We start from the raw sequence: 72,089 nt of genomic DNA on the forward strand, positions 1-72,089 counted from the left end.
CACATTGCACCATAACACATTGCATTTTATCCAGTTGCACTATATCCTATTGCATTCTATTTTATTGCACTATATGTTATTGCACCATATTGAATTGCACCATATTTCCTTACACCATATGTGTTGCACTATAATGCATTACACAATATCCCATTGCACCATATCACATTGCACTATATCACATTGCACTATATCCAATTGCACTTTATCCTTTTGCACTATATTTTATTGCACCATATTGTTTTGCACCATATTGCACTGAGCTATGTCCTGTTTTACTATATTACAATGCACCATATCCTATTCTACCAAATTGCATTACACCAAATGCGTTGCACTATATCCCATAGCATTTTATCCCATTGCACCTCATGACTTTCCACCATATTGCATTGCACTATCACTATCACTGTATTGCTTTTGTTGCCAATTGAGTTGACCCCTGATACTCATTTATATCCTAAGTCTTTTTTTTTTAAATCCTGCTGTAGATTGATGTTTGGGAAAAGATCAGACAAAGATATTTTTTGGATCTGCTGCAGGTGTTAAAAAATGTTTAAACATGGATTCGATTAATTTTTTTTGTTGAAACTTAAAAGGATAGGACCATTTTCAGAATAAGTAAGCCTTCCTGAGGCTTCCTTAAAGCGTCCTGACCTTTAACTGTCCCGTGGTTATAAAACATGGAAAATAAGAAATCCCAGCATTCACTAACCATGACTGGTTCGTTTGGAGTGCAGCTAAATTAGTCCTATTAACAGATTATTAGTCGGCATGAAAATGTCATGAGTAAGCCTGCAGCTGTCTGAGGGAATTATCGTCCCTTCATCCACGCCAACGTCTGAACCTTGAAACAGAACGGCAGCGTCGCCTCGAGCGTCTCTGAACAAAGAGATTGTAGAAAACTATTAAATTAGACTCCGAGTGACCCTCCGCTGGTGTCCCTTTCAGGTCCACTTTTCTCCTAACAGCGCCGGGAAATCATTTCATGCTTTATGATGCTCAGTAATTGTGCTGTCAGGTCAGCTTTCTGAGGCCCACTCTCAGTTTTCCTCCCACCCCGTCCTCACCCGCGTGCTCGTCTCCCCCGAGGGTCGGCTCTACCTAGCATACACGCCAGCTCCCCCCTCCTTCACTTAGAAGTTTCACTGAAAGTTAATCTTCTCCTCCGACACCAAACTTTTACTGTAACCTTTACGACGCAGCCCAGGGACGGAGGGAGGAGGAGGAGGAGGAGGGAAATAAAGTTGGCTGTTTAGTTTCGCAGTGTTTGTGACCTTGCCGCCCTTCTTTAGCGCGAAGGAGGGAGGGAAGGAGGGAAGGAGCCACGGGCGATAGTAAGGATTCCTTCCGCTTGTTGAAAATATCCTCTGAGCGGGTTGATTAAACAGGAGTAGCTGCCTTTTTTCAGCTGAGCCAGATTTTTTCTGTGGCTCTGAGCGAGACTGTAAGAGGCGACTCCTCCTCTCCTCCTCTCCTCCTCCTTCCTTTAACTTCCTCCCTCAGTTTCCTGTTTTGGTCACAACAAAGAGAGAAGCTGAAGTTGTCGTTCTTTTCCCCGAGGTTCCTTCCCTTAGCCTCCGTCATAATCTCTTTATTCATTGCCCTCCATCCATTAAACCCCAGATTCCCAGCATCCTCAGTTTTTAATTCCTCCTTCGCCATCAGCTTCCTTCCAAATATATCCTCATTTGATCTCCGGCTCCTTAAGGGCCGTCACCCACACAACAAAATAAATCGGAGCATCTAAGCTGGTTGAAGTTCTGGCCTCGGCGTGCCTCCTTTCCGTTGGCGTCCTTTATTTAAAGTGAGGATGGAGTCAGAGCGGGTTGTTGGCTTCACTTTAACGCAGATCTCTCCTCATGAATCCAGGTCTAATCATCATATAATGACTTCCTGTGTGTTACGCCTCTATGTCCAGCATCATGGTCCTGGAGTAAGGTCTCAGTCCACTTCCCCCAATCCTTGTCTTTTATTTCCTCCCCCTCCCCCTCCTCCTCCTCCCTCTGACAGCTGCAGTTTAGCCGCTGAGCTAACGTCTCCCCAGAGGTTTGTAAGTTTGTTGTTCAAAGGCACCTCTGCAGAGCGAAGCCACCTCCCTTACAAAGATTTGAAACAAATACTCACTTGACGTGTGGGTACCCATCATAGCAACACGATAAAAACACAGAAATCATCCTTAGAAATGTTTTTAGTTTCTTTTTGTTTTGTTTTTTTTTAGCATTGCAGAAGAAAGGTACTGGGCTAAGTGCAAAAAAATGGACTGATAGACCAAAAAGTATATAAATAAAAAGTAAATGATGAATTGAAGTTGATTTAAAAAAAAAACACTTAAGATATTTCAACGGTTAAATCCAGAAAATTTTCAATACACTGTATAAAATTTCACTGTAAAGTTTTAGAATTTCACAGTCGTTTTACAGCAAAGTAATTTTTGTTGTGAAGATGTTTTGTAACCATGAGTGAGGAGGGAACACAGTGGATATGAGACCCGCCTATATACCGTCATATTGCACAGGCTGGCTGTGCTCCACATGGCACTGACTGGCTGTAATGATAATGGACCAAATGGATTTAGCGCTTTTGTAGTCTCTCAGAACACTCAAAGCACACTGCTAGTCAAGTCAAGACAAGTCGAACTTTATTTAAATAGCACATTTTAAAACAACCGCAGTTGGCCAAAGTGCTGTACAGGCTTAAAATCAATATTAATAAAAACACAATCAATAAAACACGTTAAAGGTCTCATATTGTGCAGAAGTCACTTTATTAAGTCTTTTAGTGAAATGTGTGGGTCTTTGTCTTTCCTCCCAGCCCATAAAATGTGATATTTAATGACAAAACCTGTTCTTAGTAGAGCTTGTGAATGTAAAATCCTGACCTAAAACGAGCTGTTTGGAATTTGGGGATTTGCCGATGTCAGCAATTCCCTTTTTTGACCAATCAGGAGCAAGTCTGACCTATTTGGTCCACCGGAGCCCACTCCCCTCCTCGAAGAGCCATCACTGCTCTGTTTTTGGCTGTAAACAGCCACATAGCTCCATGCTCAAGCTTCCCATCTCAGAAGAAGACAGACTAAGTGTCTAGAGTTCATTTATCAGGAAATGTTCCAGCTACACTCAGTAAAACTGTGCATGTGTGTGCTAGTCACTTCACGGCCGACTGCTTTTCCAACTTTGGACAGTCCAACAGAGGGCTAGCCAATAGACTGGTCCTGAATCCAGGCGCATTACCAACCATCCTCCAACAAACCTGGGACCCTGGAAATGTGAGTATTTTAAATGCTGTGTGCTGTGGAGCAGATGGAAGAGCTTTTCCTCAGTGTCCTCCTGTCTCTGTGTTAGCTTCAGGATGCTAACTTTAGCTGCGGTTAGCCTGTTGTTTTAGCCTGTAATGTTACAGTAAACGAGCTTCTCTGTTTTCTAAACATTGTGCACTTGGAGCTCGTGGCACCGCACTCAGTGACGTGGAAGAGCGGGGCGGTATCAGCGGTGGCTCATTTACATATGGAGGCCACGCCCACTAAATCAGAGCGTTCTGAACAGAGGGGCTATGAGAGCCTGGAAACAATGCTGCTGTGCTTGATTTATTGGCTTTTTGGACCAAAACATGTTACTACCATTTCATGAAGACATCAATGATCCAGATTAAACTGCAGGAAAGAAGCAGAATGTGGAGACTTTAATATACTGTAATCCAACACAGTATTACTGGACATTTCTGCTTCCAGTCGTTTACTGTTGTTTTTACGGTGAAGTTTTTAACAGTGTTGTTAAAGGAAACTTTGGAAGACTGACACCTCTCCAGCTAACAAACTAACTTTCCTACTTTCAGTCGTACAAGAACCTGACCCTGTGACCTTTAAGTTCAAACCAAGTCTGTGCAGGCGGAGATCCTGTTGGTGGATCGAGTTTTAAAACTACGAACAGAAAACAGTTGGAAATCCCCTAAACCCACACTAACACTTTTAACACCCTTTCAAACCCTGCTTTTCACATGTTCCTGAAAAAGTTGTAACTTTTAAAATGTGGGGTTTTCTTGAATAAAGTGAAACCCACTTTCTAGAAATCTCTCTGCTTCCCAAAAGTGTGCACACTTTTTAAAGCTGTCAGCATTTCTGAGAATGTCCTTGCTGCCTCAAAACGTCCAGAGTCTCAAGGTCTCAAACTGTGATTGGTTCCCATAAAGACAGAAGTACAAGAACACACTCACACACACTCATATACACACACACTCTTCTCTCAGGCCTGGACCAGCCTGCCTCGTTTCGTGCCAGAGCCATTTTCCTAATAATCCCACCCTGCCTGCCCTCAAACTCTCCTCCCTGTCCTTCCTCTCCGCACTGCGTTTTCCTGCATCAGCATATCAAACTCACCCCGCTCCAATCTGCATCCCTCCCCAAACACCCCCCTCCCCCCTTTCCTGGTTGCCTTCCTCACCCCAATTATTTCCCGGGACCTTAGCTTGGAGGGATTCTCACACCGCGGCGCTCTTTGTAGCCGGGCTTCTCTCTAACCTTCCTCCACTGCAGGCGACGGCGTCCATTGTGTAATAAATATATGAAGGTATTTCTGCCGCCAGGTTTCTGTGCCGTCATCTGGATGGATGCTCCCAACAGGAAGCGCAGGGGTGGTGGAGGTTGTTCTTACAGTGGATGTACAGACACGGCGGTCCAGTGGGAGCATCTGAAGGACAGAGAACAACCAGGGCGAAACTTTCCCATCACCGTCTATCATATCGCTACCTGCACGATTTGATTTTTAACTTCTTAGGATGACGACACAAATACCAACATATGTATGAAAAATACTCTGCTTCTGGGAAAAATCCACCACATGACTCTAAAAAAACCCTCCTGAACGCCTCACAGAGAGAGCTGAGCCAAATCAGTCTGAACGGCGGAGAAAATGAAGAAATTAGTCTCGGCTGTGGAGCCGTCCGATGCACAGCGCTGGAGCTCCTGTCGTCCCCCGCTTCACAAACATAAATCCTGGACGGTTTCTGGCTCGGCGTGCGGCTCTGTAAACACACGGAGGACGAGCGGGAGGATCCAAATTGTTTCTCTGCGGCCACGGATGAGCCGTGTTGATGTATGGTCCCATCTCTGTAATTGAATTCATTAAGGAATAAGTGAACCCCCATCTGTGGAGACAACTCCCATGACAGCCATCATACACACACACACAAACACACACACACACACAGAGCCTTCCACAGAAGCAGAGCTTAAACGTGAACAGGTTTACACACACAGTCAGTGTTAATCTCTCCCACACGTGATGTAAAACATGTATGTAAACAGCTTAAACATTTTCAGACGTCTCTAACCAACGTAAACATGTTTCAAAGTGAAAAAGAGGGCCGGGACTAAAAACAGCATCCATGTCAGTGAAATCTAATTTGTGCTCTGATTAAACCTTAATCTGGTCATTTACAGGCAGAAAAGCGTCTGGGCAGCTTAGAACAAACCAAACGAGGTTAAAAAGTTTTCTTGGTTTCAGACATGCAGGTTCCATGATTTAAAAGCTTTAATTGTTGCAAAGTTCATTACAGAAGAAAATCAGCTCATGTTTGGTCACCTGGTATCTGAACCACAACATGAAACCGACGGCCAAAATATATACAAGATGTGTCTCAGGTACGGGATCTGTTGTGTTTCTTTCCAAGTCAACATGTCAACACTTGTTCCACAGTAGATATAAAAGTCTCCTGTTTCATGATGGATGTTTTGATAATAATAATATTAATAATAATAATGCATTTTATTCAAAAGCGCTTTACAAGACACTCAAGGACGCTGAACAAGATTAAAACAATCACCACAGTAAAACTGGCAATAAATATAAAATCAACCGTGAGGATCGGTGTGAAGAGGATCATCTGTTGTACAAAGCAGGACACTTCAACAACTTTTGTTTTGTTTTGTTTTGTTTTTTTTGTTGTTTTTTTTTTAGTTTCAACTCAATTTTTATTAAACTTCAAAAGTTTTCTTTAAATTTTCCAAAAAAAATTAAAATGTAAAAAAATTGTAAAAAATAAAAAAAATAAAGAAACAAACAAAATAAATAAATAAATAAATAATATTAAATTGAAAAGCTTTTTGGAAAATGTAAAATTTGCAAAAATATATTAAACATAAATGTAGAAATCTGAAAAAATTTCAAACAATTTTGGAATTTCAAAAATTGTAAAACAGAAAAAAAATGATAACATATTGGTAATATCTTTAAACTCATAATTTTTTGTTTTTTGCTAATTTTGCCACCGATCAAGCATGTATATTAAGCTGACAAATTGGCAGTTAAACAAATCCATCCACAGAGTATTGAAATCAGTGTTTTCTTCCAGATTAGTCTTTTTGTAGATGTAGTTATCCTCCCAGGGCTGTAAAACTTGAGGTTAGCCACAGGTGCATGGAAAGTTGGTGGGCTGTTGATGTTGTAGGAGGTGAAGTAGAGCGGTGGCAGGCTTTATTGACAGATGGGATGAAGATTTAGATCAACAAAATGTTAATTTGTGTCAGTCTTTGGTCACCAATACCCCCTGTAAGACATATAAAATTTCTTTGTTTCAATAGTATTCTTTTAAAGCTACAAGGAGCCACTGCAAAGGAGTCAAAGAGTCCCGTGGCCACATTTGTTATGACGCTGGCTGTGAGTTTCATTTCAAACAGCTACAGGGCGCTCGTCAGTCACGTGACCTGAGCTGTGTCTCTGATTGAAAATTCAAATGATCCTAATAACTTATAAACCACAGAGTTAGAAAAAATTCACTCGCGGTACAGTGTGTGCTGATCGTGAAATCAGCGTTTTAGACCCAGGCTGTTTTTGAACCAGGCTGTAAATATGTTTTTAATGCCGTAAAAGTCTGTTTTTAAGGCTGGGTGTGTACGTGACTTCTGGTCTTTCTGCAGTCAGCCTGAAGCGGACTCTCGATAAACAGGGACTTTCAGCACATCCGCATAGGCTTCATTTTTACAAACCGGATGTTGTCCCTTGGCCCTATCCCTAAACACACCAGACCTGTTAGTAACCTCAGAACCCTTATGACATCATCAGCTGTGTGGTTTCCATGGTGATGGGTCATCTCCATTAATTTACATGGGCCAATCAATGTTGGAAAACACTGAATATCTTGAAAAGTATGAGGGTTAAAAATGTGAAAAGTACATGTTCAGTTCTCCTGAACATGCTGAACATTTTACACTGTGAATGGTGAAAATTGGTGATAATTTGTCCGAGAAGTAACGTGCCAAAAACATACGGAAGAATAAGAAGTGTCATTTTATGTAGACAAGCAACTCCTTCTCAGTCGCACTCACCATCATGAACAAGAGGCCACAGAAAGCACTGTCCTCTGATTTTGAGATTTTGGTTTTAAAAAATCTGTTATGGGTGGTGAAAGGAGACGTTCAGAAAACGATTGAGGAGAGAAGAGGAGAGTGAAGGAGGGATGAGGAGGAGGAGGAGAGGAGAGCCGGCCTTCCTGTCTGTACGGCAGCTTGGTGTCAGACCTTCCTCTCCTCTTTGTCTTCCTCTGTCTCTTCAATCTCACTCAGCTTGTTTACCTTTCCTCTAGTATTGCCTCAAACACACACTCACACACACACACACACACACACACACACACACACACCTGAACATGGATTTTGGTTTCAAACCTTGAGGCGCAGAAATAATTGGGAAAATGAAATGTATAACTTAAAATACAGTTAGTGACGAGCAAACATTCAGCTTCACACTAAAACACACAAACACAAAGGACACAGGTGTACACCCACACACACAGGGCCACACACACACACACTCCTCACGCACACACACACGCGCGCAGGTGGGCTCAAGCACAGCTCCCACCCTGTAATTAAATTCTGTCTCCCACCTGTGCTACAGAAGCAGATCTGACTCCAGGTAATTACAGGCTGCGATAGAACAAAACAACACACACGCTCACACACACACACACACACATCCCCAAACCCTGTTAAGAGACGCCACAAAAGAGAAACGTGCAGCCTCACACAGATGCAGATACACCTGCTACAGAACAACACCACAGGGCCATCAAACACACACACACACTCAAAAACAAACACACACACACACACACACACGGGGGCTATAAATGAACCCAGCGGGGGACTCGTGTGGTACCGCTCTGTGTTTCCCATCAGGGTTTCACTGTAAATCTGCTGCCTGTCCAACGCCTCAGCGTCCTGCTGATCTGCACATGAGCACAAGAGAGCATCAGCTGATCCTGGACAATATGGGAAAACATTTCTACTTTACCTTTCTAAGAAACTTGAAATACTGTGAGGACTTTCATAAAAATGAGTACCTTGCTAATAAATCCAACGAAGAAGAAAAATGTGACACAGTTACAAAGAGCAACGATGAAAGACATCCAGCAATTCTTCACTAAGACAACTAGAGATTTAATCATGGCAGGGTTATGTGTTGTTCTTTACTAACGCTGCTGCACAGGAAGTGACAATTCTTTTGACCAACCAGTTTCTAGCTCCACCTTCTGGAGTCAGATTAGTATGTCTGGCCCCCCCGACAGAAAGGCACCAAAAAGTGGGACGGTACGGGTCGGTAATTTGAGGACCTGTCAGGAATTTAGTCAAAGGAAAGCCGCAAAATGCGAGCCGTACTGAGATGAACTGAACTGAACCACTTGGTGAAAATGGGGCTTTTGACTCGGAAGAGGAAGAAGACGAATTTCATAAATTATAAATTTATGAAATTTCAATGAGTTGGAAAATTTTTAAATATTTTTAAACTTAGAAAATGTGCAAATCCCCCCCCCTCCCCAAAAATAAATGAATAAATAAATAAATAAAAAAAAATTGAAATTCCAAAATTTAAAAAATTAAGGGAAAAAATGTAATTTTTAAAGTTTTGAATAATTGAAAAATTGTAAAATTTCAAAAATTGCAAGTTTTTGAAAAAAAAAGGATTTTGATTATTCACAAAAAAAAAATAAAAAAAAGAAATCTACAAAATTTGCAAAATCTTGAAAAAAATGTTTTTTTTCTATATTTGAAAAATCAAAAATTTGAAATTCAAAAACATTCAAAAATATCACAAAGAAATTACCAATATCTTTGAAAAAATTTCAAAAATCTCAAAAATAATTGGAAAACTTTGCTATGATGTGATGCATATCTAATTGAACAAAAAGCTTCTTTAACTATCTTTATCCATTGTAAGAAAATGAAAATATCTTTATTTCAATGATGTTTATTTAAAGCTTCAATGAACCACTGCAAAGGTGTCAAAGGGCCGCATGAGGCTCCAGAACCACAGGTTGAAGACCCTTGATCTAGATAGATAGATAGATAGATAGATAGATAGATAGATAGATAGATAGATAGATAGATAGATAGATATAACCGCTTGTAGAGAACAGAAAACGAAACTTAAGTATCAATCTCATTACTCAAGTATTGATCAAAACTGATCCCAACATTGGCATCAATATATCAATATTTTAGATTGGCTGTGGCAGTTTGCTGTGAACACACAAACAGGATCCAACCCGTACCAAACTTTACTGATCCTAGCCGGGCCACTTGGTGGAAACAGGGTTTAAGTGATCTCGAAAAGGTCTCACTTCTATAAACATGCCAGATCATACTTAACAATTATAATGAGAATATCCCGATACTGGTCTGCAAAGTTTGGCAGTTAGAACCAGGATCTTGAAGAAAATAAAGTTGGAGCTGGAGCTGGACTGTGAAAAAGCAGCAGCGCTAACCAGTCGTCTATTCATGAAGCTGTTTCTCTTGTGTAAAAGCTTTTCTCCTCTCAGTGAATTTCCATTTCAGGCGGTATAAAAGTTCTCACTTCTCAGCGGCCGAGGCTCTTCCTCTGGGCCAGGGAGAAATAAAGCCAGACTGAAAATAGCTTCAATGTAGGTGGACTGTTTCACGTAGAGCAGCTAAAAGGCAAAAGTTCCACCTGAGGGAAGGAGACGTTCAGGGAGAGAAGAGAGCTCTTTATTTCGCAGCCATCAGGATTTACTGTAACAGTTACCATTATCATCTGTGTCTAATTTTAGACTCAAACTCAAACTTTGGAGCAGCTTCTTCCTGTTTGTGCATGATAGCTGACTTTGTTTTACCTCTCAAAGCCCTCTCTGTCAGCCAAACTCATTTTGAGCTTCAGTCCCTCTGCCTGCTGTGTTACTGCCAACCTCATGGCCTGAAACAGCGCCAGTACACCGCGGCCCATTATTCCTCCACCGGTCGGTGATGCCTCCAACTCAGAGAGGATTCAGCTCCACATCCAGGAGGCTGAACATCAGCGATGAGAGGGTGAGATATGAAACACAGAGCAGAGGTTCAGCAGTCATCTTTTCCTGAGTTTGACGGTCAGATTAAACGCCATCAGGAGGAAAATGCACAGCGCAACTGTTTTTAAAGTAAAACCTGGATTCAGAGTTTGATCAGATGATGGGACTGATTGAGAGTCAGACCAGGGGCCTGTACTACGAAGCTGGATTAAGTCATCCAGGATAACTCTGCGACAACTCGCTGAACTTCACCGGATCTCCGTCATCCAGATCTGCTGTACTACGAGGCTCATTATCAACTCGATAAGTGAATCTGGCTGGGATCTGAGCGCGCACACATAAAATGGGCGTGGTTAGTGACCCAGGAGCATTGTCCACAATGGAGAAGAGAGCAACCTACTTTACGGCGGAGGAGCAGCAATAATCCTGCAAAAATACGAGGAGTACCACAGTATTATCCAGGCCGGAGGGATTGCTGGCAATAAATCGCCGACTCTGTGAATGCGTAAATTTCCAAAATGCTGATATTAATAGACCTATCTCATCATGTGACGACACGGGCAGTTAGGTCCTTATTCATTCATGTTGTCAGTCAGTGTGTGTGTCATCAGCATCATATCACAACTCATAATTAGATAGAGTCCACTTTCCTACAAATCCAAAGGAAAACGCTCATTACAGGCAATTTTACGGTGGCCCTGAAGTGCAAAACACAACAGCAAATAAACTAAACACAACGGCAAATAAACTAAACACAACAGCAAATAAACTGAACACAATGGCAAATAAACTAAACACACAGCAAATTAACTAAACACAACAGCAAATTAACTAAACACAACAGCAAATTAACTAAACACAACAGCAAATTAACTAAACACAACAGCAAATTAACTAAACATATTGGCAAATTAACTAAACACAACAGCAAATTAACTAAACATATTGGCAAATTAACTAAACACAACAGCAAATAACCAAACACAACAGCAAATTAACTAAACACAACAGCAAATTAACTAAACACAACAGCAAATTAACTAAACACAACAGCAAATTAACTAAACACAACAGCAAATTAACTAAACATATTGGCAAATTAACTAAACACAACGGCAAATTAACTAAACACAACAGCAAATTAACTAAACACAACGGCAAATTAACTAAACACAACGGCAAATTAACTAAACATATTGGCAAATTAACTAAACACAACAGCAAATAACCAAACACAACGGCAAATTTAATAAAAACACAACGGCAAATTAACCAAACACAACTTAACCTGCTCCGGACCAGGTTTGGCGTTCAGCATCAGTTACCGGGGCAACGTGTCTGGATAAAAAGAGATCTACATTCGTAGTACGGAAAACCCGAAACTTATCCTGGAAGTTATCTCTCTAACAGCTAATCCAGCTTCGTAGTACAGGCTCCAGGTTAACTGAGGCTGAGACACAAACACATTTAATAACTCACAGACGCCTCTGGTGTTTCAGTTTGTAACTGGAGACTGTCAGCCCAAAATCTGAAGGTCCTCAGTTAGCACGGTCACTCTTTGCTCCACAACACCGGTTGCTCAAAACTCGATAAAAGTTGACCCAACAGTGAAGAACTGTTTCTGACAACCAACCACAGAACAGCTGGACATTTTTAAGCTCCTAACAGTTTGAATTCAGAGTTTAAAGAACGATAACTCATCTAAATGAACGGAGCTAAACGCTGCTTCTGCCAAAATGTCTTATTTTACCCACATCAGGGTCCAAAATCCAACAGTTTTTGTCAGTCTTGGTTTTGTAGCACATTTTATATCACAATTTGTTGAGTGTTGATGTTCTTATTGCAGCACTATTTTATATGTCTGAGGAAACAACTGTTGAAAAATCAGAACAAGTTCTTTTTCTAGAGGTCGCCAGAAGTCAGAAAACTTCTGAAATGATGCATGAAAAGCTCATTTTTTAAATATTACAATGAAACACACACCTGAACAAACACCTGGTACACCTGTCTGTTATCCTTACACACTTAAACACACTGATGCACACACACATCATGTCAGCATGTTTGGCTCTGTTAACCCTATGACAGAGGAAGTGAGCGTTTCCTTCTGTCTCAGCTCCTCCTCCTCCTCCTCCTCCTCCATCCTCTGCAGCTGCACCTCTAGCTCCATTAGCTGCCTGTAAGCTCCCCCTCGGCTGATAAATCATTCATCCCCGGACTCAGCGCTCCACAGCTCCACGGCTCCACAGTCTGCGTGGGAACTCAGCGTTAGGAGCTGCGTCCTCATGACCTTGTTTTGACACGACGCTGAACGGCTGCTTGTTGGGACGACACCATGAGCCTCATCGCTCCTCATCGCTCCTTGTTCCACGGTTGTGCAGGAGCAGTGAGAGTGTGAGCTGTTTGTTGGAGAGTGGAGGTGATAATCTGTCTCAGCTGACAGAATAATGACATAAGAGCCTCAGAAACACGCTTTAGTGGAAGTTTCACCTTTTTTTGATCCAGAGAGGACGACGTGCCGTCCACACCGAGACGATGGTTTTGTATTTGTGTGGATGATTTCCTCTGAATGGATGCAGCTAACGCCCTTGAACCTGGCTTTCCCTCTGAACTCAGAGTTGATAAAAGCCTGAGATAAAACCCGTAACCTCTGAAACCTTCAGATCCTGGAGTCTGACTCCTCGTTACCCCCAGAGGAGCTTCCTGCGGCTGGCTCCCGTTGAGCCTGTCAGCCTGAGGGAGGCCCGCCGTGGGGCTCCGAGGCAGAGATGACACCCGTCATCATGTGGGGGAGATAAGGCCTGAGGGCCCGATCGTGTCTGCCTGACACTCCTGACGAGTCCATTAGAGCGGCGGGATGACTCCATCACAGCGCCGGAGCTCGCCACCATGGTTGAAAATACAGATTTTCTTCTTTTGGATGAAGTCGTGTTTGAAAACTGGACTTTTATTGAGTCACATGTTTTCATTTTCAGTCCAAGCTTTAAGGAGTAGATATGAACTAATGGCCATATTTATCAACCCTTGATTAAAGATACATTTTTAAAAATTCTTTCATCAATAATTTCACTTCAAAGTGCTCAAATAACATAAGAAATATCCTCTATCACATATTTACCCTGCAAAAACTGAATTCAGGGCAAGTGTTTATTACTTCCCATAGAGGGATTTTTTTTTTTTATCAACAATTCCCGATACGTGTGTTTCTTGGGTAAACGGCTCCCAGGATTGTGAAATAGCAGTGATTGGACAGAAGAGATCAGCAAGTGGCCAGATATGAGGTGGACAGACGTTTTTAGTCACTCGATGCTCATGACTGTATTATCCGTGGACACTTACCAGACTGTGACAAACCAGGATGTTAACATGTGTCAATAAATCAGAAACCCTCCAAACCAAAAAAAACCACAGAGTGCTGAGTCTGAGACCTGTTTCATAATAAAAGAACCAGAAAACTACGTCCAGAGTTAATCATTTACCTGCAGACGTCGTAGAATATGTCCAGAAATGTGCACATATTTCCTGAGAAATACCACTCACCGGCAGAGTTGGGGTCCGTTACTCAAAAAAGTAACGAGTTACCCGTTAGAATAGAATAGAATAGAAAATAGAATAGAAAATACTTTATTTATCCCCGAGGGGAAATTCAGAAGTCACCGCAGCATTTAAGAAAACAAAAGTAAGAAAGAGTATAGAAAGTGCAAAAAAATGTCCATAAGAAATTAGATGACGACATCCCGTCCACCACTCGTCCACCACTCTCCAGCCCAGCCAGTCTCCACCTCCACAGGGTCCAGGACTGAGCCTCCCCAGCAGTCTGTTCAGTCTCTGTCTCCTGGATCCTGTCTGCTCACAGCAGGCGAAGCTCCTCCAATGTGGGGCCGGCGTCCGATGTCAGCTCCGTCAGCCACGTCCGTGAACAGCACGATGCCGCTGGATTAGCACGGCTAGCTCGTCCATCCTCGAGGGGCTAGATCCAACGTTCCCAACAACGATGGATGGAAGGACAGGTCCACGTCGTCACTTCCCAGCTCACATCCGAGAACCAGCACGTCGTCCTCACCTCCTTCTCCTCGGCTCGAGGGAAATCATCAAGCCCTGCACTAGTTAGCATTGACATGCTACAGGCTGCTAACAGCTAATTTCGCATGTAAACAATGCAGCCATGGTTACATGTAGGATCTCCAGACAAACACAGGAGAAAAGAAGTAAAAAATATCGCTGAAGCCACAAAAAGTTTGGCGTCCGTGACCAACAATGAGCCATACAAAGCGATGATCCACTCCAAATACAAAGATGACAAAAAAGAGACAAAAAAATTACAAGAAAAAAGACGAGAGAGCTGCTGCAACAGGCAGCTACTTGGGCAGCGCCTGGCAACGGGAAAAAAAAAAAAAAAAAAAGGCGGGAAACAGAACAATGAAAGGAAGTAAGACTAACTGAGATAACAACGCACCAGAATGCAAAATAAAACAGGAAGTAAACACAACACATGGCACAAGATATTACAAAATAAAGTGAGTCTAAAAAGAAAAATAATCTGCTCATACTTAACTCTCAGTCCAAGAAACTAAACAAGTATCAGCAGTCCAGGCGTCCTGTTGTCTTGAACAAACTTCAAGCTTATAAGACATTTTTTCAAGTCAAATAAGACACAAACTCTGCTTAGAGATCAGTTTTTGTGATGTAGACCTGGACTAATGGTTATGTTTCCTCAATAATCAGATTTTCAAAGTGCTCAAAAATATGAAAAATGTCCTTCACAAGTTTCTCCAGGAAAGCAGAGACTCAATCATCCTGAAATGTTTCAAAGAAGTTTCGTTTTTTGTGGTTTTCCAAAATTCTGCCTGAATTGATAAGAGCTGTAACGAACCGTATTAAAAAAACATCCAAATGTAAATGAGACGTGTTTTTGTCTGATTGGAGCACGGCGTTGATTCGAGTAATCACAGGTTGTGTTTGTTCGCCTCGTTCAGTGATGCCACTCAAGCTAATGAGCGCTCTCCACTCCCAGCTGCCTCTGTTTGGGTTCACGTTATTTACCGAGCAATTAGTCATGAAGCGCCGCTTTGAGAGCAGGATGACTGTACGGCGTGACACACACATTTCCACACACACACACATGACACGGATCATCCCTAAAAACTGAGCTCTTACCTTCATTTCTCACTCGTTCAATGACACAGTTTACATTTCAGGCACGCAGCGCAGCGCGTACAGCGATGTGATAAAATGATCCTGTTATCCTGCACAATGGAGGGAGAACAGTGAAGGTCACAGGAAACAGAGCTGAGGAGGGACGGGACAGAATCTGGTCTAAAGTTCTGGTCTTAAAGCGGGTCCCATGAGCTCTCCACGGGGACGTGTTTCACTCCTTCATCAGATGAAAACGTTAATTGATGGAGCTCGATGATGAGACCTGGATCAGCTCCATCACAGGAAGCTCAGGTGAGATGATACTGAGCTGCAGCTCCGGCCTCGTGGTGACATCATTTTGTTATCTGCTCCCGGAGCGCTCTGATTGGTCGGCGCTCCCCTGGAGAGGCTTCTCATTACAGGCTGTTGTTTTGATATCTCCCTCCTCCAGACCTGCACTCAGCACTTTCCACTCTCTTAATTGACAACCTCAGCGCTCTGAGAAATGACACGGAGACCTGCCCGGCCTGTTAACAAATAAATCTGCTGCGTGCTGTACATTTACAGATTATACTGCGGCGGAGTTGCCTCTGCTTATTCAGACGCTTTAAAGCTTTAAGATCATGAAGCAGCTTCTGTCACAGGACGCAGGGTGGGCGTCAGGAGGAAGGAGTTGTTGATCGAACGAAGACATGCAAGACTGTCTAATTTTATTAATCTGAAAGTGTTTTTAGTGAAAACATGAAAGCAAATACAACTTTTCTGCCTCATTAACAGTTAAACCGTTTGTTTTTTAGATGCAAGACTCAACAACAGAACTTATTCGCCTGTTTTCAGAAAGTCTAACAACTCTTCAACACTTGATTTGCTTTAGCTTGTAGTTTAGCCTACAGAGTCTAAGCCTGAAGATCACTTGCCTTTAGCCTGTGTTTTGGCCTTTAGCTCATGTTTTATCCTTTAGCAAATATTTTAGCCTTTAACCAGTGTTTTTGACTTTAGCAAATGTTTTGGCCTTTAGCTCATATTTCAGCTTTAACCTGTGTTTGAACAATTAGTTGTGCTTTAGCCTTTAGCTTGTATTTTAGCCTTTAGCCAGTGTTTTAGGCTTAAAAAGGGTTTTGGCCTTTAGCTTGGATTTCAGCTTTTAGCCCTTGTTTTAGCAATTAGTCGTATTTAAGCCTTTAGCCAGTGTTTTAGTCTTTAACCTGAATATTAGTCTTTAGCTTCTAATTCAGCCTTTTGACAGTGTATTCGCTTTTGGCTTATATTTTGACCTTTAGCAAACGGTTTAGCCTATTGCCAGTGTTTAAGGCTTTTGCACGTGTTTTGGCCTTTAGCTCTAATTTTAGCTTTTAGCCTTTGTATTAGCAGTTAGTCATGTTTTAGCCTTTAGCTTGTATTTTATCCTTTCGCCAGTGTTTGAGCCTTTAGCCAAATTTTTTGGCCTTTAGCTCATGATGTAGCGTTTCGCAAGTGTTTTAGAAATTAGTTGTGTTTAAACCTTTAGCCCATGTTTTATCCTTTAGCTTGTATTTTAGCCTTTAGCCAGTGTTTTAGGCTTAACAAGGGTTTTGGCCTTTAGCTTGGATTTCAGCTTTTAGCCCTTGTTTTAGCAATTAGCCGTATTTAAGCCATTAGCCAGTGTTTTCTCCTTAAGCTTGTATTTTAGTCTTTAGCCAGTGTTTTAGTCTTTAACCTGAATATTAGCCTTTAGCTTCTAATTCAGCCTTTTGACAGTGTATTCGCCTTAGGCTTATATTTTGACCTTTAGCAAACAGTTTAGCCTCTTGCCAGTGTTTAAGGCTTTTGCACGTGTTTTGGCCTTTAGCTCTTAATTTTAGCTTTTAGCCTTTGTATTAGCAGTTAGTCATGTTTTAGCCTTTAGCTTGTATTTCATCCTTCAGCTTGAATTTTAGCCTTCCGCCATTTTTTTGGCTTTTAGCTCATATTTTAGCTTTTAGCCTGTGTTTAAGAAATTAGTCATGTTTTTATCTTTTAGCTTTTATTTTATCTTTTAGCTAATATTTTAGCCTCTAGCCAGATTTTTAGCCTCTAGCCAGTGTTTTAGGCTTTAGCAAGTGTTTTGACCTTTAGCTCGTATTTTAGCTTTTAGCCTGTGTTTTAGCAATTTGTTGTGTTTAATCCTTTGGCATGTGTTTTCTTCTTTAGCTTGTACTATAGCCTTTAGCCTGTGTTTTGGCCTTTTGGCAGAGTATTAGCCTTAAGCTCATATTTTGACCTTAAGCCTGTTTTTTAGTCTCTAGTTGTGTTTTAGCCTTTAGCTCACACTCTCGCCTTTTGTTTGTGTTTTAGCCTTCAGCCAATTTTTTTGGCTTTTAGCTCATATTTTAGCTTTTAGCTTGTGTTTTAGCAATTAGTCATATTTTAGCCTTTAGCTTGTGTTTTCTTCTTTAGCTTGTATTTGAGCCTTTAGCCAGTGTATTAGCCTTTAGCTTATTCACTCAGGTTTAATCCTGTAGCTAGTGTTTTAGCCTTTAGCTTGTATTATAGCCTTTTGCTATTATTTAAGCCTTTAAGTTTTGTTTAAGCTTTTTGGCAGGGTATTAGCCCTAAGCTCATATTTTGACCTTTAGCCTGTGCATTAGCCTCTTGTGATGTTTTAGCCTTTAGCTCACGCTTGTGTCTGTATCTTAGCCTTCATCTTGTGCTCTATCTCTCTCCTGTTTCTCTTTCTTCGGCTCTTCTGTCCTTTTTCTGTCTGACAGTTAGGCTCCAGTGTCCACCATCACTACAAAATTAATCACAGAAATCATTTTTCGCAGAGAAAAACACAGATCTCTCTTTTCTCTACTTAACTCCCTCAGCCAGCGTGGTGTTGGTGTTGATAATCTGTAATTTTTGTCTTTAAACATCTTAAAATAAAACTTTCTGGGGGCTTTTCAGGTGAATGTGACTCATATTAAGTCTAATCAGATATCTATTTTGAGAAATGTGACACCCAGTGGCTTAGATTCAGTTTCAGTAAAGCTGAATACACTCATTCGCATTCTCTGCTCTGTCTCTGTTGAATGAAAGTGAACTTACTTTACGTCACGTGTGTGTTTCACAGGAGGGTGAACCGCCAGCAGAACTTTGTCTCTCATGTCCCAGCGAAAAAACACAATTCGTCAATTACCGTCGTCTGCTCTGCTTTGTCTTGTTTTGCGTGTTTTTTTTCTTGTGTTCTCCCTGCAGTCATGAATATTCAGAAAAAGAAGATATTTATGGATGCTAATGAATATTCTGCACAAAGTCTGCTTCGCAAATTAGGTAGGCGGGGGAATTGGATGGCCACGAGGCAACAACATGGGGAAAAAATCTCCTGCCTCTGCATTTTAAAAGCTAATTTGATGTTTTTATTACTTTATTTTATATGCCTACAGCCAGAGATAACATATGAAGGAATGTGAGAGGGGGAGGAAGTGAATCTTTTCACGACGACAACAAGAGGAAGCTTTAAAACTGTGGTTCAGGTCACATCAGTGGAGGAGTGAAGATGCAGAGCGATGGTGGAGGTAAGAGTAGACGTGTTCGTTGACGGACAGTCTGATGAGTTTTTCGTAAAACGGTAGACGTGGACGTTTCTTCAAGGACGCTCTGATCTCAGCTCAGTCTCACGCCTCTCAGGAGCAAGTTAATCCCTCCACACCCACGAAAATGAGGTCTATTTTTAGAGCTTCATTAGAGCCACTTCTATGTTGAGACCCACGCTGACAGTCAGAGAGGAGTAATTGGTGTGTGTGTGTGTGAGTGTGTGTGTGTGTGTGTGTGTTGGAGGCAGCAGAAGTCATGTTCCTCTCACACTGAACTTGAATGTTTGCGCTGTGGACGAGCAGCTCCTGAATCACTAACGAGGACTCGTGGCGTTAATCAAAAGTGCCGCCGTGGGTGCCAATCAACATGATTACAGTGAGAAGCTGGGTGGCGATCGCTGCAGCTAAGCATGATGGGAGATGGGCACAAAGGTGGGGATGGGTCAAGAGCTTAAGCCGTCATCGACAGGCTTCAGATGTCTGCTTCAGAAACCAACAGGTGCCGTTTCTGAGATTTAAATCCTTATATTTCGATAGATATGTAACCAGTTTAAACATTGTTTACTTTTTTTTTTTTATCTTTAAGTTTGCGGAAATATCTAGTGGTAGTATGCATTCACCGAAATAAAAACCCTCATGTTTCTATGACATATCTCATGAAAACATGAATTTATTTATTTGAGAAAGACCAGTTTTTAAGAGATAGTATCTCAAAAAAAAACAAAAAAACAGAAAATATTTATTTTTGATTTTCCTGATTTTGTGACAAGCAATCTTGTACAAGCAGGATTTCTTATGATGCTCCCCTGCATGAGTCATTGCTGCATATTGTGCTAATCAGAGGTGCAGGGTCAATAAAGTGTCTTTTAGTATTATTAATAAGGGTTACATGAATCTGAATTATTATTATCATTATTATTTTTATAAACGTAAAGTAGGCTTTGTAATGTGTTTAAGTTAACACTTACATGTTTAATTTTTTTTCATTGAGATCATAGATTTTCAGGAATTCCTTTATTTATCAGATTCCTGATTTCACAACATAAAATCACATAAAAACAGGAATATTTTGTGTTTTCATGATATAGTATTCAATAAAACAGGAAATTCAAAAAATAAATTTGGGAAAAATCCTGTTTTTATGAGAACGTATCACATAAAAACAGGAAAATCAAAATAAATATTTTTTGTTTTCATGACATAATATCTCAAAATACGGGAAAATTAAAAATGAATTGAAAAAAAAATAAGACAGTACCACAAAGAAAAACAAGATAATTAAAATAAATATTCGCTGTTTTCACGGGAAAGAATCACATTAAAAAAAAAAAAAAAAATCTGTTTTCATGAAATAGTATGTAGTAAAACATAAAATTCAAAAATGATAGTTTTATGTGATACTATCTCTGTTTTTATGAGATAGTATCACATAAAATCAGGAAATCAAAAATAAACATTTTCTGTTTTCATGAAATAGCTTCTCATTAAACAGAAAATTTTTAAATATTTTTTTTTTCCTAAAAAAAAAAATAAAACTGTTTTTATGAGATAGCTTTGTTGTAAAAACAGGAAGATTTTATTTTCAACTTTTTTTTTTTTCAAGTGAATGCAATATGCCACAGTTTTATCGTAGATTAAACATGAAAAAGTCCTTTGTGTCTTAACTGGCCAAGGAATTTATACTTTCAAGAAAAACTGTTAAAAAAGCTAAAAGTTGACTGATGATACAGAGTCCTTTTTATTTTCATGTCTGTGTGTTGGATCCTGTTGAGAGGCCAAGTCCCGCCCTCAAACCTGATGAGCCAATCACAGAGTGTTAAGCTGTTCCCAGACATTCTCTGTCCAGACGTCCATTGAAATGCATCAGAGAAAGTTAGTTTGTGTTTGCTTTAAGAGTTTTTATGAGATTTTAAAAAATGGTCAAACAGTGTTCATGGCGTACATGTTACTCTGACACAAGGTATCCTGAGAGTCTGGGTGATGGGGTTTATTTTAACTCTTACTTAAACAACTGTGTGTGAATCAAATGAAGAAGGATGTCTCCATCTGTTCTAAGGTAAGATGACATCGCATCTGAGGCAGCAGATTGTGACTTTGCTGTAAAGAAATATAAACTTATCTTTAACACCCGCTCCACAACTGCAGTCTGACGGACACTTTGGGATATTCTCTAACATTAGCTAATGTTAGCCTAATGTTAGCTCCTAGCTGTGTGGTGTATCATGTCTCTTTGTTTGTTGGGAGTTAATTGGCCTTTTTTGTTCTAGTTTTGTTCTTTGGTGATCGTACATTATTGTTAGCTGTTGTCCAAAGGGCTCTAGTTGAGCTAACGCTAGCCTCTGGAGCTTAGCTTCATTAGCTTATCTGTAATAGCTGACATAACAAAGCCTGTCAAATGTTTTGCAGAGACACACACTTGGTAAAGATGGTAAAAACAACTTTGCTGCCTGGACAGAAAGTTTCCCTAGTTTTGGGAACTATCCTTTTTAAATGTGTTTTTTTTTCTCTTGTATTCCTCCTCTAAATAAATAAATGACATCAGTAAGAGTGGTTCCCTGTTTTGGGGTTGGATTCAGTAAAAAAAAAATCAGAGAAATGAGAGTATTTCAGTTACAATCAGGGACAATCTGTGTTTCCACCGTGTTTACATTCATAGCCAGGTTGTTCTCTGTGTGTTTGTGGCTCTTTGCCATCGCAGCAGTTAATTATCTTTGAGGATTTTATCACTGCTTTCATTAAAACAAGGCTTTCTCTGCTCTTTGTAACCATTTTTTCTGCAGATATACAACATGCACTCCATACCTCCAGCCTTTGCCATGGCGGTAATTAGTATTTGTTGAGTAATAAAGCCTGGAAGAATAGAGAGACTACAAAGGAAAGGCTGATTTAAAGTGGGTCAGAGCTGGATAATTAAAGCGGCTGTGCATCTGGCAACTTTTCATTAACAAGCCAACACACAGAAAAACAACAACAAGCACATGGCTGAGCAATAAACAATCCCTTGTCGTTCTGGTTGGTTACATAAGGATGGCACTGAGAGTCCACACGATAGAGATGGAAGATACTAGCTGTTAAATACCAGATGATTTGCTTTTCTTAGAAGTTTTACTTCTATATATTATATTCCCTTCCCCTTATTCAGTGGCTAGAGGTTGCAAGTTGGATTTGATCCCTATACCTAAACCGGTATACCAGTTTTATCACCGTCATCCCCTGGTATCATATGTTGCCATGAAATTAATTCTGCAATACCGTCATTACCGTGGTGAAGCATTGTTACACATAATTAAGTCCATTTAGTCACTTTTCTGCCACAGCTGTTCTCAAAATAACCCTTTAAGGCCAGTAGCACCGAGAACGTGACGTGGCTTACTAGAAGGAGTAAACATTTACCGGCGTGCCAAAAGTGCGCCTGGTGTGCATGACAACGGCTCCCCTGTTTTGGACACATGCTGCACATCACTTCAGGTATGTGTCTATACTCAAACCTCAAAACCAAAAATGTGACAACCATTTTTGAACAAAAGTAGTGGCATCAAGATAAAGATTTTGACTAACTGAATACCAATGAGCCGCAACATTTTTCACACGCTTCGAACCCTGCGGCTAAATTATGGATTTTTCCAGTCCATCTTTTTTGTTATTTATAAAATATATGCCAACGAAAAATATGAATTTTGCCAAGCTTTGACGGAGTTAAGGCGGAGTGGCTGCTGTCATATCAGTTGGTGCTTCTGCTAATGGGAAAGGACAACCATAGACCAGTGGTTCTCGAACTTTTTTCAGTCATAAACCCCCTGTGATGTGTTTTTTTTCTTCTGCTAAGTACCCCCCCCCCAACCCCTACAAGCACAAAGCAGATCTGAATGAAAAAAACCATAGCACTGTACTCTTAGTGTCTATAGAAAATGATTTAAAATTTATGAATTTGAACTCAAATTGGATTCAAACATTGATTAATAAAATGGTGATAAAGGATTTTTGCTTGGTTGCTATTTTTTGAATATACATCTTTCAATCTTGCGTACCCTCAGGGGTACACCTACCCCCGTTTGAAAACCACTGCCATAGACTGTTTAAAACTTGAACGAAGCCTCCGCGATGTCACCCGTCTGTTCCTGAAACCGTGAAATGAAGCCAATCCGCAGACGCAGCCACATTCACTATGACGCCGGCTGTGCGTTTTTCTTCAAGCAGCTACAGAGCGCCCAGCGGTCACGCGACCTGAGCTGAGCCTCTGATTGGACAATCAAATGATCCCAATAACTTTTAAACCGCAGAGATAGAAAAAAAACACTCACCATACAGTGTGTGCCGGTAGTAAAATCAGCGTTTTAGACCCAAGCTGTTTTTTGAACCAGGCTGTAAAAACGCTTTTTAAGTCAGTTTTTATGCGGTTTTTATTGATATCGGATATCAGTCCTATATCAGCAAAAAAACAAGTATCGGTATCGTATTCGAGTGCATCTAAAATCTCTGATATAAGCAGTTTCTGTTACCCATTGGTTAATAATAAATGGGTCAGTTTTTCCTCATACTGTTGCTGACTACTGTTCTTTGTTTGAATAATATCACTTAATCAAGCCTTTTCTAACATGACAGACACACTACTAAATAAGTAATAAAAGTATGCATGTTTTATAATGATATTGTATCGGATTAATATCGGTATCAGCTAATACTCAATGCTGCAGTATGGGTATCGTATCGGAAGTGAAAACGTAATATCGGGACATCCCTACTTACCGGATTTTGCCCCTTGGGGGAAACAAGCATTGTGCTAGTTTGCTTTAAATTTGTCTTTACCCTTCTTTTTGTCCAATAAACATGTATCTGAAAAATGCCTTTGATAGACTCTTGTTCTGAGGATGAAGCCTGAGCGCCGTCCAGAGCAACATCATATTGTTCTGTCAGGACAATTTATTGTTTTTGATGATGAATATATTAAAAAAAAAGTCTTAAATGATTTAAGAATCATAAGAATCATGCCTCAAAAGATTTTTCGTTTTCATTTGTTGTCTGAAAAAAATGCAATAGTGGCAGAAAAATCATATGAGTGAAATGTTATGTTTCATGCCACAGCCGTTTGTTTTACAGCAGTGTTTGGAGGAAAAGAAGCTCAGAAATCTTAAGTGCTTCATTAGACAACCTTACAAGCTTCAGAAAACAGACAGAACATACATTTAGGAAAACTCACAGGGCGACAATCCAGTAATGTTAATTTTAACAAATTTATTGGCGTCCAAAATGCTGTTCGTTAATTGCTCACCGTTTTTAAATTTAGTCTGTAAATATTCTTCATTCCTCAGACCCAGTTTGCTCAGCAGTATCGTTACTTTAAGCTTGAAATGGATTAAGTTTCTCTACCAAAAGCACATTGTGGGTGAAGACTTTTTCCACCTGCGAGGTAGGATGAGCACACTGATTACACAGAACAACGTCAGAATCCTGTTTTGAAAAGACTTCCCTTATTCCATGTTGGAAAATTGTGATTTACCGTTATCGCAAAATGAAAGAAAAATACTGTGATATGAATTTTAGGTCATATCGCCCACCCCTGATATTGCCCCACCAGTTCACTGAATCCTGCACCCTCGCCTCCTCTTGCTCGCTCTCACTGAGCATGCGGTGGCGGCGCTAACACAGTCAGACCAGTACATTTCCCATGCTCATATTGATCCAAAGTGGAGGCAAGTGCTTCAGGAAATAGTGAACGCTGCTTGTTATTGTTCACCGTGACGACTTCTCCATCGATCTGCGGATTATGCTCCAACTGTGGACCGTTGCGCTTCTAATCAGGGCGATGAAGTGAAGCTTTTTCAACAATAAACCCAGGAAAACATCTTTAACGTTTGATATTTAAACATACTCCTTCAGCTTCATTTAAATATATACGTATCCTTCTCATTTATCGCTCCATTAAAGCAAAAATAGCACAATTCAAGCAAGACGCTGGAGACTTTGATCTGCAGACAGATGAGTGTGTAACAGTGTTTGAAGCCTGAGTGTGTCCCCTTGAGATCTATATTTAAAACATGCAGAAAATGCATCTTATTCTAATTAGGAGGCAAATTATGGATTTATGGTTCATATACTGAAAATTAAAATAATATAAGAGTGCCGTGTCTTTGAGACGCAGGAACCTCCAGAGGTTTAGAAGAAGACGAAGGCCCAGGAAAACTAGACGTGAAGTTAACTACAGCTGTGATTCTGAAACGAAGAGTGTGTTTCTGTCCAAGCATGAAACCACCTCCTCTCATCTTCCTGTCATCTCCTCTGCTGTCTCCTCCTCCTCCTCCTCCTCCTCCTGTCGGGCCTGTTTGGGTATCACGGTGACTGTAGGGGAGCTGCGGCTCTGCAGGCATCTGCTCGTTTTGTTAGGAGCCGTGTGCAAGTAAACACTTTCTGCTCGCGACCATCTGTCCAAGCTCAGATCTGCATGAGAGCTGGCAGACTTGGCTGGAAGAGACGGAGAGAAGGGAAGAGAAAGAGATGAAAGAAGCACAGAAAAGGGAGAAAGGAGGGAAAAAGGAAAAGTAGTTTTTGATCGAGTGTTTATGTAACAAACATCAACCATCTCCAAACCAAATATCTCCCTGTGTCTGTCGTGACCTTATAATATGTGGACGCTGTCTTCCATCTCTGTCTGATGTGATGTTTTTCGAAGCCTTTTGTTGCCATATTGGAAGTAAAGAGGCGGGCTTTGAGTCTCGGCACTAACAGCCATAGGGCACCTGTATGTCAGTCAGGTGAGCTGTGCCTCTGATTGGTTGAACTCTTGATCTTAATATCTCCTAAACAGCCGACTAGTAAGTCCCCGTGCAGTGTATGCTGATGGAAAAATGTTGTATTCAGACTGGAGTCATGTTTTAAACCAGGCTCTAACTGGTTTCCACAGTACTTCTGCAGACTGCCTCTAGTGGACATTCGATGAACTGCAGTTTCCATCACTTGGTGGTTTCCGCCTTGTTGTGATCATCTGTTTCTCTCTATACCTGTGTAAGTTAATCAGCTGTTATAGATTTAGTCTTTTGATGAAAATATCTGTCAGTTTTAGTTTTTTGACCTTCACACTGTTAGTCTAGTTTTAGCAAATTAAGATTTTATCTTCAAAATCACTCTCTTTGTGGATTTTAACCATTGATTGCCAAATAAAAATGGCAGACTGCTAGCCAAGCAGCCTGCTTTGGCTTTCCAGGAAGTGTACTATAAAATCTCCCTGTTGTTATGGTGTTTTGTAACCGTGAGTGAGGAGGGAACAATGGGTGTGCAAAATCCTGCTGTATATCGACTTGTCCGGCAGAAAGTACAGGTTGTCTGTGCTCGAATCAAACTACAGCCCCACGAGTGGTGTTTTAAGTGAAAAAACAGACATACCAAAAAACTCATTTTATCTTTTTCACAATTTTAAAGTTGGCCAACAAACTTTAAAATCCACTGGGCACATGGTCTGTGCCATGTGAAGCACAGATAGTTGTTCTGGGCTGTATTAAGCACAGACGGCTGGTCTGTGCCATGTGGAGCACTCACAACTGGCCTGCGCCATGTGGAGCATAGACAGTGGTTCTGTGCTACATTGAGCACGGACAGCTAGTCTGTGCCATTAGGGGCTTAGATAGTCATTCAGTGTTATATTGAGCACAGACAGCTAGTATGTGCCCTGTGAAGCACAGACAGTTAGTTCATATTACGTGGAGGACAGACAGTCTTTCTGTTCAGTATTGAGCACAGGCAGCTGGTCCTTGCCATGTCGAGCACAGACAGTCAGTTTATATTATTTGGAGCTCTGTGCCATGTGGAACACATACAACCATTACATACTATATTGAGCATAGACAGATTGCCTGTGCCATGTAGAGCACAGACAGTTAGTTGATATAGTTGATATCATGTGGAGCGCAGACAGCTGACCTGTGCCATGTGGAGCACAGACAGTCCGTTAGTATCATGTGGAGCGCAGACAGCTGGCCTGCGCCATTTGGAACACAGACAGTCAGTTTGTATCATGTGGAACACAGACAACCGTTCTTAACTATATTGAGCACAGACAGCTGGTCTGTGCCATGTGGAGTTTAGATAGCTGGTCTATGCCATGTGGAGCACAGACAGCCAGTTCATATCATGTGGAGCGCAGACAGTTGGCCTGCACCATGTGGAACACAGACAAATGTTACATACCATATTGAGCACAAATAGCTGGCTGGCGCCATGTGGAACACAGATAGCTGGTCTGTGCCACGTGGAGCATACACTCTTTCTGTCTCATTGTTTCACAACTTATCCTGTCATTTCACACATACACATCTACATTACTCACTTTAATAACACATAGTTCATTTTAGCATTCTTTAAATATTCCTCACAGCCCTTGTGTGAGGTTATAACAGTTTACTGTCTTCATCTACGATAGTGTCAAATGATGTTTTTCTGTCATAAAAAGGAGTATCGGATAAGACTTTGTGTTCTTCACCATGAGAAAAATCTTTGTTGGGAAAGGTTTTTTTTTTTTTACTTGAGCAGTTATAAATCCTATGAAAGCACTAGCTGCTTTAAAAATCCATGGAGATGTGTCCCTTTTTTATTTATTTATTCATGTTTGTCTGAGTACGAGCTGGAAACTGAGAGTCTCAGTTTCCTATTGTTCAGAACAGAATGGAGCAGGTTTTGGACGTGTTTATGTTGAAGATGCGGTCCAGAAATGGAGCCTGTGAGTGGGCGTTGGCAAGATGCAGCTCTGCAGGGAGATGTGTTTAAATATCTCCATTCACCAAAGGCTGGGAGACAATGTGCATCATGCTCTATTTTTTAGATAAATGAAGTTATTCTTTGACAAAGGTTATGCTAATTCTCCCTGATAAACACAGCTTCTGATTGGCTGAGGGGGAGCTAAGATAAACACATGTATGAGACAAGGAAAACACGACCAGCTGTGACTGTCCGACTCAATCACACCCATGATTTTAGGAAAACAGCCGTGATGTTTCTCTGTTTTAAAATCTGATATTTTGGTATCAATCACAGTGAAATCAAAACAGTTTGAGGAAAGTGAGAAAGTGAAGGAGAAGCTGCAGAATTAGCAGAAAGGCAATCTGCCAAAATCTGATCAGATCTGTAGTCTGTGTGTTTACGTCGTGACTCCATCTGCTCGTCTTTATGACGGGTGTTATCGGCCCGTCTGTGTGTTTATCAGCGCTCAGATACACAGAACAAAGGGCAGGAAACACAACATGTTGATGAGGTGAACTCCCCTCCACACTTTTCCACCCACAGCTCAGGCTTTCAGATAATCTCTGGATCAGGTCCGAACATCTGCCCACACTTCCTGGACCGGCCATGTTTACTCTGATGTAATTAACTGTTTTTCTCAGTTATCCATAAAGGAAGGAGGAATAATCCGTTTTTGTTGATTGCTAATCAGGACGCTGACTTTGAAAGGGAGCTCTGCAGATCGTTTGCTCATCATGATGCCGGACGAGGATGCTCTTTCTCAGCAGGTCAGACTTCTTCACCTGGCTTCACTCCTCTTTTTCCACTCTTTTCTAACCCACTCCATCACCCGGCCTGTGTACCTGTTTGCCTCTTTATCCTTTGAGCTGCTGATGTGCTCTGAATGATCCGGCTCCATCTGCCCTGACCTTATTCTGTCTCTCTATCCTTCAGCCAGTCCATCACTTCTTCAGTCTGCCTGCCCGTCAGAATCACAATCACTGGTTTTCCTCCAGGACCACATGTGAGGAATACAGAAGGAGCTGACTCAGAGCTGAGATGCTAACACCTCAAGAAAACATGGTTTATTATTATTTTACAAATATCTTTATCACTGAAACTCCAACGAGCACCAGGAGGAAGTTTGGGTCTTTGGAAGACTTTGATTTAGAATAACTTTAGGCGAGTTACAGCTTAAAGACTCTTTACTTACATCAGATTTGTGCCTTTTCAGCCTCTGGATGTAAACCTTTATTTTACTTACTGTCTCTTTAAGCACCATTCTCCACTCTAGAAGCCTCCTCCACTGCTGCCACGCTTCAAAGTCCTGTTTTTTTTTTCAGTAAATCTCAAGTTCAAGTTTAGTCTTGAGTCCCTAAGATTCAAGTCACCAGAAGAATTAGAATAGAATAGAATAGAATAGAATAGAATACAATACAATACAATACAATACAATACAATACAATAGACCTCCACAGGGTCCAGGACTGAGCTTCTTCAGCAGTCTGTTCAGTCTCTGTCTCCTGGATCCTGTCTGCTCACAGTAGTTAGCTCTGTTAGCCATGTCTGTGAATAGCATGATGCTACTCTGCCCTCTGGTATTCCCTCTGTTGCTGGGTTAGCACAGCTAGCTCGTCCATCTTATTGGAGATAGATCTTACGTTCCCAATAACGATGGATGGAAGGACAGGTCCATGTCGTCACTTATTAGCTCACACCACACACTTTGTGGGAAACATCCGGCCTTGCACCAGTTAGCATCGACATGCTACAGGCTGCTAGCAGCTGATTTCACATGTAAACAATGCAGCCATGGTTACATGTAGGATCTCCAGACAAACACAGGAGCAAAAGTAGTAAAAATATCACTGAAGACAAAACCAGTTTGGTGTCCATGACCAACAGATGAGCCGTACAAAGTAATGATCCACTCCAAATGCAAAAATGACGGAAGAGACGAAAAAATAACAAGAAACAGACAAAGAAGAGAGAACTGCTGCAACAGGCAGCCACAACCAACATAGCGGTGCCTAGCAACTGATTAAGGTCTGATTCAAGTCCTGTTTATCTCAGTCCAGGTGCTGGTCAAGTCCTGCTGCTATCAATATGAGTCCAACTCAAAGTGCCGTCCAAGTCCAGCCTTGCTTTTCACAGTCCAAGTCCCAGTCTAGTCCTGCTTATCTTAGTATTAACCAAAGTCCAAGTTTAGTCTTAGTCCTAGTTCTGGTCTTTTCTGCTCATCTCAGCCCCATCCAAAGTCAAGTCCTGTTTTTCTCAGCCCAAGCCTGAGACAGTATTTATATGAGACCATGTTTAAGTTCTAGGCTGAGCCAAGTCTTGCTAGTCTCTCTAAAAATCAAAAATTCAGTCGGCCTATCTAAGTCCCTATCCAAGTCAATCCCACGCCAATTCAAAGTCACGACCTTCTTATCTCAGTCTGAGTTTTTGTCCAGTCCTGCATATCTCAGTCTGACTCCAAGTCAAGTTCTGCTTGAGTACAAGTCCTAGTTTAACTTTGCTTACCTTAGTCTAGGTTTAAGTTGAGTCCTGTTTATATCAGCCCACTTCCAAGTCTAGTCTTTCTTATCTCACTTTGAATCAATGTCAGTCCTACTTCAGGTCTAGTCCCGATTTTCTCAGTCTGAGTCCGAGTTAATTTCATCTGGAGTCTCTCATTGACCCTGAAACCAGCAGCTCAGACCGGACAGGATCAGACCCCTTTACTCTCAGGGGTCTCTTTATTTATTCTCAATGAGTCAACAAAGACTCTAATAAAGAGCTGATGTGTTGATAATCTCTCTGCTCTTTCTGGTGCGTTATGTAACAAAGTCAAACAGCAGAGAGGAGGAAAAATCTCCAGCGAAGGTGTGGAGGAGTTTTGACACCGTTTCTGACAGAACCAGAATCTTCTGTTGTGGTTTTTAATGTAGAGAGAAGTTGAATGTAGAGGTTTGAGCTTCCAGAGTGGACTCAGAAAGTAATAAAAGACGTTGCTTTCCTGTTTGGAGTGATTCTGTCCAAGCTGTCCACATATTTGATATTCATGGAGGGCCGAACACAGCCCCCTCCTCCTCCTCCTCTTCCTCCTCCTCCTCCTCCTTTCTGTACCAGTTCGGGGGCGAGGCAGAGGATCAGCCAGGATTTCTGAAGTGTCTGTTGTGTTGCCATAGATAGAACATGCCAGAGGCTCTGATGGATAGATAGCTAACAATTCATCTCCCTGCAGATGGGACCCCCAGACTGGTAAACCCAACGCCCACGTCCCCTGCTCCCCTCGCCTCCCCTCCCACGCTGTCTGTCTGTCTGTCTGTCTGGACGAAGGGGAAGGGGAAGCTTCAGCGTTTCTGCCCCGGGGGTTGAAAACACACACTAGGAAGATGCGTAGCGAAGCACGAGGACGGTAGGAACATGTCTGCTTTTTATTTTTAACAAGGGATGAAAAATTAGCTTCCGGCCAGGATGTCTGTAAACATCCACGATGCCAAGTGTTTGTGTGTTTGAACCAGCAGCTCTGGTACAGGAGAGTTCATGTACACACACACACACACACACACACACACACACACACACACACACACACAGTCAGCCATGCCTGGAAGGAGAGACAACAACCCAAACATGCAGCTAACAACCTGTTTTCACAGAGACTGACTCCGTACAGGTGAACCTGACAGACTGTAACTGGTCATAGAAATGTTTTCATCAGGTTTGATGATGATGATGTTTGTTAAACGTTATTTTTAATGAGTTACTTAGAAAACAAGTTACGAAAAAGGGTTCCTGTATGTGTCGTACAAACTCAGAAAAACATCCAATCATACAAAATAAAACACATTTATATTTACTGTTAAAAGATCAGCTGCTTTGGCTTGGTGTGTGTGTGGTTTCTGGTGTTTCTGCAGGCAGCCCCTTGTGGACGCTTGGTGAACTGCAGTTTTTAACACTTTTGCATGAGCTTCATATTTTTGGACCAGAGGTTGCTGCTTGATCAGACTGCATCACTACCTGACTCTACCCCCTGACATATTTTACAATCCTGGAAAAAAATACACCAGAACGGCAGCTGTCAATCATCGTTTAACGTGACGTAAAACTTAATTTTTAACCTCTTATAACTAATGACAACAAAACTTTTCAGAAAAAAGAGGACTTGAATACAAGGCAGCCAAATTATATCTTCAAATCACCACAACAATCAGACGTGAGAAACATTTCCACCAGGTGTATTCATTTTTTAAAGTTTGACCACAGCCCATCTGGAATGACTGGGGAGATGGATTTTTTGACCTATGACACAGCCAGCCACCAGGGGGAGCAGTTTAATATTTAGGGTTATATGTTAAATTTTTACGCAAGAGCTTTTATAGTGTGCTAAATTTAATGTGAAGTGTTAAAGAAAATACAGACATGCACCGATTTTCTTAATTTTGGGGGGATCAGTGATTGACCCATCCTTACATATGAAACTGATCTTGTGTACCTTCGGGAAGGTCTGACAGCCAGCCATTGTTGCTGTTTTGCTCTGACACCTAAAACTCAGGACACTGAGTTTGATAACAATGACTTTCAATAAAAAGAGATTGGAACATTCAAGATATATGCTGTCAGTTAAAAAAAATAAAAATCAGTATCGGCCTAAATGGGTGTCGGCAGGTCAGGCTTTTTAAATATCGGTGATCGGCCTGAAAACTGTGATCTGTGCATCCCTAATAAACTACAATATCATTACTCAGTCAATATTTATTTAGTTTATTTTAATAATTATTACGTCCTCTGCCTCATTATAATTATTCTCTGCTCCCCTGCCCTGGATTTCCTTCTCCTGCCGTCTAACAACTTTAAGCTTTTCTAACTTGAGCTCAGTAGATAAGCCTGATGAATCTGACAATTTCAGGACTGAATTGGTGCATCCCTAATGCCAAACATCTGCATGTTTTAGATTAGCTGATTTTGAAGAAGAGAAGAACACTTTGAATGAGTTTGGATGACATATAATATCAATTTCTCGGATGTTAAAAGGCAACTAAAAATCATTTTAAGATTTAATTTAGAACTTTAAGTCAGAACTGTGCAAATCCAGAAAAAGAAACGGATACTTTTAGTGATGAAAATGATGCTAGATATTATTTGAAATATCTTCCTTAGAAGAGGATGTTACCCTAATGATGATCCTCTCCTCAATCATAGGTTTGTCTTATTTTGAAAGGTGTTTTCTGGATGTCTGTGCACCACTTCCTGTCTTGCTCGATCTGCTTTTTATAAATTGATGCTTCACAGATCCTCATAGCTCCAGCCTAACAGAACTAGGACACAGCTGGAGTAAGTCTACACATTAACTTGAATAGAAAACCAATCTGATCGGCTGCCATGATGGGACAAAGATCATCCAAAACTTAAAAACACAACATGAGCACCAAATGTTGGTATTAAACCGAACTAAGTTTTGGATTTGAAGTAAACATCTGCTCACACAGGAAGCTGTTAAAGTGGAGATGTTTGTGTTGATTTAAAAGCCTGAATCATTTTGAGTATTTTGTTAAAAAAAATGTCTATTTACATATTTTCTGCCTCCTAACTTTTTTCATGCGTCTGGGATTGAAAAACTTGAGACAGGATGAAAAACTCTGCAGAATGAGCTGATTCCTGCCTCTGAAGAGATGTTTGTTATTCCTATGGAGGCATATATTGTGACACAGTTAAGATTCAGCATATGGCTCCATTACAACAAACAAAATTAAAATTCTTGGAGCATATCTGCCGTCTTTGTGCAGAGCAGAGAGCAGATGCACCTTCATCTTAAAGCTCTTTAACAGCTCCAGTTGATGGAGCTTTCCTCCAGCACACTTTCTCCTCCTCCAAGCCTTCTCATCTGTAACTGGTCACTGTTAAACTTATTTAAATTCAGTCCAGGGAGGGGGGATCATGGCCGTCTTTCACTTTCAGTCTCCCTCCTGCAACTGATGGCTAACAAGGGCTTAAGTTTTCAAATCTGCGCTAACAAGGCCGGTGCCATCCCGAGGTTTGGGGATTTCATTTGGCCTGGAGGTAAAAAAGGCTGACTAATAACCAAAAACAGAGCTCACTACCCCCGCCAACATGCCCCGCAGCTTTATTTTCCTACTTCACCGCTCATTTGTTCAGGACAGGTTGGGCTGAGCAGGAACATCTGTGGGTAAATCTGCTTTTTTTGAAGTATGTAGTGAAAGTTGGAGCATATAAAAACTTTAGACTTAAAAAAAAAACCCGATATTGTAACACTTTGCATTCACCTTCAGCCAAATTCAATGTTTGTTTACATCCGGTTACATTTAACCATTCAAATCCCCATTTTGTAAACAGCTTAGCTTAGCTGGCTTTACTACCACAAAACAACCCTGATCCCTCTGCTGTGTTTACCCTCCTATTAAAGCTGCATTTCAGCCTCTCACACACTCTTTCATTCAGCCACAGCGCAGAGCCGTAAACAGAAGATAATACTCAGTCACTGTCAGAAAAGCCTCCTCACACCCTGCTCTGTAATTATTCCCTACGACCATTACGGGCACTCGGGGATAAGACGGAGAGGATGTGGAAATGTACGACATTACTCGATGTAAAAATCACTACATGAGAGGGTGCTCCTCTAACAGGAGCTTTAAGTGTTTTAGCCTTCAGCTCTGGAATAAATGTCACAGAGGACTTCGTGGAAATTGTTGCACTAAATGTCACAACGTGGAGAAGTGCAGACTGTAATGAGGAGGGACTCTGGAGTCTTCTCTTATTGCAGATTTGTGCTTGAAAACCTTCATTTCAGTTACTGTCTCTTTAAGAGCCATTCTCCACTCTAGAAGCCTCCTCCACTGCTGCCATACTACAAAGCCCTGTTTCCTTATTTAGAGAATGAGGAAATGCGGCCACGTGTTACACCCTCAGATGTGACCAGGAAAGTTTGGAAAGGGACAAAATTCTCAGTTAAAAGTTTCTTCATCAAGTCACCAAACCTCAAGTTTGTGTTGAGTCTCAAACTCTTGGGATTCAAGTCCAAGACGAGTCCAAGTCACCCTAAGAGTGAAGGTCAGATCCAAGTCCTGTTCATCTCAGTGTAAGATGGAGTCCAGGAACACCTCAATCAAAGTCCAGACTTGTTCATCTCAGCCCAAGTACTTGTCAAATCCTTCTATTATCATTTGGAGTCCGAGTCCTGCTTATCTTAGTCCAAGTCCCACTAAAGTCTTGCTTATCTAGGTCCTAGTCTAAGTCAAATCCTGCTTGTCAAAGTTCCAGTTTGAGTCTGAGCAAAGTCCAGACCTGCTCATCCCAGCCCAAGTACTTGTCAAGACCTGCTACTATCAGAACAAGTCCAAGTGCTGCTTGTTTCCATCTGTGTTTAGTCCTGTTTATGGTAGTCCAAGTTTGACTCAAGTCCTGCTCATCTCAGTCCCAGTCCAAGTTGAGTCCTCCTTATTCCGGTTCAAGGCTGAGCCAAGTTTTGTGTGTCCTACTGTAATCACAAAACTGAGTCTGGTCTATCTTAGGCCAAGTCAGTGTAGAATCCTGCTTGTCCCAGTAAGATCAGATTCAAGTCCTGCTCATCTCAGTCCAGGTCAGGGTCATATAATGCTTTTCTCAATCCAAGTCCAGACCTGCTTCTATCAGCCCAAGTAGTTGTCAAATCTTTCTACTGTCAGTCCACGTTTTGCTACAATCAGTTGGAGTCAGAGTCCTGCTTATTTCTATCCAAGTCCAGTCCTGCTTATCTAGGTCCTAGTCCAACTCAAGTCCTGTTTATCTCTGTTCCAGTTCAAGTTAAATCAAAGTCCTGAAATGCTCAACCAAGCCAAAGTACTTGGACTTGACAAATACTTGTTGCTGCTAGAAATAAGTTCAAGTCCAAGTGCTGTTTATCTCTATCGTAGTTCAGTCTTGCTGGTCTGAGTCCAAGTCCCAGTCAAGTCCTGCTCAACTCAGTCCAAGTCCCAGTCAAGACCTCCTAATCCCAGTTCAGATCTCAGCCGAGTCTTGCTTCACTTACTCTGATCAGGGTCCGGCCTATCTTAGGCCAAGTCAGAGTAGAATTCTGCTAGTCTCACCAGGACAAGTTTCAAGTCCTGCTAATCTTAGTCCTAGTCTGACTCAACCCTGTTCATCTAAATTTAGTCTAAGTCGAGTCCTTCTTACCCTACTACAATAACAAAACTGAGTCAGTAAGGTCAGATTTAGCTTCTTGTCACCTCAGTCCAGGTCAGAGTCATTTAATACTTATCTTAGTCTAAGTCCAGACATGTTTTTCCCAGCTTAAGTACTTGTCAAATCCTTCTTCTATCAGGCCAAGTCCCAGTCCTGCTACTATAGATTGGAGTCAGAGTCCTGTTTATTTCTATCCAAGTCCAGTCTTTCTTATCCTAGTCCAAGTCCCACTCAAATCCTGCTGACCTTGGCCCTAGTCCAAGTCAATCCTGCTAGTCTCACTTCCAGTTCAAGTTGAATCAGAGTCCGTACCTGCTTATCCCAGCCCAAGTACTTGTCAAATCCTTCTACTGTCAGTCTGAGTCCAAGTCCTGCTTATTTCTATGACCCGTCCTGCTTATCCTAGTCGAAGTCCCACTCAAGTCCTGCTTATCTTGGTTCCAGTTTGAGTCAAATCAAAGTCCTGACCTGCTCAACCAAGCCATAGTACTAGGACTAGTCCTAGTCTGAGTCAACCCTGTTTATCTAAACTTAATCAAAGTCAAGTCTTGCTTATCCCAGTTCAAGTCTAGGCCAAGTCTTGCTTGCCCTACTCCGATTACAAAACTGAGTCCAGCATATCTTAGACTAAGTCAGAGTCATGTAATTCCTATCTCAATCCAAGTCCAGTTCTGCTTATCTTAGTCCAAGTCCCACTCAAGTCATGGTAACTTGGTCCTAGTTTGAGTCAATTGTGTTTTTCTAAACTTAGTCTGAGTCAAGTCCTGATTATCCCATCCCACGAGTCTTGCTCGTCTTAGTCCAATCTCAAAATTCAGTCTGTTTGTTTGTCTCAGTCCAAGTCAGAGTCGCCTCTTTGGAAACTGGTCTGCAGATGAAAGCTGTGAGTGCTTTAAACAAAGGAGTCAGAATCAAAGTGTTACAAACAAGCAACAACCTCCAATGAGACATGAAGCCCACACACCAAGGTGATACAAACTGAAGGTCTTGTATGTGTGTGTTAAATGTAAAGACACTTCTACCCAACACCCACACTGCCAGTACATGAGGATTTATACTTTATCACATTTCAGTATCTTCAAGCCAGACTTCACAACAGAAAAAATCAGAATTGAAAACGTCCCGAACACGTGAGTCAGCCTGAGCACAGAGCGACTGAACCATGCGTTTAAATGAAAAAGAGAAAAACACTCTGAAGATGAATTTCCATTCAGCGTTTCTCTAACTACTCTTATGTAACTGTATTCAGAGCTGGTAGTCTGTCACAATCAGCAGTGGGTGCCTTGGCTGATATCCAGTGTTTGCCTTCAGGCTAATATCCGCCTGATTTATTAGAAAACTAATATAACGCTCGGCCCCGATTTGTCATTGTTTGCTCAGGAGGAATTAAGCTGCCGAGGTGTGAAAAGTCTCTAAATCCTGGGGAAAAGTTGCCAAGTTGGCACCAGAGAAGAAGTAAGAAGAGGAAGACGTACGATGTGCTTGACCAGAGGAATCATCTATTTCTAATTTCAAAGCAGGAGGACGTTCCTCTCAGAGCTCTCGCTGCAGACGGGCTGTTTGTGCAGCCTCGCAGTGGCAGTGGATGTCGGCCAAAGCAAGCAGAAACGGAGGGATGAGAAATGGAGGAGGGGGAGAAGGGGGGAGAAGTGGAGCCTCAGGGGGAGGAAGGGCGATCAGAGCAGCTTCCCACAGTTCTGCAGGATCGTGAGAAAGGCGGCGAGGATTGAGCCCAGCCGTCCGGAGTGTGGGCTAATTGATTTCAGCTGTTTCTACAGGGGGGGGATTTACCTTGCCGGTAATTAGCGGTGATTTCTGACAGCGCGGCGGCTCACCGGGCTGAGAGACCCTGCAGACGGATTTACAGCAGAGGATCAAACTCAAAAACACCCTGCTCTAAGAGGTTTTTGAAGCTATGGGGTCAAAATGTGACAAAGAGGTTCTGATTCTTCAGAGAAAGCTACAAATTCTGAACAGATAGATTTTACCCTTGATTGTTTTATCATTAACAAAGACCCAACAGTAAGACAAGATAAGATCCAGTCCCATCCTAAAGTCTATCTGGAATCAGGATAAAGACTCAGTTTCCCATGAGCACTATCATTCACTTTAGTAAAGACCAAAGTCTGTAGAATATATAGACATGGTCTTGATGATGTCACCTGTCTATTTCTGATGCAAAGTAATGAGGCCAGTGATCGGCAGGAGCCATATTGGAAATGCTGACTCAAGAGGCAGGTTTTCAGCCTCCTAACTACCAGCTATACGGTGCCAGACCTGTCAGTCCCATGGGCTGCGCTTCTGATTGGTCAAACTTGTGACCCTAAAATCTTCTGAACCCCTGAGTTAGCAAAGTAAAGTTAGCAATTCACATAAGAGCCGTTTTTGAACCAGGCTGTAAATATGTTTTTCAACGCTGTTAAAGTCATTTTTTTGGGCTTAGTGTGTGGTTTTGATCTTTCTGCAGCCGGTCACAAGTGGACGTCAACAAACTGCAACTGTTAGCGCTTTCACACAGGCTTCATGTTTTTAAAGCTAGATGTTGCCCCTTGATAAAGATGCGACTCTTACCGAGACATGCATTTGTTTTGGAAGCAAATTAATAAAGAGTGGATCTTCTTTTAGCAGGATAGTTTTAGCCCTTAGCTTCTAGCTTTAGTTAGTATTATAGCCTTAAGCTCATGTTTTAGCCTTTAGCCCATGTTTAAGCCTTAAGCTAGTGTTTCAGCCCTAAACTCATGTTCCAGCCTTTAGCCAATTGTTTGGCCATTAGTTTCTGTGTTCGTCTTTAGCTCCTATTTTAGTCTTTAGATCATGTCTTAGTCTTTTGCTTATGTTTAAGCCTTTAGTTCTCGTTCAAGCCTATAGCTTGTGTTCTGGCCTTTAGCCCAAGTTTTAGCCTTAAGCTTGTGTTTGAGCCTTTAGCCCAAGTTTTAGCCTTAAGCTTGTGTTTGAGCCTTTAGCCTATGTTTTTGGACTTTGGGTCATGTGTAGCCTTTAGCTCATTTGTAGCCCTTTGCTTGTGTTTTAACCTTCTGTCCACATTTAAGTCTTCGGCTTGTGTTATAACATTTAGCCCATCTTTAAGCCTTTTGCACAGGTATTGGCCTTTAGCCCATGTTTTAGCCTGAAGGTCATGTTTTAGCCTTTTGCTCATGCTTTATTCTTAAGCTTACGCTTTAGCCTTCCGCTCTTGTTTTAGCCTTTCGCTTGTATTTTAACACTCAGTCAACATTTCAGTCTTTAGCTCGTGTTTTAAATCTTAGCCCATGTTTGAGCCTTTTGCTCGGGTATTAGCCTTTAGCCCATGTTTCAGCCTTTAGCTTGTGTTTAAGCCTTTAGCTTGTGTTTTAGGCTTAAGCTTGAGTTTCAGCCCTAAACTCATGTTCCAGCCTTTAGCTCGTGTTTTAACCTTCAGTCCACATTTGAGCCTTTTGCGCAGATATTTGCCTTTAGCCTATGTTTCAGCCTTTAGCTCGTTTTTAAGCTTTTAGCCTATTCTTTAGCCTTTAGCTTGAGCTCTATCTCTCTCCTGTTCCTCTCTCTTCTGTTTTTCTGTCCTTTTTCTGTCTGACAGTTAGGCTCCAGTGTCCACCATCACTACAAAATTAATCACAGAAATCGTTTTCAGGATAGGAAAACACTAAACTTTTTCTGCTGGCGTGCTGCTGTCAAAGAGACTTTTGGTGTAGGTGCTATGACTGCTACAACTTAAGAGACTTTTGGACTTATATTAAGTCGTTTTCGCCCGACACAGCCCTCTAACACCCCGCTTTGTTTAAAATGATTGTCGAGAGATGCGCTCGCAGTGATTGTACGTAATGGATCGCACACACTGTCCGCGTGCTTGTGCTTGTGCATGAAGTAAACCGTGCCGAAGCCCACCTCTTCGAAGCGTGCCAAAGCACGGAAGGGAATCATGCTTGAGCACGGCACAGTTGCGGTCACACTGTCCATTCCAAACGTGCTTTACAGCTGAAGCGTGCTTAGGCACGGCACGATTGGCCAGTGTGACCGCGTCCTAAATCTTTTCTGCATTTATTTTTATTCATGTATTAGTGTGACATTCTGATGCATGCCTGCCTGCAATCATGTATGTAAAAATTAAGATATATATAAGGATATCAACAGATGTGTTTTGAATCTCTCAGGGGAAGGCTGAGAGAAGTTTTATTTGCAGATTTCCCTCGTTAATAATTGATTGTTCTGCTTCAACAACTTCCCAAAGCTTCCTGTAACTTTATCAAGCAGCAGCCATTAAAAGCCAACTTTAGCCTCCGTCCCAGGACTCCAGCAGCGCCGTCTAAATTTGGAAAACCCACACAGAGTCAGATTTTTCTGTTTGTTTGGACGACATCTCAAAGATCCAAACTGTGTCATAGAAGCAGAAAAAGCAGATTGGAGCCGGCAGTGTATATTCAGCGTTTTGAAACAGCGCCTGGTTTCCCTGAAGCTTCGCGGTGCCAGGTTTGACTTTGCTCTATTTTAAGCCGCTCAACTGAGATAACCTCCTGGGTGAGGGAGGAGGAGTGAGGAAACCTGCTTTACTGTGACAGTTTCCCCTGGAAAGGCTCTGATCTGGCTCGCAGGCTTTGAATCATGTATCATCACCTCACATGATGGCGGCAGATTATCCAGATATTTGGTTTAAAACGCACACCTGAAGTGTCCACAAAGGCAGAAGGACTCACATCATCTGGTCAGAGATCTGTGGGCTTCACCTGGCTGACGACACATCTCCCTGAAATGAGAGGAAGTAAAAGCTGATGGTCCAGATGGCGGCTCTGAGGATGCAGCATCACTCTGAAGGAAATTATTGGCTACAGCGCTTTGTAAATAAAACGGCGCGGGGTGCCAAACGAGCACGTCGGCCCGTGTGGACGTGTGGGAGACAAATGGCTTAGAATTAGCCGTAGCATGTGGGCCGTCTGTCAGCCTGATCGTCTGGTAAATGGCACCTCAAGACGTTTGAGTTGAGACGGCCTCCTCTGCACACTTCAAACCGCCTGGTCCTGTGGAATTATGGGTACTCTGGATTCTTCTCATTTTATTTAAGGTTAACATCTATTGCAGAAAGATGAAGACGTTTGTTACTAAACAATATTAGGTCACGCAAAATCAATGGTGCCATGTTTAGGTACCTAAATGCATCCTTGTGACTGTGAGGGAGTGGGAGAGTAGGGGATTTTCCATGCCGGACATGAACACAGCATTACAAGGTTATATACTGAAGAATAAATATGTTAAATTGAAAATAATTTACATTTTATTATTAAACAAATTGACATTTTTTGCCACATAAACACACGAAAGTACAAAAAATTGGTACCATTAAATACAGATACTGATTGTCAGGTACCGGGTATCATTACCGTATCATTCACAATGTGGGAGGTACCCATCCCTACATCCAGAAGTATTTAGCTCTCATATTGGTTTTGACATTCAAACAAAAATAAATTTGGCAACATAAACATTTCACCTTTAAACTTAAGGTTGGTCATGATTTTGGATTATAAACTAAATTCCTTAAAAATTGGGGCTGAACAATTTATTGGATTAAAACTGACATCGAAATGTAATGGAATGCAATTTTCATATAACAAAGGCTGCATTTAAAAAATAAAAGAAAATATACTACAAACTTTAAACCAGCTTCAACGAGCCTTTTCTTGAGGAATGGAGTCTTGCGGGCTGAGCGTCCATAGAGGCCATGGCAGTGGAGTACATTGGCTATTGTTTTCTCTGTAACAATTATACCTGCTGCCTCCAAGTCTTTCTGGAGCACTTTCAGGGTGGTCCTTGGCTCGTTGAGCACTCTTCTGACTATCTTTCTGACTCCCTGGTCAGAAATCTTCAAGGAGCTCCTGTGCGTGGCCTGTTGATGGTAAGGTGGTGCTTCTTCCACTTGTGAATAATGGCCCCAACGGTGCTGACTGGAATATAATATACAACCACCTGAACTTGGGTCCAAATCTATTTCTTGGGGATGAAATGGCTCCACTTGGGAGGAAGAACTTTCCATCCCTCAGAGTTTTTATCCCCAGCTGTGATGGACTTGGTTTAGATCCTCCTAACCAATGGTCTTCTTTGAGCCTGATGGTGTGAATATGTCTCTGTCAGCTCCCGGTGTTCCAGTTTAGAGAGTGACCCTGTAAACTGGTGACTTTGAGCTGAACGTGCGCTTAGTCCACTGTTTCTCCACTTGAAGCTGTTCAGGGCTTTGAGAAAAAGCTTCAACCAGCTTTCGACGGCTTTGTTTCAAGAGCTTGTCTCCTTTGAGATTCAACAAACCATCTGCAGTGAAATAAAGCTCCATCAAAAGCAGCACAGGCTGAAGATCCTCCGTGCTAACAGGCTAACAGGCTAACTGCAGCGCTACACAGCTCCTCTATCTCCTTCTGTGGTGTCATTTTTGCGTAAAAGGCATTCATCGTCGTCCTACCGCCCTCCACTGGTCTGGTGGTGTTTTGGAAAGCCTGTTTTTTTTTTCTCAGCTCAAAAACAAAACAGACACAAAGGAGCTCTTTAATCAAAGGGTAGCTTTACATTGCAGAGGAAGAAGAAGAAAAAGCTCCACCTTTAAAGTGTCATCCCACTCACAAATGTAAAAAAAGGAAACAGGCTTTCCAACAGTTTAAGATTTCTTGCCAAGCATTGTTTCAGTTGCTGAAGCTCCTTTGTTTTCCCAGCGTATGAAAGACTCACTGGTCTCCAGAATCTGCAGATTTCACCCTGTGAAGTTAGCATCAGAGTCAGCCAAGGATTCGGTGCAGATTTCCTGCGTTTTCCCTCCGCCGTGAGTCACACAGGTCACACGTTTGTGCCAGACACACAGACACCTATTTGGATGCTCAGAGCATCTTCCTTCTTCCTCTCCAGCATGTTTGATATTCCAGTCTGCTGCTGCCGCCATGAATCAGATTATTGCAGCAGCGAAGTGGATTCTGGGTCCCTGCTTTAACGTTTCCTCCTCTCGTGGTCTTTAATACCTTTTTAAATAAATCATAAATTAAACTTCTCTCCAGGTGAACATCTTTGGAGTTTTGTCTGCTGCATCTCCAAGTTAAGACAAAGAGCAGCAAAGATAAACTGCTCACTTCTCTGTCTGACCTTTGACCTCTTTCTAAGTAGAGCCCGGCAGAGTGATTTGACAGGGAGCTGGTAGAAAAGTGACAGCTCTATCAGGCCGAGGACTTATGTCCCGCAGCAGGAGGGGGGCTGTGTTACAGGGGAAGAAGCTCATTGAGCTGCTTATAAATGCTTATAACCGCCTCTCTTCTCTGGTGTTCAGTGTAGACAAAGGCAGCAACTTCATCTTTCTGTCGGTGAAAAACATCAATCGTTACATCTTACTTTCTCACATCTCACAGGCTCTATGATCAGTTTTTGCAGCGTCATCTCTCAGTTCGGATTATGTGCTAGCATTTTTGCAGTGTGACCATGTGGCAACCTTTGGTCTTGACAACTACAGGTGACTGTGCAGTTCCACAAGTGTCCACTAGGGGCTGGCTGCAGAAGCTCCAGTAACTACATACACACCCATTAAAAAACACTGATCTCTACAGCAGGAAAAAAAAACACGTTTTTTATTTTTTATTTTCTTTTATTAATTTTTAATGAAAATAAAATTAAAATCTGAAAAAAGGGATGAAAAAATACAAAATCAATTTTAAAAAATATACATTTTTTAAACTATTCATTTGATTTATCATAACTATTTTATAAATAACCCCCCTCAAAAAATAGAAAACCTTAAAGAAAAATATAAACAAAAAATTGAAAACGTGTTTTTTTATTTTCTATATTTTATATTTTTAACTTTTTATCATTTTTTATAAAAAAAAAGAAAAAAATGAAAAAAATAACTAAAAAAGAATAGATTTATGAAAAAATAGAAATAGTTTTTTTTTTTAACTTTTTTTATTTATTATTATTATTTTTATATATAGAAAAAAACAAAAAATAAAAGAAAACTAAAAAAGAAAATAATTAATTAAAAAAAATAAACATGTTTTGTTTTAATTTTTTATTATTATTTGTCAATTAAAAAAACTGAAAAAAAAGAATTTATAACAAAAAAAAAATTTAAAAAAGGATTGTAATCTAGTTTATGGGTTAACTTCTCCACTTGCACACATTAAAATAAATTAGGAAAATATTAGTTTGAGGAATTTAATTTTTTAATAAAATCTTTTCAATACCTTTTTAACCAAACCAGTATTTCTAGAAATGTCTCAGAAAACGACATCTGGACTATTCATAGGCTGAATTATTTGTATAAAGATTTCTCAGGATGTGAAAATTCAAGAGTTTAAAAAACAAATCAGAAAAACACAAGACCAGATTAAAGTTATGTATCAGAGCAGGAAAGATGGAGAAGTTTGTGTACGAAGAGAAATATTCATGGCTATGTTGTTTGAGGTCAGAATACAAAAAAAAAAAAAAATTGGAAATAACTTTTTCCAGTAACAAGTAATTTATCTAACTACTATTTCAAATGTTACAATGCTGTTACAGTTACCCAGAGTGAAATGAGGCGCATTGCTTTTTATTTTGTTTGATTTCTACAGTTCAGTTCTTTATTTGAAGCTTCTCTTCAGCTTTAACTTTAGTTTCTTTGGGTGTTTTCACAATCTATTTCCGTACCTCTCTCGGTGTAGATGACTATGGGAGAAGAAATTAATCAATCAGCTGATACTGAAACCATTTTTTGAGAATAACTCCATGATTCAAACTTCTCACTCCCTGGGATGAATCCTAGTTTTGCTCTCTGATTTGCTGATTGCGTCTTTGAAAAGTATTTCTCACAGACGTCTCTTAAAGAGCTTCAAAGTCCTGACTCTTTCCACATTACAAACCCAAACTCTTTGCTCTGCGTCTTCAGCGGCTGTAACACTTTGTACTTTCTCCCCTGGAATCAGTAAAGTGCTCTCTGCTCTCTCATCTTATCCCTTTTTCATGAGGATTTCTCAGAGACATGAATAATGTAAGATCTAATTTTAAATCATCTGAAAGCTCAGCGAGACGATTCCTCTAAAAATATCTGGGATGGAGTCTCGGTGTTGGAGGATAGCATCGTCTTTCTGCGCCGCTGTTTGCAGATGTGAGTGTGTGTTGTGTGATGAAGCCCTGGGGTGTTAGAAATGAGACGACCAAGTTCACACACGGCGTGTTTGAACAATTAAGAGGTGAAACGTTCACTTCCTTTCTGTTTCAGACTTTGTTTTCCTCCTGGAAGCCGAGGATGGAGGTTTTCCTCAGACTTCCTGAGGATGTCACTGCTCCTGCAGCCTCAGCAGCGAGCTGAGACAGACGCTTGACTGACCCTGATCCGGGAGCTTCCTGAGGACGGGTTTGACTTCCTGTCAGCAGAGGAAGTGATGATTGTATCTGGCTGTCTGCAGAGCGCGCCATGAAGGTGAAGCTTCTTCCCAAATCCCCGTCATTGTCTCACAGAGTTCCAGATGAGGACAGGGATTAGGAGATTAAGCCCTGTCGGAGTCTGTGCTAATCTCTGGATGTTTTTACACCTTTCCAAACTGAACATCCTCATCCCCGCTCTGCTTCCCTTTCCTCCTGATGTGAGGCGGCAGCAGAGCTTTTATTTTCCTTCACAAGGGCCTGACAGGAAACATCAGACTCCTGCAGGTTTTTCTTTCAACAAGATGAGACCCCGACCAAAACAGATGCTGCCACGCTTTTCAGGAGAACTCATCCAAAACTGCAGCTGGTCTTTGTTCTTAAAACTAGATCCTTGTGTTGATGAAGCAGATTTACTTCTAGTTCCTGTTCTTCAAAGAAAGCTTTAACTTTGATCCTAAAATCTTCCCTGCTTCGAATTGCACTTCTACTAACAACCTTTCCCGCAAATATCAGATGAAAATATTGTCATTCAGAGCTTTTCTTTGCAGGAAATGAATGATGCATCGTTTTCAGACCTTAGATAATCCAAAGAAACAAGAATAACAACGTTTTATGACTTATAAAGAGTTGATGAATCAGTATTTGGTGGAGAAACTCTGATTTTCTCTGCAGACTCTCCATGGGGTTCAGGTCTGGAGACTGGGCCAGGGGTCGGACTGGTGGTCCTTCATGGTCGGAGCAGAAAGAAGCAGGTTTTCCTCCGGGATGACCTTATTCCTGGCTATAATTATGTGTCCTTCACATGACACTGGCTTGTAGGCCTCTCCAGGTCGCAGACAAACCATTAGACTGCAAAAACTGAAATCTTATCAAGTGTTTTTGACATATTTTCAGAAAAAAAAATAAAAATTTTTTGACTTAACATGAGTCACATTCACCCGATGAGTCCAGAAAAAGTCTGATTTCATGTTATTTAAAGACAAAAATGAGGTCTGAATTGATATAAATATATATGTGTATATATATTTATGTGTGTATAAATATGTGTGTGTGTATATATATATATATATATATATATATATATATATATATATATATACAATGAGCTAAGACGAAAGTTACTTGTATTCTTAATACAAGCAATTCAGACCTCATTTTTGTTTTTAATAACTTTAAATTAGACATTTTTCTGAACTTTCCAGGTGAATTTGGCTTATATAAAGTATATTAAGCCACTTTTTACTTAAAATAAGATAAAAACACTTATCAAGGTTTCAGTTTTTTGCAGTGTTACATTACTGTGTTACGCAGTGTCAGGATTACAGCGCCTGTTTTAAGACGGACATCGCGTGATGTGTGATCGTTTCAGACTAAATATGCAAAGACAGTGGACAATCCTTTGCAAATCTGGTGATGTGTAGCCATACAGCAAATTTAGAATTAGGACACACATTTTTTCAGTGAACAGATGAGATAAGGGAGACAAACCAACGAGGCTCGCGTAGAAACTCGCTGTCAGTTTGATATGTTTGATTCACTCTTTGCTTTTATTCATCTGGGTCCTTCCAAGATGTGTGCTGTGAAATGTTGGAGTTCATGAACTGCTTTAAGAGTTACTCATCGAGGTACTGGGGCATTGCTGGGGTGCGTGTTCCTCAAAGCAGCTTTCATAATAACTCGCATTTGCTCTGTTCAAGCTCGCCAAACTTTCTCTTTCTCTTTGTTTACCTGTAAGAACATCTCCATTTCTCTGGCTGATAAATGTTTTTTGATCTTCTCTCAGTAACACTGTCAATGTTATCACTGTTTATGAGTGGTGGACATGCACAGTTCGAGTTGGTTTGATGGGGTTTTCCAGGAGGTTCCCTTTGATTACGACGTAATCCTCACCTGCGTCTCTCCCATGGTGTGATAAGTTAACTGGATGATTATTTGCAGTCGTGCATGCGGCTAACGCTGCAGCCAAATGGGCAGTTTCATAATGGTACGTTAGGACTAATGATCCTGTTTGTTTAATGACTCGATTGCTTCTCGATCTGGTTCTTATGAACTGCGTCTGTAACTGCGTTACAAGATGGAAACAGCCTGACGCTCTCTGTATCTCTCTGACAGTGAAAACAGACTTCAACCCTTTGCTTCCTCACTCCAAGTTTTGATTTTCTTCTTTGATTCCTGTAACTATAGTTTTCCTTCTAGGTCTGTTTTTCTGCACATAAACAACCTTGTTGCTCTGGCCTCATTTGGAAAAAGTTTAACTGAAGGCTGCAGAGCAAAGAAAGCTGACAGAAAGAGATCAGTTATTTACGTTTTGACCTTGCTCTTGCTGCGTCTGGGCCCATCAAACTTAACTTCATAATAAAAGCTTCAAGATGAATCAAATAGAGACTGCTGTAGTCATTGAGAGAACAGAGCAGCATTCAGCTTGTGTTTGGAAATCATTTTCTGCCCGTGATCGTCCGTCCGGTCCAAACTGAGCTGTCAGAGTCAGTCCAACGATGCCAGGACCAAATCTGGACTCGCAGACGAAACAAACAGACAGAAACAGAATCTGGATCTCACCCAGGACAGAGACTAACAGTCCTGCTCGTGCATCTGATACAACATGTATCACTACACACACAGAGGAAGTATCCAGAAGGAAGTGTGGAGGAGCTGCGGGGTCACCTGAGGTCAGCGCCTCCTGGGAGGCAGCTATTGTGGCTGATTGATGTTTCCCTGCAAACAGGAGCCGTTTGTGTCCCCACGGCTGTCATTTCAACTCCTATCATGGAAATGTGCACTGAACCTGCTGGATCCCCCTCAGGGGAGCACTGAGAGAGTGTGTGTGTGAGTATGTGTGTGTGTGTGTGTGTGTGTGTGTGTGAAGGTGGGTCGGATCAGTGGGGGATTTTATTGAAGCTGCAGAAGAACATCTTCCTGCTGGCAAACAAGCAGAAAAACTCACAGCTGTGGTCTTTTTTTCTTCTTCTTCCTGTTTCCTACCTGCAGAGAAAGTTTACTCGGTCGTTTATGCGCAGAAAGCTTCATCGCTCTGGAAACCTGACACACCCTGAAGTTAACTTTTAAAATATGCACAGGTACAAGGGGCAGACGCTGAATTCCCTCTCTGGAAAATAAAATGTGGCTTTTGTTGGGGTGAGGGGACGATTATGGCACAGGTAGAAGTTTTCTCTTCTAGTTACTGTAAAAAGTATGAAACACACATTTTGTCTATTTTTGGGCTGCTTCATTTACACTAGTTTAACCAAAACATGTTCAAAAAACGTATAGAGAAATGTGGTCACAGTAGTTTACCCAAAAGATAAAATCACTGCTTTAAAACCCCATTTCCACCAAGCAATTCAGTTTGGTTCGTCACGGTACGGCACACATATTACCAACCTGTACCGTCCCATATTTTGGTACCCTTCTGTTGCCAGACACACTGATCCCAGATGGTGGAGCTAAAAACACTGCAGTTCATTTATTGGTTGAAAGAATCACTACTTCCTGTGTGACAGCGCTAATGAACCCTGCCATGTTTAAAACTCCAGTCGACTTCCTGAGGAGAACTTACTTATTTTGGAAAATGGCGTCACCAAAACAGCTTTAAATCTGTTGCATTTTTCTTCTTCTTTGAATCCATCAGCAGGGTGCACTGTGTTGTGCTGCTATGGCATCACACTATTACGTGGCTGACCCACCTATTGGCGCCTACACTCCGCCTACTAAGGAGGGCACAGTTGGCTGTGCTGCAAACAGGATCAGGCTTTACAGATCCGACCCGTACCAGTCTGTACTGATCCAAACTGGACCACTTGGTGGAAATGAGGCTTAATGTTAAGTTAACACCAAACACTGCATCACCTGCCATTCCTAAGTGTCGCCTGCCAGTGGCTCAGTTACATCTGCCAATTGCACGATGACACTTACTACTGGCACAGTGAAACCTGCCAATCACTCAGTGAAACTCAGTTGCTAGGCGCCACCCTGATGGTTGTAGCTCTCTCTTCTTTGTCCGTTTCTTGTAGTTTTTTCATCTCTTTTTCGTCATTTTTGCATATGGAGTGGGTCGTTACTTTGTATGGTTCATTTGTTGGTCATGGACACCAAACTTGTTTTGTCTTCAGTGATATTTTTACTATTTTTGCTCCTGTGTTTGTCTGGAGATCCTACATGTAACCATGGCTGCAATGTTTACATGTGAACTCAGCTATTAGCAGCCTGTAGCATGTCAGTGCTAACTGGTGCTAGGCCGGATGTTTCCCACAAAGTGAGGAGAAGGAGGTGAGGACGACGTGCTGGTTTTCGGGTGTGAGCTAAGAAGTGACGACATGGACCTGTCCTTCCATCCATCGTTATTGGGAACGTAAGATCTATCTCCAATAAGATGGACGAGCTAGCTGTGCTAAACCAGCAACAGAGGGAATACCAGAAGGCAGAGTAGCATCATGCTATTCACAGACATGGCTAACAGAGCTAACACCAGACACTAACGCCACATTGGAAGAGCGTCACCTGCTGTGAGCAGACAGGATCCAGGAGACAGAGACTGAACAGACTGCTGAAGAAGCTCAGTCCTGGACCCTGTGGAGGTGGAGGCTGGCTGACTGGACAATGATGGACAAGCTGTCAGCATCGATTTTCTTATGGAGCTTTTTGCACTTTCTATACACTTTCTTACTTTTGTTTTCTTGATTGCTGCTGTGACTTCAATTTTGTTGTACTTGTTAGAAAGACAATAAAGGCTTAGGGATGTTCCTCAGAGCAAATGTGGCCCATCGGCCTTGGAAGAAGCGCTGAGTTTAAGACCCTCAGCCTTCGGTGTGAGATTGAGATTAGGCTCAAATCCACATGGAATAAAAACATCCCAATAAAATCAAGTATCCAAAATAAAACATGCATCCAGCCTGCTTCAACCAGCTGCTGGTTTCATGAAGTCTAATCAAAGTAAACTTCCTTTACATATCCAGGAAGAAACAATATTTAAGATGTATCGCAAATATTAACTTATTCCACCAAAGGGTTATATAAAGCATCACCTACTAAACTGAAGGTTTAACGTCCATGCCTGCAAACATTTCTAAGTGCTGGTGTCGCTGTGGACTGAGTCTGCTGCCAAAAAAAAACAAGCTTCATAAAATCATTTGAAAAACTGGTGAAAATCTGTGTTTGGATTTAAACTCATTTCCTCTTTCAGCGCTCCTCGTTTTTAGAGGAGTATTGACTTGCTAAATTCCCATTCAATTTATGCAAATCCCTCCACAATAGTCACTGTTGCAAAGTGTTGCATACTGTAAGCCTGCTAAAGCGGCGTGCCGGAGCCCAAAGCAGCGCTCCCTTCAGGTTTCACAGCACCGTCGCTGCACGGGTAGCTTGACACCAGGGAGGCAGAATGAATAATAGATGTGTGTTACTTCACCCAAACGGATGAATAATTCAGGAGAGGGCTTGAAGAGCGCGCAGAGACACAAGATGACCGCGCTCAACACGCCGCTTCATGCTGGCTGGGCTTCATCTAAAAATACAGACTCACATCGGGCTGCATCCACGTAACACGCTCGCTGCAGGGAGCCGATGTACATGCTCACAAAGACGTGCAGATACACTCAACTTCCTACGCATATGCTGCCAGTAATACAAAGCACACGCACTCAGGATCTTCAGATGTCCCGTGGCGAGGCCGGGATTAGACGCTGAACAGAAGAAGACAGTGTGGTGAAGCAGCGTTCCTGCACCACGACTCCAAATTATACTGTACCACTAATCCAGTGACCAAACCACTCGGAGGGTGCACGCTGAGGCCAGAGAGGCTGCAGGCAGCTTCAGAGTCTGCCACGGCGCACACTAACTCCTGCCCTGCAGTGATCCGGCTTTATTTAGACGCATGAGAGAACATTTCCCTCCTTCCTTTCATTGCTCTCCTCTGTATTCACTTTCTCCTCTGCAGTAAATTCCCCCGGTGAGGAACAGCAAGCAGAAAGTGAGCAGAAAGTTCTGCTGGTGCTGACTGAAACTCAGCTCTGCAGTGAAGGTCCTGGATGAAGCTCCTCCATACCACCACAGTTGGTGAACACACTCCTGACTCCAGCAATACTGCTGTCAACTATCATCAGAGAGCTCAGGTGGGTCCGCACCTGGAATAATTCACTGTTGAGTGCTTTGACAGACTGGGCTGAGATATGTGCCCCTCGAAACTTCATTGGAGTTATTATATTTAATTTAAAAGGCATGATATGCAATCAAATTCATTTTTTTAAATTAAAACTTTGCTTTGTAATTGTATTATACTTGATCTCTCTTTACTGACAATAAGGATGTAACAGTCATGCTACACTGAACTAAAATTGCAAATAAACTCAGTTCTAATCATAACCATAATCCCAACACCCAAAAACTACCCCTCAACTCTAACCTAATCCTAACTAATCCCAATGTAACCTTAACCTAATTTCAATTAAACTCTGATCAAACCCTAATCCTAATCCTAATTGATCCCAAACTTAAACCCTGGACTATTCTTAATATAACCCCAAACTAATCCTAATCTAACATTAATCTTGACCCTAAATGAAATCCTGAACAAATCCTAATTCAATTCTTATATAATCTTTAATAATCTCAATTCAACATTGCTGCTAATATATCCCTAGTTTAACCCTCAACTAATTCTAACTTAATCCCAAAGTAATCATAATCGTAACCCTAATCTTAACCCTAAATTTAACACTTAACTAATCTAGACGTAGCTCTAACGTAATCCTAAACAATCTTAATTTACCCTTACCTGATCATAAATTAACTCAACCCTCAAACCTAACTGTAACATTAACCAAACTAATCCCAATTTAACCCTAATCATAACTCTTATTTAACTCAACTTTAACGCTTTTTTTCCCCTAATTTAACCCTAAACTAATCCTAATTTAATCCCAAACTAAAACAAATCTTAACTCTAATCTCAACCCGACTTTAACCCTAGACTTGACCCTTAACTAATCCAGATTTAACTCCTAAATAATCCAAAATAATCCCAATTTACCCTAACCTGATCATAAATTAACTCTAAATCTATTCGACCTTAGTTTTTCCCTGAATTTATCCTAATTTAACCTCAAATTTATCGTAACTCAACCCTGACTTTACCCTAAACATACCCTCTCCTAATCCTTATTTAACCCTCAAATAATCCCAGTGTAACTATAACCTCATCCCCCACAACCCTAATTTAACCCTAATCTTACTTTAATTTAACCCTAAACTAATCCTATCCTAATTTTTTATTTCAATTTAACCTTCTTTAACCCTACTTTAATCATAATTTAATCCTTAATTAACCCTCAACTAGTTCTAATTTAAACCTGATTTAACCCTAAACTAATCCTCACTCAAACCTAGCCCAACCTGGATTCAGATTATGCTTTTTATAATTGGATATAATAATTCATATTCAGATTTTCCTTGTTATCTGGAGATAAACCACATGGACAAATCTTACACTCTCCACGGTCGTCATCTCAATCTCACTCATTAGTTTGAAAAACAGTCAGGACTAAATTTAAACACTCACCCAGACTCACCCAGACTGGCTCATCTTGACCCTTTAATTTTGTATCTTTTTCTCTGATCTTATCCTAAACCAGATCTGGACTTAATCCTGCATCCCTACAGAAAAAAGAAAAAAGACGGTCAAACTGTACAGAGGAGGAGATTTATATACACGAGTCAATTTTAAGACCAGAGCAGAAAAGATGCTTTCATGTCAAGTCAAGTCCTGCCTCTAGCCTCACCTCGTGCACCGCCTCCCTTCACGCTGTGACGGACAAACACCGATCAGTCATAACATTACGACCGCTGACAGGTGACATGAGAAACGTCTTAACAGTGGCGCTGTCAGCGGGTGAAATATGTCGGGCAGTAAGTGAAGGTTTTGTCCTTGGTGTTCTGAGCTGGACGCAGGAAAACGGACGAGGATGGAGATGTGAGCCACTGAGACAACTGGGTCACAACACCAACAGAGAAACAGGACTAGAAGGATGTCTTTTCACACCTTTAAAGGTCCAGCAGAGTCTGGTCTGGTCTGGTCTGGAGACATGAAGAAGCAGCTTTGGGAAACTCCAGATTCAGAGGTCATGAAAACATCTGAGCTTCAAATCGTGTTGACTAATTAAAAACAGATGCACTGCTGTGACCTCTGCGTGCTAATGGGAGTATCTGCAGCTCCGTCGACCCTCTGATGCTGTGAGCTAATACCGCCGTGTTATTCGTTTGGAGGGACGCCAGCGCGGAGCGGTTAACCTTGGGTGTTTCTCTGTTGGTGTTGTGATTTCGCTCGGCTGGCTGAAACGCTGCGACTCATCCATCTCCTGTCAGCGGTGACGAGGAGAGAAATTTCATCTCCGTAAGAAAAACCCATCCTTCAAACCTGTCTGCAGAAACGCTCATCAGCACATCCCCGTCTCACACCCGCACCCCCCCCGACCGCCGTCGCCTCTGTCTTTTTCTCACCTTGTTTCTTCGGCTTCAACTCTTCCTCTCACTTTTCTCATTCCTTTGTCTGATTCTCCTTTCCTTCTTTTAAGAATCCTTTTCTTCTCATTTGAAAAAACTGATACTTATGGTTAAAAAAAAAAATCAATAAAATGATTAAATCAAACAAATATCAACTCCGCCGCTGTATTTCCAACTCCTTAGCAAGGAAAGTAGCCATTAGCTGTCCTAGAAGAGACTAAACGACATCATTGCCTAGTTTGTGTAATTGTCATGGGCGCTGTTGGAGTGAGGAATAACATCTAACATCATAAGAGAGGTAGAAAGTGAGTAAAAAACACCATAAATAGGTTCAAGACTTAAAATTATCTTTCATCCGTCGACCTGTTTTTAAATTTTTTGGATGCCAATATCAACCCTTTGTATTTACATACACCATTCATTTGCATACAGTCATCTGCTCTGGCTGCAGCTGGGAGGGACTGCTTTGCAGAGTCACTCGCTAAATACAAAGACAAATGGCTTGAAATTGCATCCTCTCTTGGCAGAGAAGAGGAATTGGTTAAGAGAATCTGGAAAAAATCTCTGTGACAGATTTGTCATGTTGTAAACCAAGGCAAACTTCTCTGACTCTCATTTAGTTCTCCGGTAGACGTGCGTTTGTGATACACCGCCCCCTGCAGTTTGGGAATGGACACCAACAGACGCTGCACAGGGTGTTAAAAAGCAGAAAAGCCTCACGTCACGTTCACGAGAAAAGCACAACACAGCCTTCATGATGCGTTCTATCTGTACTTGTAAGTCGGAATTTACGAGTTCCGAGTGGGAAATTCAAACTTCGGAATTTTCTACTGGGAAGTCTGGGGATCCACACCACCCCCGAGATTACAATCAGAGATGGCTGCCCCTGGTACAAACAGTTATTTATAATAAAATAAACAGTTTATTTTAGAATTTCTGACCAGTGTTTGTCACGATAGATCTGTCGTATACATAGTACTATTCAATGTTTATATATAGAAATACCATGAGTGCAGCTTGAAAGACACCAAACCAAGCGGCAAGACGATGCTGAAGTGCTAAAATCTGCAGTTTCTCCCTTTTATGCTGGCTCCGGAAGAACCTAAAGTAACAAACACACCAAGACTAAAAAAAGCCGTTTTTAAAACAGAAATTAACCTATTTACAGCCTTGTTCAAAATATGTCTCCTTTCTGAGTCGTTAATTTTACTATCGCCACACACTGTATGGGGGTGAATTTTTTTCTAACTCAGCCGTTCAGAGGATATTAAGATCACAAGCGTGACTGACAGGCACCCTTAAGCTGTACGCGAAGCCCTTGCCCCTACCAACATGGCGGCGATTGCTGATATGCTTCGTTTTCCGTTTCAGAAACAGACAGGTGATGTTGGGGAGACTATGTCCATTTTTTATACAGTCTATGCACCACACCCATAGGTGTCAGTGTTTTTCAGACGTGAAACCCGTGCTGTCCAATCGGGATGAACCCCCCTCATTCCGCTGTGACATTGGAAAACTAAAAAACTGAAATAGTGAAAATGACTAATAGACACAAAACAAAAAACACAGACACAAAACTACAAACAAAACAGACCAAAAGATAAACAAACAAAAACCAAACAACAAAGAGACATAAACAACACAAAAAAAAAAAAAAAAAAAACAGAAAAAGAGAAACCTAAAAACTGAAACAAAAATAATGGAAACACAACAACTACAAAAAAAGGGAAAAATTGACAAAAAAAAGACATATAAGCAACTACAAAGAAAGATAAAACTAAGATCAACTACAAAAAAAAAATAAATAAATACAAACAAAATAGACTAAAAACAAATAAATAGATAAATAAAAAAACACATAAAGAGACATAAGCAACAAAAAAGGAAAAAAAATACAAAGAAAAACCTAAAAAAAATAATAATGGAAACAAAATAACTACAAACAAAGCAAAAGAAAAAATAGACAGAATAAAGACACATTACAAATTTTCTAAAACACTGAATTTCAGAAAACATTATTTTTGTTGGTTTCCTGTGAGAGGCCCAAATGTCTAAAAATTTATACCGTTTCCCAGATACCCGGCTACGGGTGGACATAGCCTCAGAATAAGACCTAAAGGATAGCTAATGACTCAAAGTATCAGGAGATAAATCCACAAACACAAAGAACAACAAAAAGGCCAACAAATGACGATCACAGTCGTAGTTTTCTTCCTGTTTTTCTTCGACCTGTTGCCAGAAACCAGCAGCAGCAGAGTCACGGTGACATTCGAAGGCTTGTTTGGAGTGCAGTCATCCTTTAACCTCATAAACATTTTCTCTTTCTCTCTGCACTATCTTCTCCTGTTTGATTCTGGGAAGTTGACAGAGAAGGATGGCATTTAGGAAAGGTCAGAGAACCTGTGTTATCATGTTACACACCTCCACCAGAGCGCCACCAAAGCCAAACCCAGTCCTCCTCCTCCTCCTCTTCCTCCCTGACTGACTGACTAGTCCTCTGAAGGTCACTGCAAGATTAATGAGCTGATCGCTGACAGAGGAAATGTGTCTGACACCGCGGCCCTCCCGTCTCCTCGCTCCTGTAATGATCATCATTTTCTCTTATCTGTGCGGCCGCTGGCTCTCACAGCAGGTGACTCTGAATCAGTCTGGAGGACGTACCTGCCTTTCACCCCTTTATTTTCCTCCCCGCCCCGCTGTCTCTCATCCCCGTCCAGAGGTGAAAACCTCATTATTCAAAATTTGAGACCCACAGGGGATCTGAGGATTCGTCTCTGCTGCTGCTGGAGGAAGATCTGGGGTCTTTTCTGCTCGTGTATGAGGAGCTGTAGGTCTTTAAGTCACATCATATTACACATGTTTTCAGGTTTATTCCTCAGAAGCTGAACAACATTTGTGCTTACATCACAAAGTGTCGCCAAGTTTGAAGAAAAGAGCATCAGACGACATGTTTACCTCACGATCTTCATGTCATTAAACAAATTACACACCGTAAAAACAAACACAGCACGTTAAAAGCTCATCTTCCTGACGCGCTGACAGTAAAGAAATGATCTCTCCTCCTTTTTTTCCTCCACTTTCCGCCTCAGGTCTCTCCTCAGCGGCTCGTTAATTAGCTTCACATCTCCTTTGAGTTACACTTGAAACAGAGGCTGTGCTGAGGGTCCGGGTCAGGCCGTCTTTCAGCTAATTACCACTTAGCTCCAAGTGACACTCTGCGCTGTGTTTGGCTGGTTTAGGGCGCACACTGTGTGTGTGTGTGTGTGTGTGTGTGTGTGTGTGTGTGTGTGTGTGTGTGTGTGTGTGTGTGTGTGTGTGTGTGTGTGTGTGTGTGCTCTAAAAGTCAGTTTTTCTGCGTCTTTCTTTTTCTTCCCCTGGCTCTTTAGATGTGTCACTCACAAACTCTCACATCAACACATGAAAGGACAAACAACTTCAGTGAGACTGTGCACAAGTGTGTGTTTGTGAGTCTGAGCTAAAAAAAAAACAAAACAACAACAGCTCAGAGCATGAAGACATGGGAAATCCTGGACATACAGTAACTACAGAGAGACATAAAACAATGACACAAAACAACTGCAAAGAAACATAAAACAAAGATCAACTACAAACAAAACAAAACACAAAACAAAGAGACACAAAGCTACAAACAAAAAAATTAACAAAAATAAACAAAAACAACAAAAAAAACAAATAACACAGAGACATACACAACTAAAGAAGAAAAAACTAGAAAGAAAACTAAAACGGAAATAAGTGGAAACAAAACAACTACAAAAGAAGGGAAAAGAAAAATAAATAAATAAATAAAAACAAGACATATACCAAACTACAAAGAAGCCTAAAACAAAGAACAATAAAGAGATATAAGCAACAAAAAAAAAGAAAAAAAAAACTTCTAAGAAAAAATAAACAGACAAAAAACAAAAAATAAAACACATAAGAAACTAGAAAGAAACCTTAAACAACAATCAGTGCCCCCCCCAAAAAATAAAATTATATATATATATATATATATATATATATATATATATATATATATATATATATATATATATATATATATATAAATAAATAAATGAATAAATAATTAAAAATAGATTAAAATAAAAAACTCAAAGACCCATAAGGAACAACAACAAACTTAAAACTTAAAACAACTACAAAGAAACAAGACGCATAAAACTGCAAACAAAACAGACCAAAAAAAACAACAACAACAAAGAGACTCAAGCAACAAAACAGAAAAAAAACACTACAAACAGAAATAAGTGGAAACAAAACAACTAAAAATAAGCCAACTTAACACATAGGCAACTACAAAGAAACACAAAACAAAGATCAACTACCGACAAAGCAAGACACAAACAAATAAAAATACTAGCAGACGCAAGCAACAAAAAAAGAAAAGAAACCTTAAACAAGAATAATAAATAAAAAATTAGGGGAAACAAAACAACCACAAACAAAACAAACAAAAAAACAAACAAACACATAAGCAACTACAAAGAAACCTTCAACAAACATCAGTGAACACAAAACAAAACGAAACATAAAAGAATTTTAAAAAAAACTCAAACAACAATAAAAGACAAAAGAAACTGTTTTCAAAATTGTTGAAAAGCAAGAACAAAGAAACACAAAATACACAGAAGCAGACCTTAATAAACTACAATGAAACCTAGAACTATAAAATGATGTAGAATAACAACAGATCAACAACAAATTAAGTAAACATAACAAACTTCAACACCTTAAGCAACAACAAAGTGAAAGAAAACAACAACAACACACACAAAAACACTCCAACAAGAGACAGAGACACAAAATAACTTCAGATAAACCAGAAACAAAATCAGTGGGCATAAAACCATAACTCAAAGATGGGAAGCAACTAAAAATGATCTAAAACAATAACAGAGAGATGTGAAAAGCATCAGAGAGACAAAACAAAACAACTACAAAGATGTAAAAGAACCACTCAGAGACACAAAACTCTGAAGATTAAAAAAGAATGCACAGTGAAATAAAAAACGTAATATAAAGAGACCAAATAACTACAACTGCCTCTTAAAGATCTGTTCTCGAGCACCTCTCGACTCATAGTTTATCCCAGGGCTGTGTGAGCGTGGATTTGTTTGATAGGCCAGTGAGAAAGTTGGTGTGAAGTCCAGAGTTTTGCTCATTGAATCAGTTTTTCTTTGGGGTTTTTTTTGCTTCTGTTCTTCAGATCTCACACTGCACAGCCTGATAATGAATGCAGACACACACACACTTCCTCTTACTGTAACACACTTCCTCACACTCACTGAGGCACACGTCACACTGCCTGTACAGTCAGTCATTAGTGAGTTTGCATCAGACACAGTTATCATGCGAGGTTCCTCCCATCTGCTCAGGCTGCTGCCCAGCCTCATTACCGGGCTCCTGTTGATAACAGACTCCATCTCCTTCTTTAAAGCCTCCATAAATTATTCAGTAATTAAGAGGTTTGTGCTGTTGGGTTTATTCCCTCCTCTCCTCCCCCTCTGTGGTGACTGCTGACAGCTCTGTAGGAGGAGACACGACACCAGGAGCAGGAGACTCCTGACGGACAAGGAGAGAGCTGGACCTCTGGGGTTTACTGAGCAGAAGGTTGTTGTATCCACACACGTATGATATCAGAGCTGGGATCATCCATCGACTCATTCATTGGTTCGTCAGCAGAACGCCTCTTAACTTGGTGTAAACAGTTTAACACGCTTTAAGGGTTTTTGGACCACAAACAGCTCCTGATGGTCTGAGTTTACCAGAGAGTTTGAGTGGAGAGAGGATAGTATGGTGGCCCTGACATGCAAAAGAAAAAAAAAGAAAAAAAAAAACACGACATGATTTTGTTTTGTTTTTTTTTGTTGTTTTTTTTTGTTTTTTGTTTTGTTTTATTTTCTGTTTAAAGTTTTATATTGCTTAAATTTTCTCATTTTATAACTACAATGTTTTTTTTCTTTAGCATTTTCTTTTTGGTGTTGGGTTTTCACTGTTTTTAAGTTTTCTGTTCTGTTGTTTGTTTTGTTTTGTTTTTATCTTTTTCTTTTTCCTTTTTATGTCTTTCAATTTTTTTGTATTGTTTTTTTTTTTTTTTTTTGGGGGGGGGGGTGTAGTTGTTTTTTCTTTTTATGTGATGGTTATGTTTTCTTTCCTGTTTTTGAATTCATTTAATTGTTGTCAATTGTTTGTTTTGAAATTCATTTTGTTTGAACATTTTTTTCTTTTATACTGAAGCTTCTTTTGTTTTTGCATTTTTTTGTCTTTGTATTGGTTTTCCTTTTTCCTTCCTTCCTTCCTTCCTTCCCTCCTTCCTTCCTTTCTTTCTTTCTTTCTTCCTTTTTCTTTCTTTCATTCTTTTTCTTTGTCTTTCTTTCTTTCTTTCTTTCTTTTTCTTTCTGTTTTCCTTTTTGCTTTCTTCCTTTCTATTTCTTTTTCTTTCTTTCTTTTTTCTTTTTCTTTCTTTCTTTCTTTCTTTTTTCTTTCTTTCTTTCTTTCTTGATTTTCTTTCTTGCTTCCTTCCTTTCTTTCTTTCCTTCTTTTTTCTTTCTTTCTTGCTTCCTTTCTTTCTTTCGTTCTTTCTTCCTTTTTTTCTTTCTTTCTTTCTTTTTTTTCTTCGTTTTTATTTGTTTGTTCATGTTTTGCACTTCAGGGCCACCATAGCAGAACAGTATTTATAATATAATCTTCGTATAACATCTGTTATCATCCCTTCCTTCTCATCCCTTGGTCCCCCCCCCCCCCTCCTCCTCCTCCTCCCCCTCCTCCTCCTCCTCCTCCTCCTCCCCCTCCCCCTCCTCCTCCCCTCCTCTCCTCTCCTCCTCCTCCCCCTCCACCTCCTCCTCCTCCTCCTCCACCTCCTCCTCCTCCTGTGTGTCTCCTGATCAGAGTGGACAGTGATACGGTGGTCGGGTTGTGACCTGCAGCAGAGGTCTGCTCCCTCATGCTTGTCTAAGTGTGTGTTTGTTTGTGTATCTGTGTGTTCAGAGTTTAACCCGCCGGCCGTGTTCATCCCGCTGCTCAGTGCGGGTCAGAGCGAGGGCGACTGATACTTCCCCTCCACCTCCGCTCCTTCCTTCTTTTTCTATTTTTAGATCGTCTGTTTTTGTCTTGATTTATCAGTCTGACCCATTTCCTCTCCTTCTCTCCTTACCTTCTTTATTTCTCTCATCTCCTGCTTTCCTTCTGTCTCACCCCTCCCTTTCTTTTCATCCCTTCTTTTTTCTTCCCATCCTTCCGCTCCTCCTCCTCCCTCCTCTGCAGATTTATCTCCATCCCTTCATCCCTTCTTTTTTCCTTTCACTTGACGTCTGCTTGTTCATCTGTCCATATGTTCTTTCCTCCTCTCCTCCTCTCCTCCTCTTCCCTTCTGTCCTTTCCTCTTTGCTCATCTCTCTGGATCTCATCTCTCCATTTTCCATCCTCCCTACTGCTCCTCTTTTCTCCCTTCTCTCTTCCTCTTTTTTTTATCCTTCCTTCTTCCTTCCCAACTGTCCTCTCCTTTTCTCATCCTCCCTTCTCTATTCTATCCTTTCCTATCCTCCTTTGTCCTCATCTCCTTAATCTTCTTCTTTTTCTATCCCTCTGTCCTCCTTCTGTCCTCCTCTTCACTTCCACTCCTTCTCCTCTCTCTCCATCTGTCCTCCCTTTCCCTTCTCTTCTCCTCTTTTCCTCCCTTTCTTCCTTTCCTCTTTCTCTTCCTCCTCTCCTCGCCTCCTCTCCTCCTCTCCTTCTTTCCTCTTCTCCTTCTCCTCCTCTTCTACTCTTTCTCTTCTACTCCCCCTCTCCTTCTCCTCCATTCCTCTCCTTCTTTTTCTTTCCACTCCTTCTCCTCTCCTCCTTCCTTTCTGTCCTTCTCTTCACCTTCTCTTCTCCTTTCCTCTCCTCCTGTCCTCTCTTCCTCCTCCTCTTCTACTCACCCCCCTTTCCTCCTCTTCTCATCTCTCCTTCTCTTCCTCCTCTCCTCCTTTCCTTCTCTTCTCCTCCTCTCCTCCTCTCCTGGTCATGGAGGCGGAGCTCTCAGTGCTGGTTATGTAACAGTGTGGCGTGCTGATGTGATGTGAAGGGAAATGTTTAGGCGGCCGAGCTGCTCCCACCCCCACCTCTGTGTCCCATCACACACACACACACACACACACACACACACACACACACACACACACACACACACACACACACACCCCTGTGAGAAGCAAGCTGGCATTTCATCCTGAGTTCTGCTTCAGAGCGACGCAGGAGCCGAGCGTTTGACCGCTGAGTTTCCAAACATCAAGTCATAAATAAAGATGCTGCAGCTCTGAACAAGTGGGAAACATGGAAACCATGTTAGAAAACCCAAACTACTCCATGATTTCTCCTTTTTGGGGGGTCAGTGGGTCCACCACACCACTCTCTCTGTGAAACCTGGCACTGCTGTCGTCACGTGAGCCCAACATTCCCCCTTAAATCACACAAATGAGACGCGGAGGCATGAATGGAGGGGGAAAGCAAATACTGGAAACCTTGAGCGAGGCTGCCTGGCGACCATACGGCCTCCATCCCTGTCTAATAGGCCTATTAGTCACAGAAACAGACTGTGAGTGATTATGAGCAATCAGGCTGTACACAGGAAGACCACTGAGGAGAGGAGGAGGAGGAGGAGGAGGAGGGGGAAATAAGAAAGCGGGTTTAAGAGGGAGAAATATGGAAAATAAGAGGAAGAGGACGAGGCAGGGTCTCAGAGCTGCTATTATCACTCCAAAAAAGGTTAATGAAGTCATGATGGAGGGAACAAAGACAGAGGACGGAGCTGGACGGACTTCAGCATCCGTCCATTCATCAGACAAATCAAATAAAAGCGGCTGGATGCTCCGATTCAACGGAGGACAACGCTAATAGGCCGCAGCTCTAAAGACGCTCATTTGTCAACATCAGCAAGGCAGGGCAGCACAGATCCATCTTTGACAGGGCTCTGTGTGTGTGTGTGAGTGTGTGTGTGTGTGTGTGTGAGCTGCAGATGCAATACGGCGGCGGTGCCATGGTTACAGGAGCACAGCTCTGGGGCTCATTCTCATTAAGGAGTTAATTACCTGCTGTGGAAATATCTTTCACCTTTGGCTGACGAGTTCGTCGTCAGGAGACAGGCGAGCAAAGAGCTTCTGTTTTTACTGTCAGAGCGCCGAAACAACACGCTCGCTGTTTTTATCATTACTCAGGTGGAAGAAGTAACCTCTGCTGGATCCTCATCCTACAGCTGATTTGTGGGTGCTGCCATTACTGCGGTGGAACAGTATTATCTACTCCCACTCGCTGGCTGTGAGAGCGGTAGAGATGTTTGTAATAAAAACCACATCCCAAAGGTGCTCTATTGGATTGAGATCTGGGGACTGTGGAGGACATTTGAGAACAGGGAACTCATTGTCATGTTGAAGAAAGCAGTCTGAGATGATTCCAGCTTTATGACATGGAGCGTTATCCTGCTGGAAGTAGCCATCAGAAGATGGGTACACTGTGCTCATACAGGGATGGACATGGTCATCAACAATACTCAGGTAGGGTGTGGACTTTTTTTTATCTTTTTCTTTTCCTTTTTTCTCTTTTTTTCCTTTTCCTTTTTTCTCTTTTTTCTTCTTTTTTTATTTTTTCCTGTTTCTTCTTTTTTCTCTTTTTCTTTTTCTCTTTTTTCTTCTTTATTTTCCTTTATCTTTTTCCCCCTTTTTTTTCAGTTTTCTCTATTTTTCTTTTCTTTTTCTTCTTTCCCTTTTTTCCTTCTTTTTTCTCTTTTTTCTTTTTTTCTCTTTTTTCTTTTTTTCTCTTCTTTCTTCTTTTTTCCCTTTTTTTCTTTTTTCTGTATTTTTCTTTTCTTTTTTCTTCTTTTCCCTTTTTTCCTTCTTTTTTCTCTATTTTCTTTTTTTTCTCTTTTTTCTTTTTTCTCTTTTTTTCTTTTTTCTCTTTTTTTCTTTTCTTTTTTTCTTTTTTCCCTTTTTTTCTTTTTTCTCTTTTTTTCTTTTCTTTTTTTCTTTTCTTTTTTTCTTTTTTCCCTTTTTTCTTTCTTTTTTCTTTTTTCCTTTTTTCCCTTTTTTCTTTCTTTTTTCTTTTTTCTTTTTTCTTTTTTCTCTTCTTTCTTCTTTTTTTCCTTTTTTCCTTTTTTTTCTTCTTTCCCTTTTTTTATTTGTTTTTCTCTTTTTTTCTTTTCTTTTTTTCTTTTTTCCCTTTTTTCTTTCTTTTTTCTTTTTTCCTTTATTCCCTTTTTTCTTTCTTTTTTCTTTTTTCTTTTTTCTTTTTTCTTTTTTCTCTCTTTCCTTCTTTTTTCCTTTTTCTTTATTTTTTAATTTTTTCCCCTTTTTTCTTATTCCTTTTTTTCTATTCTCTTTTTTATCTTTTTTCCCTTTTTCTTTCTTTTTTCTTTTTCTTTTTTCCTTTTCCCCTTTTTTCTCTTTTTTCTTTTCTCTTTTTTCTTTTTCTTTTTTCTTTTTTTTTCCTTTTTTCCCCTTTTTTCTCTTTTTTTCTTTTCTCTTTTTTCTTTCTTTTTTCTTTTTTGTTTCGTTTTCCCCCTTTCTTTACCTTCTTTTCTTTCTTTTTTTTGTCCCCCCTTGTTTTTCTTTTATTCTATTTCTTTTTTTCCCTGTGGACTTTAAACCATGCTCAGTTGGTACTAAGGGGCCCAAAGTGAGCCAAGAAAATCTCCCCCACACCATTACACCAGCAGCAGCAGCCTGAACCGTTGATACAAGGCAGGGTGGATCCATGCTTTCATGTTGTTGAGGCCAAATTCTGACCCTACCATCTGAATGTGGAGCAGAAATCCATACTCATCAGACCAGGCAACGTTTTTCCAATCTTCTATTGTCCAGTTTTGGTGTTGCTGTGTGAATTGTAGCCTCAGTTTCCTGTTCTTAGCTGACAGGAGGGTCACCCGGTGTGGTCTTCTGCTGCTGTAGCCCATCTGCCTCAAGGTTGGACGTGTTGTGTGTTCAGAGTTGCTCTTCTGCAGACCTCGGTTGTAACCAGTGGTTATTTGAGTTACTGTTGCCTTTCTATCAGCTCCAACCAGTCTGTCCATTCTCCTCTGACCTCTGGTATCAACAAGGCATTTTGTCCCACAGAACTGCTGCCCACTGGATATTTTCTCTTTTTGGGACCATTCTCTGTAAACCCTAGAGATGGTCGTGGGTTAAAATCCCAGTAGATCAGCAGTTTCTGAAATACTCAGACCAGTCACTTAAATCACCTTTCTTCCTCATTCTGTTGCTCAGTTTGAACTGCAGCAGATCGTCTTGACCATGTCTACATGCCTTAAAGCATTGAGTTGCTGCCATGTGATTGGCTGATTAGAAATTTGCATTAACGAGCAGTTGGACAGGTGTGCCCAATGAAGACTCTAGTTGCTGACAAACCTTCAGAATTCACTCATATACCAGCTATGGTTATAACCAGCGTTTAACAGCAACAAAACAGCCAAAAACACCAACACTTATCCAGTGTTATGGCTCACAAGAGCATGGCTGGAGCCGCATATTTCAGTACAAAATTTCAACTCAATTTTTTTTGTTGTTTTTTTTCCCCCTTTTCTTGAACAATACTATGTATGCCACTGACATCTTGTAAATTCCTGGTGGCCATACATGGATCTTGTCAGGGTCAAGTCAGATGATAATAAACACAGTTGTTGGATATCGTTCTGGCCTTTCTGAGGTGGCTTGATTGATTGAAATCGATGATGCACTGAGTTATTGCAGCCAAAGTACACCCCATGTGTTTCTGGTCTTTAGTCATCCTTTCATTTTCACTTCTGTTTAAATGACTGTGAAGAAAACAGCTGGTCATTTGTAAAAGTTTGTTAAACTATAAAAATCAGCCCCAAACTTTTTGATTCCTCAGGATCAATGACTGCTTTGATGTGTTAATGTTTCCACTTCTCGAAATTAAATTTATGAACTTCTGAAAGTGCGGAGCAACCTTTAAAAAGTGTCAAAATAGCAGAAAGCAGCGATTGAATTAGGCTGCAGGCGGAGAGACGAATAAAGGAACAATCGTCTCTGTTATGCTGTTATGAGAATTATGTTTTCAAAGAGTAGCAAATTACCCTCTTAGCTGCAAAACGGAGCTTCTATTATCTCCATTTAGCGTGTCGCACGCTCCATTTCAGACAAAGAGAAGGAGGGAGCAGAGATGGAGAGAGGAGAAGGAGGGAAAGAGAGAAAGATTAAACGGACCATTAGACCAAAATGACTCCTGTGAAGAGGGATCAGAAAACAAACAGGGCTTTAGAGAGCTGCTGGCAGCGTTAGCCCAGGCAATTACCGTCATTATTATTGTGATCATGTTTACAGTGATTACTCGCTGCCTGCTTCACCGTGATGCAGCAGAAGTGACGCTGCCACAGCTTCAGATCCATCCTGAGGAGCTCAGACACATCAGACTCAGGATCTGTTTAAAGGACGAGGAGTGGAGGGTTTGATGAGGATTTGATTGTTGTGTTGGACGATCTCTTTCGTCTCAAACAGCTGTCTTTGGAGGATAGTTTGGAGAAGCCTTTGGGCCTGGATCTGATGTTTTGGTTCAGTTTGATCAATTTCATTTCAAGAATCAAACAGAAATCACAGAAAAGATTGATGAAGCCACATCAAGGCTGTGCAACCTGCTGCTCTGAGACTCCATTGCAGAGGCTGTTAGGGCTTTAGGGAAAAAAAAAAAAAAGAGGTTAAATTAAATATTTTTCTCTTACAGAATGTATAAGTAGGATATCTAAATCTACAAATAAAACAAATTTGTAAAAATCCAAAGGAAACAAAAAATGACAAAACATTTTTTTAACTAGATTTTTTATTACTGTTATGCAAATTTTTGATTTTTTTTTTTTTGCATTTTTGCAATGTTTTTTATTTCAAAAAAATGTTTGCAAATTTCTAAATTTCAAAATTGTTCAATTTTTTTTGCAAATTTTTAATTTTCAAAATTGTTCAAAATGTTTGCAATTTCTGAATTTCAAAATTGTTTAAAAAATTGCAATTTTTGAATTTCAAAATTGTACAATTTTTTTGTAATTTTTTAAATAAAAACAATCTTCAAAATTTTTTGCAATTTTTTACATTTCAAAAATGTTTCCCTTTGCAAATTTTTAATATTTAAAAAAATCTTAATTTTTTCTTAATTTTAATTTTCAAAAATTTCAGACTATTGCACTTTTTTTGAAATTACAATTTACAAAAAATATTTTTATTTCAATTTTCTAAAAAAAGATTTTGCAATTTTTTTTATTTCACATTTTTTTTTAGAAACAATGCAATTTTTAATGTTAAACTTTAGTAATTGTTTAAGTTTCTTTTTTTTACATTTTGCAAATTTCTGAAATTTTACAATATTTTGAAAGTTTTTCAAATTCATTAAAAATAAAAACTAAGATATATGCACTATTTTATAAATTCAAAAAACATCTGATTTAGATAATTATTTCCTAGATCTTTCCATTCATAGAATTTTATTCACTGTATAGTCCATAGTTAATTGTTAAGATAAAGCAGATATTGAGGCTTCTGAATGACTTTAATCCAGGTGAGTTGAGAAAAAATGGCTCCTTTGAAAGTAAAGGTTGCAGACCCCTGATCCAGATCATGAGACCAGGAGTCAACACGGTTTGAGATTTTACAAACCAACATGGAGAGGATCTTCATTGGGGAGAGAAACCTCAAAAATCATTTTTTTTCACCGTCTTCTCCTCCTTCTGAACTGGCGTGGTAAAAAGTGACGGTAACATGATGCAGTGGCCTTTTCTCAAGGGCTGCACGCCGCTCACCAGCTCCTGTTTGTCCTAGCTCGGCGAGTCAAGGTGAAACTGTAACCTCATTACCTGAGAGCACTCGTTAAATCAGTCTCATTAATGAACAACACGTGAGGTTGTGAACCCGTTCAAAGCTCCACTGATGTTTGTGAATTAATATTCAGATTGGACAGGTGCTTAATTACCTGTTTACACTAATAATGTCTGTTCATCCCACACAGCTGAGTTTATGCTCTGTGAACGTCTGATTTGATAATTGTTCATTTATCTGCAACAACAGTGGTTTGAATGACGTTCAGAATGTAATTATAAGTCTGGCTTCATGTAATTAAATAAGCAGGATGGATATTAATCATCCTGTGGTGGATTCAAGAGGAAAGACAAACAATGAAGGGACGGAAAGATTAGACAGTACATCATTAATGATCCAGCACTGATTTTTTAAAGTTTTATTTCTATATAAAAACAAAGGCGTTACAATTCAAGTTCCATATTCAAACAGTTTATGTTTGTTTTAAGCTGTTTTTTAAAAAGTAATGTGTTAATTAGGATTGTAGAGAAATTAATGTTATTCAAAGTAGCATGTTATTGCAGTTTATGAATTTATTAATCCACCAAAATCAATAAGAATGAAAAGTAATGCTTCTCGAGTCAAATATTAATGTGCGATTAAATTGTGATTAATTGTGAGAAATTGCAATAAGTTACAAAGCCTACAATTATTGAGATTGTTTTTTTTTTTAAATTAGTCCAACTACTATAAAAAAGACAAAAAATAATATACAAATCCAAAGTTAATCAAGAAGAAGTGAAAAGTTATGTCTTTCATGTCACTTATTGATATGCGATTAATCTGCAATTAATTGCAATTAATTGTCATCAATGGGATATTTTCTTTTAATGAGTCCAACCACTATTAAAGAGACAGAAAATAATATAAAAATAGAAAGTTAATAAAAAAAAAAAAATCAACAAAAAAAATCAATTAAAACAAGAAAAAATCAAATAATAGTGATGTTAGAAGTGATTAGTAACAAAAATAATAATAAATATTATCATTATTATCGGTATCATTATTATTATTATTATTATTATTATTATTATTATTATTATTATTATTATTATTATTATGCACAAAATGAAAATTAAGTGATTTAAAAGAAAAATTAAGGGCTCCTTTAAAAGCAAAATAAGTTGTAAGTAGCTGATTTAAAAAAAACAATAGTCAAATTAATCAGTGGCTCTGCGATTAATTAATCGTGATTAATCACACATTTATTGCCTATCAATAGTGTGCACATAAAGCAACATTTTTCAATTCAAACGATTCGTAGATGGATGGCTGACTCAATGAATAAAGATATAAATAAACTTGGACAAAAATATTGTTTCATTTTAAGTCTTTAGACTTAACATTTTAAAAAAGAACAGTTAAAGGAACATTTCCACATTTCAAACAGGAAATGTTCACGTTAAAGTTTTAAAGGACAATTTTCAAACTTTAAACTTGCCAAACAAAGGTCTTTCGTTTCTGAAGGGTACAACAAATGAAAAACAGGTAAGTATATATATATATATATATATATATATATATATATATATATATATATATATATATATATATATATATATATATATATATATATATATATATATGACCAACTGCTCAACAGAGAGTTCCATCTTTACCACCAAAACCTGGTTTTGTAACAGATGTACAGCGAGCATTTCTGCCACCCAAGACAGCAATTTATCATATCTTAACCAGGAGGCAGTTTCATGTGTTTTTTGCCACCCAGTAGGGCACTTGGTACAAGTTTTTAACAATTGGCACCAAGTGGGGGAAACTGCCCCCCTGCCCCCCCTCTGTGCACACCCCTGTAACACTGACTGAGTTCCTGTCTTAAGGATACTTTCAGTAATTTATGATGTTTTGGTTGAGTAGAAGCTTCTAAAGGCACATAGACTACAACCATGGTTGTGATTAACTCTGGACTTCATTAACGAAAGATAATTAGAAAACTGAGTGACTCAAACTCTCCGGGAAGTGGAAGATCTGACGTCAGCTTCTATCAAACTGTCAGGATGAGACACTGATGTACAAACTCAATATTTTCCGTGTGTTAAACCTTGGACAAACAGAAGTGGTCGCTAAGTTCCTGTCTAAGTTTTAAACTGGATCACTTCAGAGGTGATGGAGCGCGGCAGCGGGACTGACAGGCCGCTCTCACTCCTGCCTCCTGGGAGGAAACTTGTCCCTGAGTCAAATTAGATCGGCTGACACCCTCGTTGCTCTTTCTCCTTTTCTCTCAGCATGTTTGTCTGAGCCGGCGCTACATCTAAAGGCCTCAGAAGACGAGTCTGGGGAACGGCACGGCGGTAAGAAACGCGTAGCGCTCTGTCACAGATGGCACCGCCGAGAACACCATGCTCTGCCGGGGAAGCGTCAAATTGAATTTGTTGGAGGAAAACAGGTGAGCAGAGTTAGGTGCTGTCGCTTTAATGTGGCTTTCTGTCTCACACACACACACACACACACACACACACAACGCAGAGTTAACGCCAACGTTATCTGAAAGTTTCAGTGAAAGTATGTTTGAATCCAGTGAATCTGCAGAAATAAAACCACGGTGTGACGACTGCCACATGTTTCAGGACACTGGATACAGCGTAACGTGTTGATATTAGCTCTGGATGATAAAATATTAGTCCCTAATTTCTCAGATTGTTTTCGAGGATGAATTCTTCCCTGCAGGAAGCATGAGGAAAAAAAAACGTGTCGTCACAACTTTTCTCTTCCTCAACTTTCCTGAAGCCTCGTCAGTCGTGAGACGAGCTGTCAGGACGCACAAAGCGACGCAGCGAGCATCGAAAAGACAGATGGTGACTGAAACCTGTTCTACAGGGGACACACATTGGTGTTGTCAGCTTCCTAGTTTAATTTGTTCTGCTTTTTTTGAGAAGTTCAAGATAAAATCTAAAAATTAGGGGTTGTTCTCTTATAAGATCTGAGTCAAGGGAAAGATTTTGATGTTTTCCGTCTTGGATGAAGTTTGGAACTAGAATCCGGATTTGGTAGAGACCACCAGCCTCGCAACAGACCCCTTGACAACCTCAATGGTCATAACCAAGGGTCTTCAACCTGCGGCTCTGGAGCCTCATGTGGGTCTTAGACTCCTCTGCAGTGGTTCCTTGGAGCTTTAGAAAATTATTTAAAAAAAAAAAAAAAAAAAATTGATTAGTTCATTCCTAAACATGCTTGAGACATAAGAAACAACAAAAATTATAAGTGATACTATCAATTATATTATCAAATTAAGTATTCTGTCAAAATTCTGAAATTTTGGCCAATTTTGATTTTTTTTGTTGGTGTTGTTGTTGTTGTTGGTGGTGGTGGTGTTGTTGCTGTTGTTGTTGTTGCAGATCTGCACATTTTTACATTTTACAATTTTTACAGATTGTCAATAATTTTACTTGTTTGCATTTTTGCATTTTTTTTATATTTTTAAATATGTAAAAAAAAGCAAAATTTGCCATTTCAAAATTTTTTTTTTTTTAGAAACTTTTGAATTTCAAAATTTTCAAACTATTATCACATTTTTTTTTTTATTTAAGTGATTTAAAATTTTTGCAGTATTCAAAAATAAGATAGTTTTTAGAACTTTTGCAAATTTTTCACTTTCAAAAATTTGGAATTATTAATAATTTTTGATGTGTGAAAAATTTGAAAATTTTTTACAAAATTCTAATTTTCAAAAACCTTTATTTTTGACATTTTTGCAGATTTTTCAAATTAGACATCTTTTTAGGAATTGAGTAGCTTTTTAATTTTTACTTTTAAAAAGTTAGCAAATTTTTTAAAAATTTCAAGTTTTTGAGATTTTTTGCAATTTTTTTTCAATTTCTGATTGATTGATTCTTTTTTTATTTTGGCATATTTTTGAAATTTTAGAATATTTTGGAATTTTTGCAAATTTTTGCAAAATTTTTCGAAAATATAAAATCTAAGTTATTGCATGTGCTATTTTTAAGATTGGAAAAACTTTTGGTTTAGATAATTATTCTCTAGATTTTTGCTATGGATAGATTTCTTTTTACACTATATAGTTCATGGTTTATTGTGAAGATAAAGTAGATTTTGTGGCTCCAGAATGAGTTCAACCCAGGTGAGCTGAGGAAAAATAGCTCCTTGAAAAGCAAAGGTAGCAGATCCTGGTCATAAAGGTGCACACACTTTTTGCTAACAGAAGCTTAACTTCCTGATGTCTTCTATCCTCTCACTGATTTTGCATGAAGCTTGGAGTCGTTTAATGTCCGGTGAAGTGATGATATTTAGGTCAAAGTTATGTTTTTGGTAGTTAATTCTCTCCTGTAGCTTCCCAAACTGTCGTTGTCTGAAATGAGTCCCACATGTGAACTCAGTTTTCTCTCAAATTGACTGAACCAATCAACAACGTACGCTCCTGCTGTTCCTCACACCTTGTTGGTATTCAGGAGTTCCAGCGACGAGCTTGATACATGCCAGGATTAGCACGCTCCTGTGAGCCGCCCAATCATGGTTCACGGTGCATGACTAACCAAACTGAATCAACCAATCCTGAGCGAGGATTGGA

This window comes from Halichoeres trimaculatus, unplaced genomic scaffold (assembly GCF_033239565.1).
Source record: "Halichoeres trimaculatus isolate MK-OKI-2021-1 unplaced genomic scaffold, fHalTri1.1 fHalTri1_scaffold_17, whole genome shotgun sequence".
NCBI classification, from domain to species: Eukaryota; Metazoa; Chordata; class Actinopteri; order Labriformes; family Labridae; genus Halichoeres; species Halichoeres trimaculatus.